The following is a 71,745-nucleotide window of genomic DNA, read 5'->3' as shown; positions in this document are numbered from 1 at the left end:
GTTTTTTTGTTAGGAAAAGGTATTAAAATGCCTATTGGTTTGTTTAGCTTTGCAAAACAAAAGCTTCAAGGACATACAATTGCTGTTTATAGGAACTTCAGCAAATACACCCCGGAAAAAAAAAGAAAGCTGTTTAGGCTGAAGAAGAACTCTGACACGAGAATAAATGAACCTCAAATGCTCATGTCAGCCCTGAAAGGAGATCTCTACCCATGAGAGCAGGGAGTGTTGGTGGGATAAAAAACAAACCTCCACTGAAGTTGCAGATGGAAAGGAATTGTATGACGTGGGGTTGGAATATCCTTTCCAACCTTCTGTCCTCATTTTCAGCAAAGTTTACAATATCTGGTGGTGAGAGCAAAATCTTTTTAGTTGGTGGGCAGTTTTACACAGGAAGCATTTAAGATCTTCCCTCACGCTTCTAGTGCCTTGTGCTTGCACAGGTCTGTGCAAAGAGCTGCAGCACCATTGCTCTGAGTTACCTTTGCTTTGGGTTTATTTGGACAAGGGTAAAAGTCTTCATTGGGACTGAGCTGTTGGTTCATATGGAGACCAGCTGTGAAGAAATGAGAACTTCTGTGAAGAGCTGAGCTATGAGCAGGGCACTTGCAGCAGTTTGTGGGTTGCGTGTCTCGTTAGCCTTTGCTGTTCATTGCCCCGTTGTTTAAAATTAATGGGAATGGCATGTATCTTGTAAATGAACACACAGGATCATTTCCAAAGTCTCTGTCCTTTTGCATCCCTCCTAAGAAGAAACTAATGAGATCTGCAGAAACTTTTCATTGTAAATAAACTCCTTGTCAAATATTTGAATGTTTTTATTTTATAAGTTAGTTGTAAATATTTTTGTCATAGTTCAATTGTTACCAGAAATAACTCAGTCCTGGAATTCACTCCTTGATAATATGTTACATCTTCCTGGAAGAACTACATTCCAGAGGTCACATTCTGCAAATAGCTTTCCTAACTTAAATTACTAGCCAAATAGTCTGAAGGATCCTATATGATTGCTATTGTGAAACCCAGCTTTCCTGGTAGCCATCTGCATCTAATCACTCTCAGGGATAAAAGTTACGTGCAGTGCTTTTGGACCCATGTTTTTCTTCTTAGAGCACATACCTGCAAGTATCATCATTATTCACATTTTATGTTCATGTGAGGGATGTTCATACCTCCCATTCCCAAAGAACACAGTGGGGTACTGCACATAATGGCTATTTATTGTAAAGTTAGACTTTGGCAATAGCTTCAGTGTTATCACTGTGCTTTTTTAAAGAAATGAGGAAAATGCTTTGGGGCTTTGTTTAGAACAGAGCACTGCAGTTTTCATGTATTTTTTTTTCTGTAATTTAAGAACTTCCAGGCTTGGTAAAAGTTAGAAATCAACTTTTGAGAGTCTGGAAATGGCACAGATAACAAAAGGAACAGTTATTCCTGAACTCATAGTAAAGGTATTACTGTCCTTAGGGCAGGACTCAATTGGCAGGGAGAGGGATGAGGGCTAAAAAGAGATGGATGGGGAGCGTTGAGGGAGTGATGTTCTTCAACCTCTGAATTTCAGAGGAACATTTCACATTATCTCTTTAGCATGAAGGCTGTTCAACTTGTAAAAAGAAAACTTTACAGGACTAAGGCCTATTACCTTCCTTCTCAATCATGCCACCTATTTCCTACAGTTCTGTGGAGTAAGTGAGGAAGCTGGAAGGCAGAAGGACAGGACCTTGGCATATGGGCAAATGTGGTCCCTGAAAATGGAGCACCACAGAAGGGCATCAAGCAGAATGGGGCATAGCTAATAGGAAAATACAGGAAATTTTTCCTGCAGTCTCCAGGGAAAAGGACGTGTCAACATCAGAAGAAATCAATTATCTCTATTTTATTTCAGTTTAAAAAATAAATTCTACAATCATATATCTTCCCATTCCTTTAAAGTGTAGTTTATCATGAATGCACAAGCAGGAAAAAAGTTATTTCTGAACTTCCCATATAACTTCTTTATTTTACTATAAACAGAAAAACAGAGGTATGATCCTGACTATTTAATGAGAAAACATACCTTATACAGCCTCAGCCCTAGCAACAGGGCTTATGGGGGAACATGTTTTCCCTACAAACTTTTAAACCTAGGGACTGTTTTCAGCAGCAAGCAACTATCTACAAGGACTCAACAGCTCTCTGGTGACTGTCATGTTCCTGAGGCTCTACCTGACTGCAGAATGACTTTATGTAGCAATTTATTCCTTGACAGCTACAGGGATTTGGCCACATTGAACAGCATCCTCAGAGGCAGCACTGTGCTGGCTCTGTAAGGCCCCTAATTTCTACTGTTACATCCCAAGGTGGTTCTTTTTGGAAAGCCCAGGACTGTCCCACCAAGCTTGGTGGATTCAGTTACAGGGCAGCTGCTGCCAGGCAGCTTTGTGGGAATGCTCAGGAAGCAGTCCTTGAACCAGCTGGCTTGGCTTGGCTTGGCTTGGCTTGGCTTGGCTTGGCTTGGCTTGGCTTGGCTTGGCTTGGCTTGGCTTGGCTTGGCTTTCCTAGCTGGGGAGGGTGAGGGAGCAGTTCTGGACTGTGTTCCTCAGGGAAAGCAAGATGGACCAAGAATGGAGAAGTTTCTTGGTTGTAAACTGGTGTTTCTGTTGAAAGCTGTTGTTGCAGGGACACATCAGGCTTGAAGCACACCCTCGGGGCAGCCAGGAGTTGGTGTGGGCTGGTGTCCTCAGGATCCCATGTAAAGGGGATGTCTCTGCCTGATGAGGCACAGTTGGCTGAAAGACCAAGCCACAGCCTGGGGTGAGGAAGGGCTTTCTGCCTGGCAGGCCAGAAAACATCTGACAAGCTGGAATCATGCCTTCCCCTCTCGAAGTCCCTGTGCACAGGAGCAGTGGTGGATGGCACTGCCAGACCTGCTGGGACCCTGGAGCACCCAGTATCATGTTTGTTGTTGCAAGGCTCTGTAGAGCAGCCACTCATCAGTATGCACTTGATCATCACCAGGGAGTGACATTTGGACATGATGAGTGGGCCAGTCAGCCAAAACCTGCAGCACAGGGTTCATGCTGATTCCACTCTCCTACGGGGGCTTTGTGCTGCTGGCAAAGCTCTGCTCTGGTATCAATTCTGCCAATGCCAGGGTAACCATCAACACTTTTTTTACCACCATGAGCCAGCAGAATTAATTTTTATCAGACTAACTTTTGCATAACATGGCCAGACAGTTTCCCATAAGGAGCTAGCAGTATCTAGACAATGTTGTGTTTCTCCTAAATGATGCCCTGCCTGAGAAAAAGAAGCAGTTCTGTGGGTTGTCTGCCCTTGTGGGAAGGATGGGGAGGAGTAGAAAGAGAAAGAGAAGAAAGTTTGCCTGCTGGGAAGTGAGGACAGAGTGTGATACACACAGAGCAGTCCTAGGAGAGAGTTAATCCTGGAACTCAGCCCTGGCTGTCCTTTGATTGCAGAGGAGCAGGGAAACCCTGGATGGAACTGCATCTACAAAGGATGAGGGAGGACAGAAGGTGCTTTTATTTAAGAAACCTTTCCGGAAAAAACCTGCCCATGAGGTTATTCTTTTGCTGTTCAATAGCATGCATTGCAAGAGAAAGAGCACAATGTTCTCCAGATTAGGGAGGAGGACTTTGTGTTTTGGACTGATTCAGAGAGGCCCCTCACAAAGACTTCAGAACAAAACTAAAAATAGCTTACTCCACTAATACCAAGGAAACACTTCTTTTTTTGGCCAAGAAATTGCAATCCTATTTTCTATGCCCACTGGTTCTAGAGGGCAGAGTTATCCCTTTGTGTTGAGTCTCTGAGTAAAACCCATTAGGAAGGTCAGGGTTGCTTTGTGCTTTGTTTGAAGAGCTATCAAATAGCAGCAGCATCAGATAATGTGGATTATCTTCTTATAGCTCTGTACAATTTTATGTCTTTTAATTACTGGTACAGAAAGAGTTCTGTGGGACAGCTGAGGCATAGAAACAGACACTAATTAAATAAGCAAAGTATGCTGAGATCTGTTTTCCTCAACTGTATCAATAACAAGATTCTCTTACAGGTCAGCACAAACTTCCTCCTCCCCCTCTCATCTGAGCTGTGGGTATTAAACAGTGTAGTGTTTTCATAATCATCAGATTTATGTAACAGCAGATATACTCAAAACACAGAATGAAATTGGGCCAGGAAATCCACAGTGACTGTTCCAGTAGCTTTCCAGAATCCCTGACAAACCATCAAATCCCCAGCTGCAGCTTGACACAAAGAAAGCCTCTTTTTTCCTGTGAATCAGTGCCATTATGGAAAAAGCAAAATCCAACATTATTAAATCATAGGTAGAAAGGGCAATCTATTCAGGATAGTGTAGAAACATATCCAGGCTCAGCCTGGTCCCACTTCATCTTCCCTCCAGTATGCAGGGACTAGAAGGAGCATTGCTGCAAGCTGAACATACCTTAGAGACTTGAAGACCATTCACTACCTGCCTAAAATAAGCTGGAAGCCTAACAGTTGACCCTAGAAGCATGGAAAAAGGGCCCTAAATAATGATCAAGGATATACTTGGGTTATAAAAGATGCCCACATGTAGAGTATGGGTGAAGGGTTTGAAATTTCTTTCAACAGCACTGCTCTTTTGCAAAATGATTGTATTTTACCTCCTGGGCATGTGAACAGAGTTTTTTTTAGTGGCCATTTTAAGTTGACTTATTAGCTGCACACTGATGATGGAAAACCAAGAGCTAAATACATTTCCTGAACCTTCATCATCCTGTGCCTTATTCACTCCCTTCCTTAACAAAGCCAGGTCCCTGGGGTCTCCTAAATGCTGTGGTAATGGGTATTAAAAATTCTGGACGTGACACGGAATACTGCAATATTCCCAGGAAAAGAGGCATGTGGTTTCCAGTGTGCATGCATGTGTTTGTGTTTGTGTGCATTCTTACTATACTGCTCCCCAAAGCAGGGAGATAAGGATGGAATTATCCCATATCTGCCCAGCTGCAGGCTTCTCAGACCTTTCTCTCAAGCATCTGGTGCTGGCTAGCATCAGGGACAGGATACTGACCCTTGTTTCTAAGAAAGTCTGGCAATTCCCATATTTCCAGGCACCGGACACAAACAGACTGTTTCCTAGTAGAGAATGGCTCATATTTCTTGGCAACACTGACAGTCAAATGCCACTTTTGCATTCTCTCTTACTCCTAATACACAACCTCAGTCTGAAGGTCAAAGGGTAGATCCTGGATGTTCCCATGCAAGGAAAATCAATTTAGATTCACAAAAGACAGAACAGTCAGTTCAGGAGGTCACCGGATGGTCTCAGTTGCTCTTCAGGTTTAGAAATTTGAACGGGGAGGAAGGAGGGGGATGAATAAGGATGAATTGATGGAGCAGGATTGTTTAAGGACTAGCAGAACCACAGCTTGAGAAGGGAAACCAGAAGAAGGGCCATCTTCAATAGAGACTGACTCATCCCACTGTGCCAGGACTTGATCTGATCTGCAAAATTGCAGAAATATTTATAATTTGACCTCAGTTCATCCCATTGATAAGCAAGATATCTACCAAGTTTTGTGAACATTTCAGATCCAGTGTGAGATCTTGAACTTTAAAGGACAAATTTGATACTAGATGAGTTGCCTTGATTGAAGCAAGGGATTTGGACAAACCAATTCCTTGCACAAGGCTGAGTGGCGATGATTTTGAGCTTAAAGCACTGGAGCAAAACTGTAATTCTGATCTCCTGGTGTAGAAGGAAAATCTGCTTGGCTTGTAACAGACAATTTGACTGCAATTAGAGCTGAGAAACCCTCTCTGAGGATTTCTGGGGCATTTATTTTGCCTTATAAAGAAGCTCAAAGCAAGAGTCAAATGGTTTTTGGAGGCGCCAGGGCGAAAGACTTTGCGTGAGAAGCAATGGGAAAAGCAACTCCAAGGGCAGCAGCACATTTCTCCCCTGTCACACAGTTTGTTGAGGAAGTCTTGGTCCCCTCCACTGCTGCTTTCCTCCTGCCTCTGCTTTCAGGCTGCTGAGTGCATTGGTTAGAGTGTCACCAGGACAAGCTTATAACTTGCTTTAGGGGTGCTGACAACCCATCGTTGCACTGTGTTCCAGCTAAGTGTCACAAGGGGAGACAGTCTGTTGCTCCTCTGATGTCATCATTTGGTAAAAAAGCACCAAATGAGTGAATTCCCCCTTCCCCCCTTGTTACATTTTTTAGCCCTGCTCAGTAGTAACACCATGCACAGCTTCAAATTTAAGCAGCAAGATCCCTCTAGATACAGACAATTCTGCAGTTTTAGTGTACACAGCAGAGCGTGACAGCTCCCCAAGGGCCAGATCCTTCCTGCAGAGTCTGGTGGCTCGTCAAATCAAGCAGGGTTACATCAGAAGAAGAATATGAATCAGGATCTTCATTTGTCATTTAGCTCATATTTGGTGTGGCTATAAATAGGTCATTTGGCTGCAATTCTTATTTCCAGATTTTATTTTTATTTTTTTAACCTCAGCTTTGCTTTTTTAGACCGCAAGCGTGTGATGAGTCTAAAAATGTCAGACTTGGAATTGGAAAGAGCAGATAACTGAGGCATGGCTCATTCCTGTCCCAGGCTGCTCACTGCCTGCCCATTGTGGGCAGGAAAGGGCCAAATGATCAGTCTTGGCACAGTCACCGAGGGTTGTTTTGAGTTCCTAGGAATTTAACCCTATGACTTTGGCCTTTGACAAGAACACTTAATTATTTCCAGCTCTCCAACCAGGTCATAAACTGGCCTTTTCTAAAAGTTTCCTGCCCTCCATAAAAGAGAGCTCTCAGCTCCTGTCATAGCAGAGTTTACATTCTTTGAATGGAAGGGCTTCTTGAATCAGCAGGATACCGTGCTTGGGTTAAAGAGTTCAGCATTTGGTTTTGTTTTTAACAGGAGAAGAATCCATGCTCCAAAATGCCATCCTGCGTCCAGACTTTGTATCTCCCAAACTTTCCCTTCTGCTTATTGTTTCCCCAGGTATTGGAATTTGAGATTGTTCCATCATAAAACCAGAATTTGTGTACAAAAACAGAATGAAAATTGTTCTCACCCTTTTCTTATTTCCAGGACATATATATATGTGTATATATATATGGATATGGATGATAATCTTTTCTTTTCCCACACAAATACCCAGCAGTGGCTGCCTTGTGGCTTTAAGTTTCGGTTACAGCTTGTGGGTTCCCTGAGCTGACAGATCAAGCCACATGTGGCACGCTTCTGTGAAAGGTAAGAGAAACTTTTTCACCTCTTTCCATAACACCCTCCATGCATTCATTTTGTCAGTGGGACATTCCTCCTTCAGCCCAAAAATAATAAGTGCAGAATGTTCATTTTTCTGGGCTTTTCAAAAATCAGGAGGCACGACCCCAGCTGCAGCCCTAATGAAGAAGTATTTCATCCCACGCTTTCTCTGATTTGTGTAAACACACAGACCTCAGCCCCTGGATGCAGCAGGGAGCAGAGGCTCTGCCTGGCAGCCTGGTGAGGCTCCTGCTTTCAGGAGCCCTCAGCTGAGCCCAGGGGCTTCGTGCTGACCTCTGTGTGCACATCACGCCCCGTAAGGAGCTGCTGAAACCATGGAAGCCTCACTGAAATGACAGCAAGGTTTAGCAGAGAATGTAATCCTGCCTTCCCACTTAACAGCTTTACCAGTAAGTTGCTGCTTTTTCCTTACATGGGGATGTGGTTGGTGGGGACATTCTTTTCTAATGAAAAGGCAGTTCTTGGTACCAAAAACCACTTGCCCAACATTTCTAGTGTGTAAGGCAGAAAAACAGAGCAGAAAAACAAACTTTTACTGAAATACGTATTTTTAGACTGATTTCCCAGCTTTTGCAGCCCAAGCTTCTCCCTGCCAGACCTGAGGCAGAGCCCAGGGCACTGGAGCTGTCCCAAAACATGCAGCTCTGGTCCAAATCTATGTCTGCATCAGCCCAGATGTGGAGCCTGGCATCAGACCGGAGTAAGGGACCACTTGGAATGCCTGGGCCTCAGGAAAATCTGGCCAAGCCTGAGCTTCAGCCAGGAAAGCCTGATGCCCCCATGCCTTCATCTCTGGATTTGGGATCATTGAGGTGCCACAGTCAGCTGCAGGACCATCAGGCTGGCAAAGCCTGTGAGATGTCAGTGAGGAGAGAAATGATAGCAGTGATAGCAGTGTTTGTATTTCTTGCTCTGCAGAGGATGAATTAATTGAGACAGTGACATTATTGGACTTGTCTTGGAGAAGAGAAAGCAGCTGTAAGCACCTTTCCTGCTGAGAGGTTCTGCCCCATGCCTGGGAGAAGGCTGGAGTCCTGCATGTGACCTGGGAAATTCCAGTCCTTCCCCTTCCTCTAAGGAACTGCCAGCTTCCACCTTGGTCAAATGTGGAAATGAAGCCATAGCTGGGCAAAGGGGAATAAAAAGGCAGAAAGAAAGCTGTACAGGCCACAAGCCCTCAGGAAAAGGGCTGCATTTCAAAATAAACCCATTTAGCTCTAAACACAAACAGCGTGTTTGTAAAACAGCACAGAATCTCAGCTGCTGGAAACAAAACAGCAATAAATGGCAACACTGAGGTCTGTCTTGAAGGGTTTGTATCTTTTTTTTTTTTTTAAATATATTTTTGTCCCTTTACAGTCTCCTGCCTGTTCACAATGTCCTGAAAATATCTTCTGCTGCCTAACCCTTGCTAACACCATTTTGCCACAGATGAATTGCATATTCCTTCCTATAAGTATTTTCTTCAATTCCAGCCTGCAAATGATTGACTTGTTAAACTGCAATTCCCCCCTGCCCAAACCAGATTCTCACCCAGAGGCTGCTTTGTACTGCTCCAGCAATGTCAAACTGCTGAACTGCCAATGTGTATAAAAGAGTCCTAGACTTTGAAAGGAATGTTCTTTCATGTCTCTAGAATATTTTCTATAATCTATAGAAGTACCAAATGTTTTTGTAAAATAATAACAATTTAAAAAGCAAATTCACCCATTTAATATTCCTACTCACCAGTATACCATGTAGTATTTTACATGTCATCTTTCAAGGCCCTTCTCTTTGAAAAGCTGAGAAGATTTATGGCATAAATATTTTCCCCGTGAGGTTTGGAAACCAATATGTTGGACACTATATTTTTTTAACAGTTATGGTATATTAGATCATGGTCTTTTGTGGTTAGGTATGACATCAGGCCACCAGAAAGCCAGACCAGGAGAATCACATGGAGAAAAACATGTCAACTTAGTGGCTTTCAACCTTCAAGGGAATTCCAAAAGGCCAGACCCGTGGATGTGGAATGATCAGTTGTTATTCTGACAAAGCTAACCTGGGGTGACTTGCAAGCATGCATACTTACAAGAAGTTTTGAGGGCTAGATCAGGAGAAAAGAATTGCTATGTGCATATTCCAATTTCAGAAAAACATCAGCAAGGCTGCCAGCACAGGCACTGCCCCCCTTACTCTCCTGTAAGTACCTGCTGATTCACCTGCGATCTGCAGCTCTCGGTACCAGCTGTCCTAAATGGGAAATGCTTTCCAAGTTACTAACAGACCCACCTTGGAATCTTGGTGTATCTGGTCTGCTGCTTTCATAATGTTTCTATTAATCCCCTTCCTATTAACTTTTCTTGGAAGACAGATCTGTGAGAGCAAGGACCAAAATGCTGATGGGCAGCTGGAGCACAGTGATGCCTCAGGCTGGCTGCAGGTGATTTAGGTGGGGAGGGAGACCCAGACCTGGGTGAATATAATCCACCTTGTGGGCTGGGTGGTGGAGCTGCCCTGACTTGTCGTGGGTGCAGAGGGATTAGCTCCTGCCCTGTGCTGCCTGCATCCTCCTATGGCTTGTGCCATTGCTCTTCTCTCCCCCAGAGCAATTGGGAAGCCTGGTTTTGCCCTACCTCTGCAGCCACACTCAGTGATGGCCAGGGAGGAAGGGCCCCTCCAGGATAGGAAACATAGACTGGGGAAAAACAGGTCTCAATTTTTGTACAGACAAGCACCCATCTACAGGGATTTGTATTGTCTGCTGAGGAGGCCATTGCCTCCATGGAGCTCAGATCCTGGGATTGGCGAGGGGGATTTTTTTTTTTTTTTTGGTTGTTTTGTTGGGTTTTTTTCTATCTTTATTCTATTTTTTTTTTTCAAGCACAAATACCTGCAGCTTTCTTGGGAATTTGCTGATTCTGTTTCTGACCTGTAAAAGCACTTGTCTGCCTAGAAGGTTTTCTCCTTTTCCTAAATATTGTAATTGGGCTAATGAAAAATATTGCTTCTACCTGTAAGCTTTTTTCTTTCTTTTTTCACATGGTTAGGATGCACTCCATCCTGTCCCCAGCAGATAGCAAAGTGTGATTTCCTGCTGCTGGCCTTGTAGTTTGAAGGACAGAGACAACATGTGACAGATTCTGTATCCCTGTTAGGATTGGGAGAGCTATTGCTACAAGCACTCATACTGAGGTGTGTGCATGCCTGCATATGTGAGAGGAGACATCTCAGACTGCAAAAGTAATCCTCCTTTTGCCATTTCTTAACTTTCAAGTCCTCAGTTTTGTAAGCCAAATGATGTTCTATTAGCACAGACTTGCATTTAGGAATGCACTAAAATGCCTCCAAATGTGCAGATTTATAGACACAATGAGTGCATTTTTTCCTTCCTAAAATGGAAAGTGTAAGAGGAACTGCAGATTCAAATGCATTTCATAGACCTGTGTTACTCTGTTCTTTGACTATTTTATTCTTTTCCATCCTTGTAATTTTTGTATAGCTCTTATGACCTTCTATTCTTAATGGGGCTTTCCTTTGCAACATGCACCTGAGAGGTATAAATGGTTTTTTCAGAAACGATTCCATGTGATCCATCAGGCCATTCAGACTTAGCCAGTCTGCCTTGTACTTTGAATACTGACAGCAATGTGATTACAAACTATGTACAGCTTGAGAAATTTTTGGGGAAATCATTCTGTATGAGGAACACTCTCAGATTTATTGTTCTTTTCAGCCTCTTACAGACAATCTACAAATTCAGTGAGAGAATGCGTTTGTGGACTCCATTACATGATACTGTAGCAACTATTCAGTTGAATCTAAACAAAATAGGAGGAAGAAGTCAAAATCCAATTTGTCATTGTCCTTACAAAAGGATATGTACAAAAGCAGTGATAGCAAGTCACCACAGTGCTTCTTATCAGCCCTTGCAGAGGGAGATGAAGAGAAGATATTTCTGATAACATTAAGTTATTCCTTTTTTAGATCAACATGTTCATAACATAATAGAATATGATATCAGTTCTGACTGCACATGGGACAAACCCCTAAGAGCTAATGCTTTGCTCACAGGGAAATGCTGCTCTCCCCTTTGGATTTCATAACAGCTTGACACTAACTTAGATATTGCCCTTTTAAATTGGCATTAGTGTGCTCAGGGATTATTTTGTTGCTGTTACTGCTAGCTGGTTAGGCTTTGGCCAGGGATTTGGAGGATTTCTGTGATATCAAAAGCTCTGACATAGGTCTAAGCATCTGCACTGCTCCCCATCCCCACAGCCTGGGGGAGAGTGGCTGAACGTGCTGGGTGAGTAGTCATGGAGGGCAGCTGAGGCTGTAGGAGGTGTGAGGCTTGGGAAAACAGAGGGTTCCCATTTTCTTTGCAGTATGACAAGGAAATACAGCAGGCCAAGCTTCTGGGTATGTCCTGTGTGCTGCACCAAACACTGACCTCCTGTAGCTTGAATCTCGATTTTCAAAGCACCTTCCTGAGTGACTCAGGGTGGGAAGGGGCAGGAGGTGGATTGCAGGAACACCTCAAAGCTCTGTTGTGTGTTTATCTCCTCCAAAGCAGCCCCAGCTTGTGGAGAGGAGAGGGGAGCCCTGCGAGAAGCACCTATCTTTAAACCCTCCTACAAGAGCCAGATATTCCACGTTTGCTTAGTGTGTCACTGGGCTGGGCATGCCTGTACTTCTAAGCCCTGGAGGACAGGGAAATGCTACTTCCCTGCCCTGGGTTGTTGCAGAACACAGCTTTTAATAGTTGTCAGATATTTATCAGACAGCAATAAGGAACTTTCTGACTTCCAGGGAAACATTTAGTGCACCTTTTCTTAAACAGCCAGATAATGATGATGACCATAATTTTCAAAGGAAACCCTTTGCTGGGCACTGAAAAAGGAGGTGGTTTCCAGAGGTTGGCAGCACTGCAGAGCTGCCCACAAAGTTGCAGGGAACTTGTGCAGGGGGCAGCAAGACCAAGCAGCCCAGCAGGGAGACAGCTTTGTGTCCTGTCTGCAGGTGTTGTTGAGAGCCCCATTGTCCTGGGATGGCCTAAAGAAGAACCACAAGAGAACCTTTGGAAATTAGTGGAGTGGTAAGATTCATTGGCAGTCCAGCAGAAGATTCTCTCCTTTCTGTGTTCTGTGACAAAGAGAATAAATACTCTGGGCTGAATATGATACAAAATAAGCCCTAAAAGTTCTACAGTTCCTGGTTTCAGGCCCTTAGCAAGGGCTTGCTTCAAGCTGTAAAAAAGGAGTTTAAACATTCCCTAGTTAACCTATTTTCTTTGAGCCTTCTCACGTCTCCAGCTGCTGTATTCATGTGTTTCCCCAGCCGGAAGGGAGCCAGGCACAGGGCAAGGGAATCTGTAAGTTTAGGGATTCATTCTTACAACATTTGGAGTGCAGAGTGAAAGCATTAGGGAAAAGCAGCAGTGGCCCTTCCCTGGACTGTTTTTCCCCCTTTTTGCATGGTCTTACCCCAAAAGGTGATGATTACTGGCATATGGATTGCCATGCTGGTGTTTTTCCATTCCTGGTGGAGGGCTGCAGTCGACTGGCCTAGTTCACCACAGCGAGCAATAAAAGCAAAGGATGAATGTGAAGTCCTTGAACTCTGCATTGTCTAAGGTGTGACTCCTATATCTAGTTTTATTGGTGTGCTGCAATATGTGTTATATATTGGATATAATCATAAACGGAGTTTATGATTATAAGCAGAGTTTAGATAAATACAGCTGAGGCAACTGATAATGGCCAGGTGTATAAAGAGTCACAATTGTTCATTGTATTTTGAAGGAAGAAGTATTGTTTTTTTGCTAATGTCAACAATTTTCTCTGGAAAAACAGCCAGCTTTTCTAAGAGCATAACTGTGACTTCCACTGTACAAAACCTGTGTCTCTCCTACTTTGTGGATTAAACTGTGTGTAAAAGACCACTCATTTCTATACTGCACAAATATGCTCAGCCTCATTGAAGCTGGCTGAAGGAAGGACTTCACTAGTTATTTTTCAGGCAGTTTCAGGCTGGTGGGTGCACAAAGCATACAGAGTACACAAGACCCTTCCTCTTCTCTCTTGCTTGTGAGCAAGTTGGGCTTGATGTTGCAGAAAAACATGTTTTCACCCTGTAAGCAAGCTGTGGTGCTGTTCACATGAGCATGGTTTACAGAAGCAAGGATCATCCAGAGACTCCCTCTACATGGACTCCAGTTTGAAATTAAAAGGATTCCTCTTAGGAATATTCCTCTTAGTCTTTGTAAAGGAAGGAATCACATAAAGTAGCTAATGCTGGATTAGATGTAGTTGATACTCCTCCCCAGGAAACTCAGAGTAAAAGTATGCATAAAGCTGAGGGCAAATCAAAAGCTCTCCCGGAGGCAGCACAGTGAGATTTTTCTATTGCATTATCAGAGCTTGATGGGAAAATTGTCTAATGTAAGAATCCAGACTGGAAGAGATAGAAACAATAAACTAAATGAGAAAACTTTGGGCACCACACGAGGTAACACCTGTTGGAGCAGCAGTGAAGCTCCTGAGAAAGACCTATTTCAAAGGAACATGGAGATAATGGAGCACCTTGCTTGTGCATGGCAATCTCCCACCATCACCACCAATGGATTCTGTAATAAGGACTCAGAGAAACAAAGCAGTCACATTTAAACATTTTGCAGGCAGATCACATGGAGGTTAATTATTCTGTGTTCCTGCTTTCAGCATCTGAGGAAGACAAATACAACAGGCACACCATTCACCTTTCAAGCATCTTGCTCAATAGCATTTTTCTGTTTTCCTCAGTGACAGTGGTCTTGGAGAAGTCTGCCCCAGAGAAGAGGCGGCAGAAGAGGGGTTAACTGTAGGGCAGGATATAGGATATTTTCTGAAGCCAAGGCTGTGATTATTTGCCCCATCACAGCTCCTGCCTTCTCCCTCATGGCTCTGCTGTATGTTATTATGCTTCCATTAACCTGTAAGCTCACAAACCAGCCTTTCACTGGGGAATGTGAACAGATGGATTCTTCCAGTGTCTCCTCTGGCTTCTGCAAACCCTTGTGTTCGATGCTGTTGTGTCAGCAACATGAATCATATGAATTTTATTCAGAATTTTGGTAACAGGGAGGATGGGGCCATTTAAATATCAAGTGTTGGCTGCCTCATGGACCTAAGAAATAAATACAGTGGGACTGGTTTTGGTTTAAACAGATTCTCTTACAAAGAGAACCAAAACCAGTCCCACTTTTTGGTTTTTCAGTATATATTAGATAAGGGGATAAAATTTTTGAGCAATTAGGTTAAGTAAATTTAAATCCTAAATAATTCAAAGCACAAATCTGAAGTTGAAACAACGTCCTTCCCTCCTCACCCCAACAAAAGAGAATATCTGGAATATATTGTTAGACTGGAAGGTCACTGGTGAGGGACAAAGGAGACTTTTGTTCTGCCCTTGGCCGCACTCCTTGCTTGCAGGCTTCCCCTCCTCAGGCCAGCCTCTGTCACCCTGTTTAAAAAGGGAGTGTAATGATATCGACCTACTTGGCAAAGTGCTTTGGGATCTGTCTGTGAAGGAGGCAGGGCTGAGTTGCCTTTGCAATCTTTGAGTGTTTCACGTTGGTGCACTCCTTCAGCTTGGAAAACACTGCCTGCTAAATTTGGGCAGGTTTTGGTGTTTGTGATTCCTTCCCAGGGAATTCCAGACTTCTTTAAGCTCTTCCCTCTCTTGTAGGTATTTGCTGGCTGGTTTACTAAACAGGCTGATCTGAGGCTGTTTGCTGTGCTCTACCCCACTTAGCTGTTTGCAGCACTGAGTCACGCAGCACAAAACCTTTCACCATTTAGATGTGGCAAGCAGAGCTAAACGCCCAGCCCGCAGCTCAGAGCGGTGGGGACAGCTCTCCCTCCCCACTCCTGAGCTCTGCTGGTGTGGGAGTCAGGGCAGGCAGCCGTGGGACTTCTGGCTTGATAACAGAGCAGGCCAGAGAGGAGCTGGTATCTGCTGGGCAGGCACAGGTACTCCTGGTGCAGACAGGGCACGCGGCACGTAAACTCATGAGCCAAGCACTGCATGCAAAAGGTAACTGTGATAAAAATATACTGAGAGCCTCTGGTTTATGGTCTCTTCCTTGGTACAATAATCTGCAAACTTGTGGCAGCTCTTTCCTTAGTAATTTGCCTTTCTCCTATAGCTCCTATGTTAATAACATTTCTAACCTATCATGTGAAAAAAACCACAGAATTTCCATAATATCCCTTGTCATTTTGAAGCCTCCTGCAGGGAACAGAAGTGCAGTCACAATCTGCTCATGCCTTCTAATAAACTGATTTCAAACCTTGCACGTGAACACACTGTGATTTCTGCTGGTACCTAGAGTGCCATCTTCCATGAAACCTCACAGCTGTCCCTTAATGGGAGATCAGTGCTTTAACAAGATGTCTTTTATTACTGTTGTTGTTTGCTCACTAATGAAACAGGCTTGTGCTGTTTGCTATCAATTGCATTGCAAATCATGTAATGTAATGACTCAGTACTTTTAATTTTTTTTAAAGAAAACGTAGCTACAAGTTTTATTCAGTCTGGTTATTTCATGGCTTTAGTATTTGTTGTCCAAGTTCCTTATTACTGCAGCTGTAGATAAAAACTTGAAAATCTGAATCTTTTAAGGCTCAGGAATGTGACAGAAAAGAGCCCCCAAAAGGTCACAAGCAGTTTGGTTCTGTGGGAGAGGTGAAGGTGAGGAAGAGGAGGAGAAGATACAAAACCTGGCACAGGATATTTGCAACTAACACTGCTGTCTCAGTGGGGGTGCTGGCAACGTGTGGCTCTTGGGGCTCCTTGGAAAGCTTTTGCTGTTTAGCCTCAGAATCTGGATTCTTCCAGCCTTGTTTAGTCTTTCTGGGCTCTTTTAAAGGTCAGCTGAGGGAAAACATGAATTAGTTCTTCCAGAGGGAGCTGCTGCTTCTCTCTCTGTCTGGTGATGCAGGGAAAGTGTCTAAAGCATGGTGTTGTGAGAGAAATTAGCTGCTTCTGCTTTCTCCCCTTCCCCTGTAGTGAATTTTGTTCCCTGAATGAATGAGACAGATTTAGTACCTATTTTATTCCGAACAGTCCCCAACAGGACACGTAAAAATACCTCCAACCTCACACACATCCCATATAGTCCACAGCTTTTTCTGGAGCTGAGGCAAAACAGAGCTGATGTCATGGGCTATTTTTATACAGTGACATCTAAAATACTTCATTTTTGTAATAGTGAAAGAGTGCACTAGACTTTTTGGTAAATAATTTCAATGTTATTCTTTCCATTTATGTAAATTGATGAATAGCTGAAGTTAGATGGAGCAAGTGGTTTTTTTTTTTTTTTTTCTTGTTTTTGGGGGGCGGGGTTGGTTTTAATTTTTTTCTTTTAAATTCTTTTCAACTTCTTAAGCACCAATTCCACCCCTGTCTTCTTCCCCTGAGTCTCCTCCAACAGCAAACACTGAGGTAACACCTGCCAGGCGTGGGTCAAGACAGTGGCCTTTGGTCTCCAAACAGGAGCAGGTGAGGAACTGCACACCTACTGCCCCAGGCATGGGCAGGGAGTGCTCAGCAGGGCTGGCACCTCACTCACAGCTCCTGTAGAAAGATCCTGTGGTCCTGTCACCTCACAGCCTCGTGCTCTCCTGGCAGCTGTGAAAAGCCACCAAAGCTTCACAGAAGGAGTTCCCAAGGTGGTGGCAAAGAGCAAGAACCCAGATGTCCAACTTTGAAACACGATGAGTAGTTGTCATTAGCCATGTCAGACACAGGCTGGGTGCTTTTCCAGCTTCTGGTTTTCCTCTCCTTCAATGCTGCTGAAGTGTTTGGGCAGACAGTCTGTTCCCTGTCAACTCCCACTGTCATTTTTTTTCCTTAAGCATATATCAAAAGTGCTTGTACTTCTTTTTTTTTTTTTTTTTTTTTTAATATCAAGAGTACCCAAGTCTCTCCTGCTGTGCTTATGCCTCTGCCAGCAAACCATGCTTCTGTCATGTACTTGGCACCCACTTGCTGCTCGCTAGCAAACCAGGTGGGCACAGCACAGCCTTTTTCTCAGAGTCATCCATTGGAGTAAAAAGTTTTTTTTGGCAGTTCAAATGATTGCTAGTCTGCAAAACTGGAAAATACAATTTCGCTAAATGGAGAACGGAATGCTGATGAATGCAGAACTGTTTCAAAAAATTAAAGCAGTGCAGGTTCTTTCCATTTTATGTTTTCTAAAAGTCAAATCAAGGAAATTAACATGTTTTGGGGTTTGTTCAGGTCCTGCTTTAGCAGTATCTGTCTTACGGTGGGAAACAGGTGTGACTGAAGGGGTAGGCAAAGGGTTTTTCTCCAAAAGGATTCAGGTGCCTCATGTCAGTTTGGGATACTTCTGACTAAAAATGTCCCCAAAACCTCTGTGCTGCCCTAGGGGACCTGAAAACCTGACTCCAAGACTCTAGCAATTATCACAGGACTCTGCCTGGGCAGAGCTGCATGAAATGGAGGTGGCAGCTTTTTAGCCACCCTTTTCTGAAAGGGGAGACACCACCATTGGTATTTCTTTACTGCTCAAGGACATTTGAATTTGTGGCTTTCACTTCCCGGGGGAACATCCTAAGCAGCCAACTAGAGCGTATCCTGACCTGGTCCTCTCTTTGTTACAGCTCTTCCTGGCTCAGAGTAATTACAAGTGTAATTATCAGGCTAGAGACAACCATGGAAGACTGACTCTGCCTGGGTGGTGGCTAAACACTTGCTGCAGGCCACAGGTCTTACCCCAAGGATTGTGAGGTTTATTTATCTAACTCTAGCATTCAGTGAATTGTTCTGTTTGGAAAGGAACAAAACTTACTGAATCATCATAAAATCTTGTATTAATTCAGATGCAATGTTTGAGCTCTTTCTATGTACAGAGCACACAGACTCTAAAGGCCCTTGAGATTTAGCTGAGCAATGTTTTGAACCCATGTTCTGCTGCAGACCATCACTGGCAGTAAGCACCAGCCTCAGGACAGAAATGAAATACCCTCGTTGCCTGCCCATACTCAGGTGTGGGGTCAGACTGGGGTGTTTTCATAAATACAGTGTCATACTTTGTTACATCTGCATCATTTAAAGGAAAATAAAAGTCTGATCTTCTCATTGCCATCTTCTCCGCTTCCAGCTTTCTGAATAACTTTCACTGATTTTGTGGCAGGAAATGCTGAGCCTGTGTTGCAAGACGTAGCCCAGCCTGGAATAGTAATTTAATTTTGAATCCTCAAGGTAGAAAACATTCCATTAATGTCTTGCTACCTAAAGGGTCATGCTAGTCAGCTTCTAGCAGTTTCTTCTTCAAGTCCTACTCAAGGAGTTATTAATTAATATATGCTTTTCCACTATTTTTTAATATATTTTTTTCTGACTACTATTATTAAACCATCTGCCTATGGAGTGCGAATAATTTCTCCAAACCTGCACCATTCTTGCATATCTGTGCACAAGCAGTCACTGATAACAGCTGCTGAAGCCCTTGGTAGTCACCGAGACCAACGCGCTGTACTTGCTTCAGACCTCACTGGAGAGTCTGCCTCCATTCCCCAGCTGCTCCGAGACAGGCAGGGGAATCTGGGCTGGGAGAACTGGCAACAGCCTGAAAGGGTTTCAATGCCTCTGTCCAGGGAGGCTGAAGGAAGAAAGAGATGAAGCAGTGACTGGCAAAGAGCAGAGCCATCTGCATCCTGGGGGAACCAGAGGGGTCTGCAGACCCAAGGTCCATGGGATTTACACAGTGGGTCACATGTACGTGGTAAAACACTGTTTAGAAGATCTTGACCACATCTTGGCCATTAGAAAGCTGGCTTTAGCATTTTTAGTTTGACCTGCTAAGGAAATGCAGTCCCTCAAGCAAGGCACTGTAACTAACCTGCAGAGCCAGGGCAAGCACAGGGCAAACTGGGCAATTTCACTCTGGATTTAGTGACACTGTTACTTCCCTCTCGGAAGTTTGTCCTTTCAAATGCCCAAGTGTGGCCTCAAAATCTCCATCCTTCATGGGTGCTTGCAACTGTGACCTGCCTTCTCTGTATCTGCTGGTTTGATGGAAATGAGCATAAACCTGCAAGGTGTGGCTGCCCTTATTTCTCTCTCACTTTGAGATTCAGCAGCAGTTTTTTACAAAGAACCAACCTTTCCTTTTTCCAAGCCTAGCCCTTCTGCATTGGAGAAATGCCCTCTCCTCAGAGCCGTGCCACCTTCCTCAGAGTGTTTGTGTCCTCTCCCCAGGAAAAGATCACAAATTATGTTGGGAATACATTTTTTAAAACACACAGCCTCTTATTACTCAGTGTTTCAAGTGTAACAGTGCGTGAGCTTGTTAACTCCATCTGCCACTCTTCTCATGGAGAACATGTTTTTTAAACAAGTTTTAATATCCTTTATTAAATAGAAGTTGTTTTCAACAGGAAGACTCTGAGCATAAACGTGATATACATATATGGGTTTTTTTTAAAAAGAAAGAAAGAAAGAAGAAGAAAGAAGAAAGAAAGAAAAAGAAAGAAAGAAAGAAAGAAAGAAAGAAAGAAAGAAAGAAAGAAAGAAAGAAGAAAGAAAGAAAGAAAGAAAGAAAGCAAGAAAGAAAGAAGAGCCAGCACGAAAGACAAGACAGAAAAGACAACCCCCAATAATTGCTATCTGCCCCTTCCTTAGTAAACATTGCGATATGTCATGAACTCAATTACACAGATCACTGGGGTGTGGACAACTGGTTGCTGCTTTTTAAAAACAAGTGTTGAAATAAAACTTTGCTTTAGGTGCAGCAAATCCATTACTGAATGTCCATCAAGGAGAAGGGGCTCCTTTCAGCCAGCTGTGTGTGTTCCCTTACGTCAGTGGAAAACTGCCTGGGTACAACCAGCTCATTTCTTATTGACTGCTGTAACTGCAGGCAGGGTGAGCAAATGGCACCAGCTACTGCAAAGGCTGCCCCAAATTCTGCATTCTGTCTTTGGCTGAGTGGAGGAACAATGACGAATTTCACCAGATCTGCTTCTTGCCCAAATGTTCTCTGTGGCAGGAGAGGCCACATTCCCTGCTGAGGAGATGCTGTGGGCTCGGTTTTTGAAATACGTTCATTTATTTAGAAAAGTCCAGACTGAAGGGCTGAGGCACTGCTGGTATGGGGGAGAAAGAGGAGTCAAAAGAAAATATGAGGAGAAAATTCTGTGATCCCCTTGAAATCTGAATTTGGAAGCTGCTGGGAGAGATGAGAAATGAGACTCAGAACTGGTAGAAAGGTGCTTAAATTAAGTGAGCAAAGGCACTGGACAGAGGTAGAGCCATGAAAACAAAAGGCACAAAAGTGGTAAAAATATTCAAAAATCATTTAGTGAATGGGCTGGTGAGGGTCCCTCATCCCTTTTCCTCAGCTCCTAAGAAATCATAGTTAATTTATTAAGGGAACAGTGGAAGCTTAAAAGCTAAGAACTCCAAGATTAAGATTTGCTTGTTTTAATTTGAGTCTTTTTAGACATAAACAGTTAGAGATAATTCTTAATTGCACGATAGATGAGACCATGCAGTGACCCACATCTGCTGCTTGAACAAGGAGAACATCTTTTAGGATGGGAAACCACTTACAAGTCCAGAGGCAGCCCATATTGCAACTATAAGAGGTGAGTCATGGTTGTGAATCCTAATTTATGGTTCACAGGGCATTGAATCATCTCTGGAAAACCTATGGAAATCTGCCATTTTACACCAGATTCTGAAAAAATTGTATCCTTTTTCAAATTACTGCTGGTATCAGTTTCAGCTGACACTTCAGGTGTCTTTAAATATCTATGTAATCGTCTTATTTTGTGTTCCTAGAACATATGGGTCAGTCTCCTGTCATCCTGCTTCAGTATTCATTGTAAATTGATATTAGGTTGGTGAAACAACTTCTGGAACAATTTAACATCCTTTTTCTCTCTTTCATTTTGGCATGTCTTCTTTCACCTTTCTACACAAACCAACCTGCTTTCTCTTAATGATATTTTGATCAAATATATCATTATATATGATATATATAATGACGTGGGGAGAAGGAAGACTGTTTGTGAGAGCTTTGATACACACAACAAAACTCCTACTGAATTTATTGGAAGAAGGATCAGTCCAGAACCTGTCTCTTCTTTTTGTGCTTGTTGTTGTTTTGTTGTTTCTGTTTCGTGTGCGAGGGTTTTTATTGGTTTTTAGTTATTTTATTTGATTTTGTGATTCTTTTTGGCCAAAATGCACCAACACGCTCTGAGTATGTGTATCTTGCGTTCAGTAAGGCACAAAAAGAGAGCTTTATAAGGTTCCCAGGAGTGCCTGTGTTTGATGTGGTGGGCACACTGTGCCCAGTCTGTCACACCTATTTGCTCCTCAGCTGAAACCCGCTGGTGCAAAGCTGCAGCTCATTGTGCTAAGCACACTGGCCCCTTGTGAGTAAATTACATGTACTTCCCTGGCTGAGTGAGACCTTGCTGAACTTGTATCAAAGGGTTTTCTGAACTCATTTTTAGGAGCATGATGTGAATGAAATGGAGCAGGTGTGAGTGCCAGGGGAAGGTGGAGGTCAGTGTCACACTTCACAGCAGAAAGCCACCCACCATCAAGGCTGCTTTTCATGTGCTCAGCCAGTGTGAGCACTGCTGAAAACAGAAGGCCCTCTGAGGCTATGTGCAAGCCTGAAGGAACAGAGCAGGCTTTTGAGGGAGGAAATCAAAGACATTGGAAAAGTTCCTGCTCCAAATCAAGGTAATTTTTAATGACTCGTAAGTCAAGACTGGACTGAAGAAAGGAAAACATCATGATTTAGAAAAATCCTCTCCCTTGACTTCAAAGTAAGGAGGACACTTTCCAGATCAAATCACCTGCCCCAGTCACCTTGGAAGAAGAGAGGATGACTCTGCAGAGGGAGCTGGTTACAATTCCTGCACTGGGCTGCTGCCTTTGTGAGGAGGGGCCGTGTGTGTCCTGAGAGAGCATCCTTGAGTGGTGGCAAACATTTGCCTTGACTGGGAAACAGAGCCATGCTGTGTGCTTTTCTCCCAAAGGGAACAGTAATGCTTGGGTTTGACCTTTTTGTGCTGTTGGTGTTGGGTTAGAGCTACCCAATCCCTGGAGTCTTTCCTTTGGAGGTAAAATGTCTGATGATGCCCTAAGGCCACCGTGCCTTAGGTTAGGTGCCTTACAAGGAAAAGCCTCTGGCTTTACTTCCAACAAAATTCATGAGCTATTACAACTGACAGAAGTTTTTGAAGTGTGGGGGAAAATTGTGTGAGGGTTGATGAAACTTTATTTTAGCAAAACAATTTTGGCTGGCTCCCAGTGGTTTGGAAGGCTTATATTGTACACATTCAGCAATGTCAGCTGGGAAGTCATTTTGTCACTGTGTTCCCCAAGACACTGATATCTTAATTGCTGCTGCTCTGATGATGCTCCTGTACATTCAGTATTTGATGCTGCAGGAGCCACCTCCTTACGGGAGAAATTCCTGTGCATTTCATGGAGACTTCATCTCTGGCCCACTGTGGGATAAACCTGAATTGTGAAGTAACAGAGCTTTGGGTATCCATGCTCTGTGACCTGCTCTGGGAAAGTATTTGGATTTTGTATCTTTTTTTTTTTTTTAATTGAATTGGCTCTTTCTTCCTTTGAGGAAAGGAAGCCCCAGGAAAATCCTGCCATAAAAGGTTTCTTTGCAGCAGTCCCACTAGGTTAAAATGGACACCCATCACCAAGAAAATGTTGTGTCCCAGGGAGAAGTTTCCCTTGTTAAATCTGAGGGTTTCCAGCATGTTTTGGTGTGCGAGGTCTTCACATTCTGCCTTGAAGGGAGTTAGGAAAGGGGAATGCCTACAGTGGTTATAACAAAATTCTTTGATTTCAGCAACTGGAATTGGGGGTGGAGGAAAAAAACAGGAAAATAGAAGTGTTATGAAAAGAGTGGCAAAAGGAGTCTGAAAGACTGCTATACAAGGCAGACTTCTATCTAAAGCTACATAATTCCTTCTCTATGTTGGCATACATCTAGAAAGTTTTGTAAGCTATCTAATATATTCTGATTGATTTAAAAAAAAATGGGGGATCTGGATCACCCAGATTAGTGTTACCCAATATCAGCCTGCATTATGTAACTCTAAGGCAGTAGAGCTATAAAATTCCAAGACAGCTTGATCAAGGTTTTGTTAGAAGATGGTAAATGGTACAATCTGTAATAACAGTTGCTGCCTGTGAAGAGGGAAGAACATTTTCTACCAGTTCTGAAATCAATGGTTGCATAATTTGCAGAAGTGGCTTTGGTTGAGGCTTTGCACTGCAAAGCTGTAATCCTCTGAAGACTCCTAGTAGAGCTGGGTTCTGTTGGTACAAACTGTCACTCCTCATGTGCAACAGGTGATGTTTGAACAAAGCCTTCTGGCTGGATTGAAACCCCTCATAATTAGCAGGTAATTTAAAAAAATCCAGTTTCTCAAAGCCAGCATAAACCCTCACCAGCCTTATTGCTTAAATAATGCAGGAGAAGATCTCAAGTAATGCCCTGACATCTACAAATCAGAGTTAATTATTCTTTGCAATACACTTTCTGGAAATAATCTCCTTTATCACTTGTTGAGAGCCATCAGCTGCCAGTAGGAAAAGCAGGGATAGACCACAATCAAGTATGACACACAGAGCAGCAGAAAGGGGCAAGAAGTAGAGTTGGGTTAGCCAAAATGAAATATTTCACCTCTCTGTAGCCTTCATTTGGCACTTTGCTTTAACCTTCAACAAGAATCAATTGTGCCATGCGTCATCCTCTTACACTTTGAAGTCTGGAAATACCCTGAGGAATATGTTTACTTGTCAGATTAAAATCCTCCCAGCAGGGCTCATTTGAAAGAACAAAATGTCACAATAGAGTCCAGAAAATGAAGTAGCAAAAAAAAAAAGAGGTAATAGAATAGCAAATTTATAACCGTGAAGTAGGGGTTTCTTGACGTCAGTAACAGCCTCAGGATGCTAATAATGATGACTCTAATTCTCCTATGTTTTAATAAGAATAGGGCAGCAGAAAGGACTCTAGGCTGCCATAAGAAAGGTGAGAGCTGATGCTTTCCCAGGTTAGCATTTCCCAGCCAACACAACCTACACAGGATTTTTAAGAACATATGTGAGTGCAAAGGACACTGAAAATAAATGCCTGAGAGAGGGTTAGGCTCTTCATTTTTCCCTCTCCTGGGAAGGAGATGTGTGATGTGTACCATCTTCACCACCAAATGTGCTTTGTATTTGTTTGCATTGTTTTCAATTAGCCCCATCTCTTTCACCAATCCCTTCTATGTGAATGATTTTGGATGCCCATTTGTACTTCAATGGCAAGAGTAAGAGCAGAGTGCAAGGACAGAGAAGCCTTTTCTTGGCCACCCTGCTGACTTCTGGAGTTCTTCAAACTTCATGGTGTCCTGGTTACATCCCTGGTTTCTTTTCCCTGTGAGTGTTGAGTGACACAGTCCATGATGGAAATCACAGATGTAGGCTGGTTTAACTCTCCCTCCCTCTCAGCTCCACTCGTGGTTTATAAGGTTCCTTTGCCTCTTTTAATATAAAAAGTGGCAGGTGCTGGTGGCCTAGACTAAGGAAGTGTGATGTAGCTCTAAACATGATCTATGTCTTCTAGCTATTCCTTAGGCTAGCAAAGAGTATTTCTTCTTGCTTCAACATAAATCATAGTTGAAAACCACAGCTATCCATCAGAAGCAAAGACTAGGAAAGCTAAAACCAGTCATTTGGTGCTCTTTTCCTTTATCCTCCATACAGCATATTTTTTTGAGTGGATGTTTTACAGGTACTTCCTTAGATTACTCCTCTGGACCAGACACCATGAGCTGCATTCAGGCTAAATCCAGTTTCCAAAGTAGCTCCAGTGCAGTTCAGGCATGGACAAGAGGCACAGACCATGGCAGTGCTTGGAACAAATATACATAGGATAGAAACAAGGCCTTCTCTACCTGGTGTAAATGTGTCAACGTGCACCTTGCTCATATTTTACCAGTGACTTAGTCAAAAGAGGGGGGTGGTGGTGGTGAACACAAGCCAGTAAACTTAAAAGCCTTCTTCTCATGAATATGTAATGGAGCCCTCTTCATTCTTTCAGCCTTGTTTGAATTCAGCTGGGTTAAAGCAGTGAACAAACAATTAATAATTTTTTGCCAGAAATATGGTGATCCACAACAATTACAGTGTTGTGGATCACCATAAAAGAAACAAGCTGAAATGCCCAATAACCTCCTCAACACTCAACAATTATGCTAGTATATCATAGAACATAACTGAAGTGCTGGTTAATTAAACAGTTAATGAAGTAATTCTAAAACATTTTTTTCCACTTTTCTGCTGAGCAGCATATGAGGGGTTCCTAACCATCAGTGGCATAGCGGGGCCTTTACAGGAACAGGGATGAAGGAAGGGAAAATCTAGAGAAAGGAGTCTAGATATCTGAGCATAGAGCTTCCCCTTGAACCTAAACAAGGATTTTATTTTTTCATTTTCTTTCCTAGAAATGTGAAAATTTTAGGATGCAGTTGCCTGGAGCATTTTCTGTGTCAGCAAGTCTCATTTAAGGAGACTACTGATCTCTTGCTCCTGTGTCTGTGCTGACATGTCCCAGCCCCTCTCTCCATCAGTGCAACCATCAGTGGGGCTGCATGCTGGATAACATCCCCTGGCAGAGCATGAGGAAGGCCCCTGACCACCTCTGTGTGCAGCGGCAGATGCTGTATTGAAGAACCTGGCTGGTTTTTTCTGGATACAGACACAGAAAACCAGTAGCAGATAGTGCAGTAATAGCCATTCAAAGAAACAGAAAGTATCTCTAGGAACTTGGAGTAGAAGCCCTTAGCGGGGCACAGACCTTTGATTTCTGCTTACAGGTGTGTTATTAATTTTTGAAAGATCACTTTACTTTCAAGAACACTATTCTGATCGTTTTTGCCACATTTCCAGAAGTGAAAAATATCACATTGAGATATCTGAAACCTCTGCTTCCTGCCTTCCCGACAGGGTCTCTGTGAACGATGTTTGTCCCTTCTCTTTCCTTTTTTCAGACGTGAATGGTTAGACATGTAAATATTCAGCAAAATTTCACTGCCCTGCAGGAAGGAAACCTATTTGACTGTCCTCAGTTCCTAGTTTCTGTGCACAGACTAATCTTTTGCAACTTCAGTGCCTTGTCACAGATACTGCATCAATTAACCAACACCTGTTTGCTAATAAATATTCTAATTGTTCTGAGGTATAAATTGGGAGTGGGGGAGGATTGCAGACCATATCTTACATAATTGCCAAAGAATATGCAAAGCCTTTGGTGGCCTCTTGAATAAATGAAAGGTTTATCTGCATTTTCCTCAGAGTAGCCTCCTCCTGAGGGAGGCAGAGAGAGATTTGTGCCCTGAGGAAAGGTACGTGACAGAGGTCTGTGTTCTTGGGAGGCAGCAGCAAGCAGTGCCAGCAATATCCGGCAGATCAAATGTTTCTAGGCTCTCATGCTTCTTGTCTGTGAAATCAGATTCAACTGATGGCTCCCAGGGAACTTACAGAGTAGCATTCCCAGCTAAAATACTGCTTTGAAAACTAAACAGCTCTAAATGCATATTACATCTCCTTCATCACTACTGCTGGGCATCACAGCAGGCAGGGCTTAATTACAGCTGCATTTATAAGTGGGCTCTTGGGCAATGGAACATTAATTCTCCAGTGTCATTTGCTATGCTGGCCACAAAGTCAATGCTGAATTACTCACATGTCTGTCAATGTTTGGTTACTTACCCAAAGAGATTCTCATAAGCTCAATCCCCTTGTTGTCTTCACTAACTCAATCAAAAAGTAAAACAAAATTGTCTTCCAGCCAAAGCCTCTAGTGGCATATGGAGGATCTCTTCCTCCATATGACTAGGAATAAAGGATGCACAAAGACAAGTATGTGCATCTCCAGACTTGCTATACACCTCCAGCTAAAAAAAAAAGTATATATATATGTGTGTGTGTGTGAGATATATATATATATCATGCCTTGATATTTGAATTTTGTGAGATATATATATCATGCCTTGATATTTGAATTTTGCTTCCACTTCAGCCTATGGCTGAGTTAGCAGAGGAGTCAAAATGAGTTGCAGATGAATGTTATGGAGGTTAGAAGTAAAGGGACCAAATGGCTCTGCCCAGTGATATAGTGTAGGAACCAGAAAGCAAGTCAGAGTAGATTCAGGGGATTGGCTCTAAAACTCTGAAAGCAGCAAGTTATAGTCACTTACAGGCTTTTGCTAGGCTTCTGGAATTATTATGTGAGTCACATGAAGACATGTTTTGGACTACAGTTAATGTATTGGTGATAATAATTGTGGTGCTAATTATGCAAAGAGCTCACCCTACACATGTGATGCACATCTGGTGTCATCTCAAAGGCAAATTTTTAATTTGTCACTGAGACCTCCATGATCCTGAGCACATTGAAAGAACCCTGATTGATTGTGAAACCCAGCAGGCACTGTGACAGAAAGCAGTATGATAAATTGAGTTATTTGAGAAATGTGCTTCTTTGGTTGTTGTTTCTCTTTTCATCAAGAGTGACATTTCAGTCCTAAATGGATAGACTGACTAAAGCCCAGGCAATACTTGTGCACCATCTAAGCTTTGACGTTTTTGGAACACTGTCAGATGTGTTTTTGGACTACTCACTCTGGTGTGGAATTTCAATCTTTAGGTTTATATTATTATGCCTCATTGCAAAAACCTGGTAAAAACTGAGCCTGGATATGACTACACTCTCCAAATATGCCTCCCTGAAGCTGACCTCTTTGCATTCCTTACCTGGCTACATTTAAAGCTGCTGACACTTTTATGTAAAATTTAGTATCATCTACCTGAAATAGAAGACCAAATCCAGCTGTGTTCTGCACTAAATAAGAACAGCTACTGCAACTTATTTGTCCAGGTGGTTGTACAGCACCCCCTGACCTTTTGTTAGGTTTTCTTGTTGGGCTTTTCCAAATAGCACCCTAGAATGGAAAAGTTGTATTGAAACAAATGTTTAAGCACTAAGGATCAGTATGTCCTCTTTATGCCTTGGCAGGGGAAGCTCTGTTGGACAATCTCTTTTTTCACAAATGGCATCACTATCAATGCTGAAGCCTGTAACAGCATAAAGTTAATGGGGTGTCAGAACCTGGCCTTGCACCACACATTCTTTTGGAACCTTTCATATTTTCATTGTATTCACTGTTGACTCCGTGAAGATCAGAGTGAGCAGAGGTAATTTGCAAACCACTGGATCCAACGTCAGGATAACTTTCTGCTTAGCAAAAGGCTCCCATGGAGGGTAAAATCAAAAGGATTATCTGCTCTGCTAAATCCTATCCCTACAATCACCTGACCAAACCAAATTCATCTCATGCACCAGAGGCTACAAAACTTCTTCCAACATCTTGTAGCAGCCGTGAGGTCTGTGGTGAAAGACAAAGCAACACACACCAGCCTGTTTACCTTTGCATGCCTCTCTTTTCTGTGTCTTTTAAGATCTACTTAACATTTTGTTTTTACAAAATGAGTTGAATGTGATCAGCTTTAGCCACATTGTGGCATATTACAAAAGGGCATTAGGTGCAATTCACCACTGTGAGACATCTGGTCTTGCCTGTACACCATTTGCCAATGAGATCTCAGCTCAGTCTGGAAATGTGAGTGATGTTCCAGTTTTGCACTTATGTCTTCATTAGCAGTGATTTTTTATTAGAAATCCTTCCAAAACTGCACTATCAAATTTTAATATCATCAGCAAGCCCCTGGCACGAAAACCAGATTGCACTTGCATTGGTCAAAATAAGAGTAATAGAAATGAGTCAGTGATCAAAGCACCTTCCACTATAAAGCTCTAGGAATAGGCTAGGAATTTTTCAACTAAAAGATGCTTTAACTTTGCTTTAAAACAAGGGTTGTTACTCTAGGCTCTAAGATCCTCTGCATGCTTATAGATGCTGCTGGACAGAGTGGGTTGCCTCTCTGAAGGTGTAGAAGCAGAAGAGCTGAAGGCGAGAGAGGAGTTGCAGGGAGGATTCCACCCAAACAGCAAGGAAGGCAAACAGCATCCTTAATGTACACCTTCAGTGAGCACCTTTCCCAGAGCAAGCCTTGCAGGAATCACATTTCCAGTACAGTGTCCTGCAGGCTGGAAAGGAGGCTGGGTGAAGGGAGGGCAGCATTGAGTCTGGGGCAGCCCTCCAGGGGGGCTCTGGCAGAAGGGCACTGCCGCTGGGCAGAGTTGAACCATGGCAGCCTGGCAGCACAGCTCTCCTCAGTCAGCACCACCCGCATCCTGAGCAGCTCTGCTCTCCTCTGGTAGCTCTGGCTGCAAGGAGGTTGCAGCCACTCTCTCCAACTTCCTCCCCAGACAGACAGACAGTCTGTCTGGGAGGCTACGTGCCAGGGTTCATGCTGTCCCAGGGGTTCAGCCCCTCGTTAGCAGGATTTAGTTACTGACACATTTGTAATTCTGATGCTGTTAGTACTTGCAGCGCTGTCTTGGGTTTTACAGAAGCTGCATTTGTTTGCTCCTAAATGAACGACTAGAAACAGAAAGGCTCAATTTTCTTTTGTAGCGAGAAGTGGAAACCAACGCTTAAAACCTTTTCCCTGATGTCCTCACCCAGTGTGGCGCTTCAACAGAGAGGCTGACAGAAACAGAGAACTGGGGCCAACAGGCATTTCTCCTCGTTTTGCAAACTGACCGAGTTCCCCTTTCAGATGTGGGGTGGTACGTGTGTGTGCACGCTGTGAGACCAAACAGTTGGCTAATCCTCTGCTCTGGAGTCTGTCTGACAAAGCGCTAGAGCACTGGGACGTTTTTCTTTTCTAAGTTGTTCAAGTAAACAAAATTAAATCTCTTCTTGGCCGGTTTCAAAAATCAAGTCATAAAAGCCTGGAATAGTTCTGTTGTATACATTTCCCTTGGAAAGTATCTGCCTCAGTTTTTCTCTTTGTTAATCAGGTCTGAGACCTCCATTAGAGAATAGTTTATTCCCAGCTTTAGTTAATATTTTTCAAGTGTGCTGTGTTTGTGTACATTAATCCCTGCCCCCGCAGCTCTCAGATTATCTAAGGACAGGACAGCTAATGGCTATCTGAAACCAGTCAACATTTTTTTCCTCATGCCAGGGTAAGGACAGGTAAAATAGCAGTAGAAAACACCTTCTTAAATTAGCTGTGGCCCTTTTCCCTTTTGTAAGATTCTTTCTGATTTTTTGTGTTGTTTTCCTTGAGCTGTCAATTGTTTAAAAGTGGGTGCATTATTCAGTGCATTTGACAAGAAAACCTGTTTAAATTCTGATGTCTCTGGGGAGTATGTTCACATTTTGCTTTTATCTTGTGTTATAATTTCTGTAGTAACTGCTACCTGAATGCACAAATTCTGCTGTACTGATTCTGATACTTACCAAGCATAAGGTAAGGAAAATGTTTGTGAAATTATTTTTTTCCTCTTACCAGGACTTGAATTATTTTTAGAGCAGGGCCACAGCAGCTGGTGTAGTCAAAAGCTAACATTGTGTAAGCAGGGAATAGTACCATTACATTTGTTGCTGCTTTGGGTCAGATCCCACCTTTCCTAGCAGTAGTAAGTTTGTTTTACTTCTTTCTCTTCCACTACTGCCACAGGAAGCGAGGAATTAGGACATACTCATGTACAGCTCCATCTACAAACATTTTCGGAGTGCTGCCACTTTAACTGCTCGTTTGTTTTCATTCCTGCAGGTGTATTTGTTTTCAGACCACTCTGTTTATTATTCTAGTCTCAGAATAATCTCTGCAGGGCTTTGTCAGTGCTGTTTTGGGGGAGGACCTGAGGGAAGGGTGGGAGGATGGTCATTTTCAGGGTCAGTGCAGCCTTGGGCATCTTACACCCATTGTGATCTACACCTCTAATTAGGGCTTTGGACAGGGAGCCTGGCCTGCATTGAGCACACTTGTTTGCAAAACCCCCTGACCTAAGGCTCTCCCATGCAGGCAGGTGCACATTACTTTCATGTGGTTCAGCCTGAATTAATCCTTGAACTGCGAGTGCAGGAGAATGAAATGCAGAAGGCAGAGCTCCTCCTGTTGGGCACAGCTCCGTGCAAATGTGCTTCCAGACCCAGGGTGGCAAGAGGATGTTGCACTGTGTGGCCCTCTCAGTTCAAGTCTCTATCAGCTATCTGTGCTCTGCAAACTAAAATGGCAACATTTTCCCATCCTGTAAGAAGGAGATTTCTTAGATTAGATCAAAGAGGACATTGTAGCCCTGACATAGTGACCGAGTTAATCCTGTGAGTGAGAGAACACCCTTCCCATCCTCACCTGCCTCTTTCACCCTGTTCTTAAGACTACTGAGCATCCTGACAGCCCATTTTAGAGGGAACTAGAAGATTGCATCTGGACAAATACTGACAATAAAGTACTTCACCTTTCCCCCCCCCCCCCGCCCTCCCCACTTAAGTTTTTTGATCTGCTAGAGTTTACATCTCTGCAAAATCAAATATTTCTCCTCCTGGTGGTATTAGATTGCATGCAGAGCTCTGTGGGCAGGTAGCCAGAACAATAACAAAGCCACCTTGAAAGTATTTATCTCTGGCAATACCTTATACTTCTGATTTCTCTCTGTCTGAATTTTTCAGTGTGTTTTAAACTGCCCATTAATTGAACCCCACAAGTAAGTTTACCTCATTTTTCCAATTGTAGAAACCAAACACCAAAAGGGTTACAAATAGAATTAGGAGACTTCTTTGTGTTTTGAGCACTACCCAAGGCCACTGGTGACAAGAGGGCTGTTCACAGGGTGTGATACTGCCTGAAGTGAATCTGGCCCTGTGACTCACCTGTCAGCATGAGGCTGGTCTAGAAAGAGATGCTGTGTCTCCTGATTCTTGGTTGTGCACCTCAGTGATGCTGCTGACTCTTTCCTTTCTTTAGAAAAAATGTTACTGAAGGGTCAGGCAGTATTTGGGGCAGTACAAACAAGAAGAAAATCTTTGGTGTCCTGTTGGATCATACCTGTAGAATATTATGAAGTATCAAGAGCTGATCCAAAACTGTTATAATTATCCATAGTTTCACATGATTTTGGTTCTCTTTTCCAGCAATGGGATTCCCTTGCTGTGGGAATGAGCTGATTTTTTTTCTCCTAATGTCTGCCTTGAGTTTTGCTCAGCACTGCAGAGGGAGGTACTTTTGAAAGCATAGTTCTGTGACATATTTATATAATCAGCTTGAACTATGAACTAGGAGATGAAACTAAAGGGGATGACAGGAATTCAAAGACTTTTTGAAATAGCTTGAAAATTCCAGGAATTCAAATGGGAATCTCACAATAGTCAGAACTCACAAATGCTTTTGGTGGTGCCAAAAATTTCTAATTAACCCATAAATTAAAACCAAGAGCCAGATTCTGAATTTCATGGGATTGTGGTAGGGCTGAAAGAACCAGTAGCTTAAAAAAGTGTTGACAACAAAGGTGCCCTTGAAGACATTCTCTGAAGTAGACTGTACTGATGAAATGGACAGTCAGGGTAAGTAAACCAGGGCTGCAAACGTACTGGGATAATCAAATAAGTGGGTAAGACTTGTTAGAACTGGCCTATACTAAAGAGGAACAAAAATAGTGCCTTACTGGCAGAACAGAATTGTTCCTGCCCTGAGGCAGCTGAATCTCTAGAAACACCTGTAACAGTTCTGCTAAACATAATTATAGTTGTCAGATGAAAAGAAGACACGATAAGATCAGATAATTCCCCCATTCAGCACTGGAGTCCACTCAGATCAATTAGGCATTTCCAGGTTACTCCAGAGGATGCTGGGTCAGCAGGAGAAGGACCTGCTTAGGAACTGAAATATTTTTGGTTTTGCAGGTTTGTGGTATCGAAAAGCACTGTTACAGAGGGGGAAGCGAGGAGTTTTGAGGAAATGTCCTGCTCTGTGATGCTGCTGTGTCCTCTCCTGCCTGCTCAAGAATGCATGGATTGAAAGGCAAACAAGGGCAGGAGCTCTGTGAGGGTATGAGAAGATGTGGCTTTAACTGTGAAGCTTGAAGTTACAGGTATTTCAACTAAACTCAGATATTTTGAATCTGAGTTTTTTCTGTTCTAAATCAGAGAAAAAATGCAAATGTATTGCAAATCAAATGAGCCAGAGCTTAGGGCTACATGTAGAAGATAAATGCCTATGTACTATCAGGACTGTGGCATGCATATGTCAGAGTTAAACAAGAATTAGTTTAATGAAGGAACAGGTTTCTCTATCAAACTTCCATCAACTCCAAAACAATCTAAAAATAGGATATTTCAAAAAATAATAGCTTGACAATGTTCTTGCTAGCTAATGACCTAAGCATATGAGAAACCCGATGTGGCTACCATGCATCAAATTGTTGACATGGACTGTGAGAGTCTGGTATGTTATTTAAAAAATAATTGGAGGAGGGAGGGTTATTCTGAAAGAAATGTCTTGCTGGAAGCAAGTTTTCTTCATTTTAGCCAAACAACCTATTGAACATGTCAGTGAAGAGAACAATGAGCAAAAGTTATTCCTCACTTTTACCTTATCTTCAAAGGAAGAGTGAAACTGGTTTCATCCATGTCTTGAAAGATGGTTGTCCCTGCTAGTCTGTTCCAAATGTCTCCTACTGGCAGTTCTAACAGATAATTGCCTGCTTTGAGTCAACTTATAAAGGAAAACACAAACAATAATTTAGATTTCACAAGAATCCTGATAACATTCGTAGTCACAAGAAAGGATTCCTGGGAAGGAGTTCATAAAGAGCAATAAAATTCTTTTCTAAGTAACAGCATAGTTAATATTAACAGTAGTCCTCACCCTAAACTGCTACATATGTGTGAACACACATGCGTGTGTGTGTGTGCATATGTCTGTGAGTGTGTGCAGAGAGAGAGTAAGAGAAAGCTTTATATTTCTGAATGATGGTATTGTTTAAAACAAATACATGAGTTGATTTTTTAAGCAGTGCAGATTTAAATACTAAAAATAATTAGATATAAGTCTAGGTAATTTTACTTATGAAAAATCTTTTTAGAGTAGTCAGTGGGACTTTTCTATTTCATGGTGGGTTCAATCCTTCAGGCATTTTAATACATGCGAAAGATTGGCTCGAAAATCAATTTGTTTTACAGAGGGATATTCTCTAAATAGACTAAGCAGACTCTCTTTTTTTTTCCTTCCAAATTTTTAATTAAAAAAACCCAAAAACCTAACTGCAGTTTCTGAGTATCCGCAGGTATTTTCTTGCAGCAGCACTGCCAGAGAAGCCCGGGAGCGCTCCGGCGGGGCGGGCTCGGTACCGCAGCGCTCCATCTGCCGGGGCGTGGGGAAAGTCTCCCGTGCGCCTCTGCCTCCCTCTGCCGCCCTGGGAGCCGGCTCGGGATGATTTCTGGTGGCTTAGATCAACCTGTGACGCTGCTTTCATGCTGGGGAGAGTTGCGATATTTAGCCCATGGTATCACCTTACTTCCTTCCTCTCCTACACGGCTGTCCAGGCATCTTCATCCGTCATCGAGGTTAGCGGCTGAGATAGTGTTTCAGCCTTTTGAGAGCTGAGATTAGGAGGCCAAGGATGTCTAAAAGACCCACTTTTCCAGCCTCAACTAGCTGTGGCTGCCAGTTCTTCTGATTGAGTAGTAACTGCTGTGCATAAACCAGTGGTCTAGAAAGGGGACAAGTAGGAAGAAATCTGTTGCTAACATGAGAGGTATTAACTTATTATCTGCATTTGTAATATCTTGTCAGTGACTTGGGTCAAAGACCAAAAAAACCCTTTGAAATGGGGAAAAGTGTCTGCATCTATGAGCAGTGCTGGGGTTTTCCGTTCAGTTAAAGCAGATCTTTAACTGCAGTGCCAGTCAATCTACATGGCCAGCTCTGGCTAGAAAATCTCAAGTGAGAATTCTGTTCTTCAAGGGGACCAAAAGGGGTTGCTGTTTGGATTTTGATGTTTTACTATGATGGAAAGCTGTATTCACTATGGAAAATTAAATATTTGTTTCAGAGCATGGCAATAAGAACATATTTAGTCTTGTCTGTTTCTCTAAAGAGATGTGACTTAAGAAATCAGTTCATTTTGAACAGCACTACCTTTCCAAGTGGAAAATTATTCTGCCAAGGGCTCTCCAATTAAATTTATCATTATTTCTTCAGCTTCTGAAAACAATACCAGAAGTTAATAGCAACTTATGTATTCTGATCTTTTGCAGGGCAGAGAAACTAAGCTGACCCTACTTTTCCACCTGTGAAACTAATTTCCTTTGGCTGAAGTCAGAGTTTACAGCTGGCTCCTTGCAGTGCTTTGCACGCACGCAGCACAGGGAAGCTCCCAAAACTCCCAGCTGCTGTGAGGGAATAGGGGAATGGGGGAAGGAAAATGACCTCATCTGGGATGAAGATCAGTCCCTGTATAAGCTTTCAGGTGCTCCCCATGGAACCTTTCACTGGTGGGTTTGGATGTGTAAAGGAGGCCTGGAGTCTCTCAGGCGTTTGTGGTGGCTCAGGGCTGGCTGTCAGGCAGGCTTTGTGAGTTGTGTCCCTGCCTCTGGAATACCACACAGGAGCAGAAACCTGGGATTTCTACACAAGACGTAAAGGTTTCTTTGTCAGCTTCTCTCCCCTTCCCCGCTGCTTTCCCTGCAGTTCCAAGCCTTCTCCTGAAGTTTGCTCTGCAGAGGGTTATAGAGCTGGATTATCCCTCTGCCATCCTACCAGCAAACCCTCCTCTCTGGCCCAGTCACCTTCCCTGATCCATCCCCATGCTCTCTGCTGTGCCTGTCCTCCCCATGTTCAGGGTGCCACAGCAGTGGAAGTGGTCTTACCATGCTCCTGCAAAAGGACTGACTACTTCTCTTTTTTAAACCATTATTAATTTATGGAATGGAGCTACCTTTTCTGAGATTGTCCTCCTCCTCCTTTCTTCTTCCTTCTTTCTTCTTTCTTCTTCTTTTTCTTTCCTGTTTTACTTATCAGGAGAGTGCTGCCTATTGTGGTTTCTCCTCCCTGAGATGTTTTCAGCCCTCACCACCCTTGCCTGCCTTGCTCAAGCACATGTGGTTTATTCTTCCCCTGAGTCACAGTTTCAGCAGCAGCCTGGGAACCCCCTGCCATCATCTGCACATTGCTGCTTACAGAGCTGACAAGAAGTCCTGCACTCAGGACTTCTGTGGCAGCACCACCCATGTGGGAGGTCTTGCTGAGGACAAAGTTGGCTGCAATTCCCTGTTCCTATGAAGCTACAGCTTGGAAGAGTGAATTCTGACTGTTTCTGCTGCTTCATTCAAGGGACTCTGTTTCTCCAGAATGACATCCTCCTAGTGTGGTGCTACTGGGAAATGTCACTGCCATGTATGACTCTTTTTAAAATTTGGTTTAAAGCCAGTACTTTAGCAATATTTTCCTATTTCTCTGAATGACCCAGTTAGCCATGTTTACAGATGATGAATGTATATTAAAATTTGTACCCAGCTCACCTGCTGGAGGCTGAGGATTAAGTTGAATAAATTATATGAATTATGGCCATTTATAAGATGAGTCTCCATCCCTTTATCACTTATACACTGTTCAAATGTGTTGGAGGTGTTTGATAGAAAATGCTCAGTTAATTTAGATGGTGCATGCCTGAGGTTTGACAACCATTTTTAGCCTCTTAGATGGAGTTTCAGTGGAAGCTGGACTGTGGTGTTGGTGGATCTCTCTTGGGAAGAAAGCTGGTGTGTTCTCCTAGGACTTAGAGGAGCAGCTCTGTGTTCCTGCTGTCAGGAACACAGGAACTGCGCTGCTGCAGAATGATCAGCCCTCCTCGGGATGAGAGAGCATCTGCAAAACCTTGAAGGATGATCCCGAGCAAATATTGCAAGAATCTGCAAACTACAGAGATACTCACTCAACCTCTACATGAATGTGCTCCCTGTACTTCTACTGTAAAACCTTGAGGAAGGAGTTCTAGCAAGCTCTGGACACTTGCTAGTGTTTCAAAGCCAGTTTTCCCCATGCATTCTTCCTTGTGTGGAAGACAAGAAAATTATCTATGTGCAGGCTGAAAGGTCACCAGGCACCAATGCAGCACTGTTTACAGATACATGCATGTTTCCAGGCATGCCTGTGGCCTATCAGATAGTCTTGCTGACATCTGTCAGTAGGTTATCATAGGAGATTTATGAGATACAATGGTCACCAGAAGTAGTCTTCCTTTCTACTGTAAGTTCTATTACACCACAGTGTCCTGCAGAGTGTACCTGGTTGTTGGGACATTGGTCTACAACAAAAATAAATTTAGGGGTGGAGATTTTATTTAAGAACATTTAAAAATGTTTGTTTTCTCAATATTTGGCATGCAGAAGTTAAAAAGAATAAAGCAGGAAAACTGTTCCTAAATAATTCATTGTGTGTTTCACATTCAAACTCAAATTATATGCTATTTTCTCACTGAGCCCTACTCCAAGTATGGAATAATTCTGCCCTAAAAATAAATTACTACTGTATAATGAAGGGAGCTGTTTTCTGTAGGGCCTGAATGACACAGCTGTGAAGTGATGGGTTGCAAGAAGAGGAAGAGAGAAGACCTTCCATTGATCATGGAACAGGGATCTGGCCCAGCAGCTGAGTTTTTTCTCCATCAGAGATCCCATGCTTAACCAATGAAACCCAGAGGCCCCTAGGGAGCTGTTCCCTGTGAGTTTCTCATTGCCTGGCTTGATACCTACTTGCAGAAATGCCAAGTACAGTCAGCTGCAAAAGGCTTTGGAAGCACTCCCCTGAACCAGACATCCTGCAAAAATATATCTGAAAAAAAATTGGGTCATTGGCATCAATCAGGATATGAGTTGATTTATCTGTCATGGCTCCTATTCTATAAATTGAAAATTTTATTATGAATTGCTTTACCTCTCCAACCCTTTCCATCAAAGGATGCTGACATAAAATTATGTTTATGAGGTACTGTAGCAAGCACTGTTGAAGAAATGCCAGCGAGAAAGTACGGGCACTAAATGTGGCTTAGGGATGCATATTTAAGAATGGATGCAGGATGTTTGCTGGCTTTTACATCGGTAAGTACCGTGCATCCCGTGCTTGGAAAGAAGCTGCACCCAGCTTAAAGGGTCTGTTCCTTTATTACATAAAGAAAGCAAAAGCACTGAATAAAGATTCGCGCACGATTTCTGACGTTTTCTAACTTTCGGTGGCTTTAATCTGCGGCCACAGTGACGGCGGAGCTGCGAGGTTCAAAGGGACAGGTAGGGACGTCACGCAGCGTTGCCTGGATGTTGCCTTGGGATGGCAGCTCGGGATGACAGCTCCTCCGCTGCGACGCGTGCTGTCACCTGCGCTCCGGCAGCTCCGGCGCTCCGAGCAGCGCTCCCCCTGCGCGCAGCGCTTCTCTGGCCCTGCCCCGTCCTGCTCGGCCGGGGCTGTGTCCCCGGGCCCCGCCGAGGCAGCCGCGTCCGCCCGCGCCCTCTGGAGCTCCGCGTGATAAGGCTGTGAGCAGCGAGGTGAAAACACTGCTCTCATCAGAATTCAGATTCTGCCTTTTGCTCTTCTCCGATGTTTAAACGCACTCAGCAGCATCAACTTAAATACCAGCTTTAACACCGTGGAATGTTATCACTTCATTTTCCCCTTTAAATCTACCCATAGGTGTATGTAGATTTTATTTGAGACACTTCTTGCCAACGCAAGTTTCTTTGAGGGTCCACGACATCCCCAGTCTTTCCCGCCCTCTTTGAGTCAAATCGTGATTCCGAATCCTGGTCCTCCGTTTGGGGGGAGGAGCCTGCGCCCCCCGGCTCCTCCCTCCGCGCCTGCGCGGGGCCGCCCCCCCGCTCCCGCTGCCCCGCTCCCGCTCCCCCTCCCGCTCCCGCTCCCGCTCCCGCTCCCACCGCTCCCACCTCCTCCCCTCCCCTCTCCTCTCCTCCCATCCGGCAGCCGCTGGCGTTTGGCGCCAGGAGCCGCCCCGCTGCCGCCGCTGCTCCCGCATGGAGCCGCCCGCCTGAGGGACGGCCCGCGGCCGCCCCGCCCTCGCTCCAGGTGATGCCAGTGACCGGGGTGACGATGCCTCCGGCGAGGCGGCGGCGGCCGCTGCTGATGGAGGAGGCGGAGATAATGATGATGATGATGATGATGGTGATGGTGATGATGGGCTCTGCCGCCCGGCCCTGCCCCTGAGCGGCAGGGAAGCGCCAGCGGCCGGCTCCCCTCCTCCCCCACCGAGATCGCCCGGCTCCCCCCGGCCGCCGCCTCCCCCACTCCGTCCTCGATGTCTCCTCCGCGGCGCGGAGCTCCCTTGGCCGCCTCCCCGCCCTGTCGCTCCTCGCCGCCGCCGTCTCCCTCCCGCCCCGCGGTCCGGCGGCTGCCGGACCCCGCCCGGCGGCGGCACCATGAAGGTGGAAGCGGGGGACAACTCCATGATCAACCTGTCGGTGCAGCAAGTGCTGAGCCTGTGGGCGCACGGCACCGTCCTCCGCAGCCTCACGGGTAACGGGGCAGTGCGGGCAGGGCGGCTGCGAGGGTGCGCTCCGGGGCCGCAGCACAATGGAGGGCGTGGGGGTGGCGGTGGCGGTGGTCTCCCTGCGCGCTGCGCGTAGGGAGGGCTGGTGTTGGTGTTCCCGAGTCTCTCCGTGTGCCTTCATGCGTGTTCTGTGAGCAGGTATATCGGGTGTGTCTGTGTGTTTGTGTGTGTGTGTGTGTTTGCGCCTGCTGTGGGGTCTAGGGAAGCGGGCGGGGTCCGTGTGAGGTGTTGGTTGGGCTGGGGTGTGTGCCTGGTGTCTGGGATGCCTACCCGTGCAAAGGACATGAGCGTGTGGGTTGTGCCCCCTCACTTCTTTATGCCCATTTATAATAAAAGAAGGCTAGTGGCACGGGGCGTGTGTATGCGAGTGAAGTGATGAGTACCTGTGAGTGAGTGAGTGAGGGATCTTAGAAAGTGTGTGAGTGTATAAATACGTATGGAAGGCTGGGGTATATTTGTGGGAGTGGTTGGTTTTGGATTTTATTTTTTCCCCTTGTGGACATATGCTCACTAGCATTTGACAGAGGGCTATAAAAAACCAACTAGAAAACCACAAAGTTGAACGTGGAGAATCAGAGACTTCCCCCACTACCCCTGAGTATACCTGTGGATAATGAGACCTGTGGGAGTGTATGAGGTGACAGTTGTTTTCTGACAAGTAGTTGTAGTCTTAAGCATCTGGGATTCTTAAAGACTGAGCCCGTAGGAAAAAGTTCTGTGAACCAAAGTAGAGTCAGGTCCTTCACCCTCTGTTAGGAGAGGGGAGTTTTGGCTTTTGGCAAGAACTGACTTTTTTCTGCTCAGTCTCAAGCTGAAAAATAGGTGTGGACTACTGTGAGACCCAAGGCATACAGTGGAGAAGAGTGTCTTCTCTTATTCTGTCCTTGTGGAAAGAAATGCATAAGCTTCCAGCTCTGAACAAACAGGTTTGGGTGTCAATAGCAGAGCTATACTGAGTAAATTCTTCCTGCTAGGTTGTAGGGGTGTATTAGGTGGTGACAGATTAGTGGGAAATGTTGAGTAGGGGTAGGTTTTAAACAGTTATGGAAATATTCTAATATTTATGAAAGAGTATAAGGTCACCTTTTTGCACTCTATCGTAATGGCTAATAGATATAGTCTGTTTTCTTTTTTAATATTTAAAGGTGGAAGAAGTGTGATGGAAATAGAAGTGGGATGAAAATAGAAGTGTAGCTCAAGTTGAAACTGTAGCAAACAGAAAGTGGTTATCTTTATTGTTCTTTTAACTTTCAGGATTCATCTTAGTGTAATAAAAAAGATTGACCTTTTCATATTTATCTGATCTATGAACTTTGTAGTGCGTGTCTGTAATTAGAGTTTCCAGGTATTAGTGTGGTGACACACTAAATACAGCTCACTTCCTCAGTAGTTACTTTAACATAGCTACTTTAAAAACTTATACTGTTAAAGGAAAAAGTTCACAATGGATTTCACTTTGCTTTGTGTCAGACATCCTCTATAAAGTTTTTCTTATTAGATCATTATGCAGCATAGGCGTTTCTATGAAATTCAGTGCTGAGAGTTAAAATCAGCTAGTTTTTCAGTGCTTTTGCAATAAGATAAGGGCTTGAATAAGGTATTTTTAATGTGGAATTTTTTTCTTTTTTAACTTACAAATATGAAAAATAATTTTTTATTCATTGTAGTGTTGTTGGAGAATGTGTCACTGCCAGTTGTAATTGCGGTTTCCAATTTAGTGCTTAAATGATGGCTGCTCTTATAGCCATAACCTCTTGACCTGAATGTTCTCATGGACTGTCAGCAGTCCAAAACTTATACTGGATTTAAAAACCTTTTCCACAGGTTAGAATATATATTGATATAATGATTAATATTAATAAAGAGTTGAACTAGTTACATGAGCCCTTCCTTATTCCTTATCAAAGTAAACTTTGCTCAAGACCAGAAATTCTGTTCTTTTCCCTGCCAAGAAAATAGGTTTGTGAATGAGTTTATCTTCTTTGATTACTTAATCCATTCCCTTTTGCACATCTGTTAGGTTTAAGGAGAAACTTCTCCAGAATATTGGGAAAAGAAAATCATTAATATGCCATGCGCCATGAATATTCAAGACTGCCTCGTGTCTACTTTTGGACTTAACGTTGTGGCCTGGACTGGACTTTCAAGTTGCACAACTGAAGATTTATCTCCTTTAGATAAACCATTTTGATTATGTTTTCACAAACATGTTGTAAAATGTCATCAGCTTCCTTCTTAAAAATATGTTAATTTTCTGAATTCTTCAGCAGGGTCCTGATGTGATCTCCAGCCTAAGCCAGGAATGCTTCATACCCTGATAGTTTTGGTGGGCTCTTTTTCTTGTCAATGAGAAACTGAGAGATTATTTTTCTACTGTATATGTCAATGGGGTTCAACATAAAAAAAGGAAATCTTGTCTTTTGTTCATGACCTCAAATACCCAGGGGACCATGGACAAGTTCATTGCTGCCACATGCACATCACACCCTCTAACAGCTAAAGCTGCTGGTGTTGTTCCTTTTAGCTGAACACAGGCCCATCTCCATGGGGTGCTTACTCCCCATCTTCCTGACCTCTCCTGGGAGGTGGAAGTAAGGCTTTAGGAATCATGGGAGAAGTGGGGTGGCTTTTACCTCACTCTTTTTTTGCATCTTCAGTATATCCCCAGAACACCTCCTTTATATGAGCTAGTTGTGTTTTAGAGTTAGTGCTAGATCAGGGTTTACTGGAACAAATCAGATAGAGGCTGAATTTGAACTGAAAAACGAGAAAAAAAATCCATTATTAGTAGCCAGTAAAATAAAAATTGTTTAAAGGCTGCTTCCGCAATAACGGACTTGGCAATATTTCTACTAATAAGAAGCTCCTAAGCTCCATCCTGTGCTAATTTGTCCCAGATTGTCTGGATTTTCTTTGCCCCCTATGCTGTTACTTGAGAGGACTACTCTGTAATTTGAGATTTAAATGATCCTCAGCAAAGTGCTTTTTTCCCCACTTAATGCAGCTAAAATGTTAACATTACCAAACAAAAATTTGACTGTATTGTTGATAACTTTGAAAGTACCAGTTAATACAGTAATTATGGACAGGACCTGGTGCTGAAGAAAAAAATATAGCACGTAAAGAGCTGAGTTACATTTGTAATTATCATATGCTGTCACTTCATCTGAGTGCTTTGAGTTTATAAGCTACAGGAATCTAACATTACTGGTTTTTCTAATTCTAAATTTGACATGTGCTACCTTGTTGACTTAAATCTGTATTTTTGTATTCTTAGTACGGCTGCTTATTGCTTGACTAATAGAGTAGGCTAGGTACTGGGCTTAGAATAGAGAGAGAAAGAGAGAGACACTTTGTTTTGGAGTAATCAATTTTGATTTATGACATGTAGGCAATCATTACTCATCTGGCAAAACAAGATTAGAAGCAGAGGTAAAGTGCTGACGATGAAGGACTAAGGAGATACTCCAGGAGATACTGAAGCTGAGTGGCAGTAGGACAGCATATTGATACATTATATAGATAATATTTGAAAATCATTTATCTACTTGGTGAGATGAAACTGTTGATGGAGTGCAACTTCAAGTCTCAATAAGATGGAAGTGATATGAATGTTATTCTAACACAATGCCATAAGTCTTTTCCTAATCTCTAATGTTGTGTATGTCTACACTAATACATATATATATATATATATATATATATAAAAATGTGTTTCTGTAGTACATAAGCATAATATATGCATGATATCTATCTGATATGTATAAATACCAGAATTAACAAAGTGCTCTAAAACTGGTGTGATTGGGCATTAATTGCAAGGTATTTGAGTTTTGCAGCTTTTCTGGTGGGAAAAAAAATCCCCAACTGAGGCAAACCAGAGGAAAGGAGCATAAACATTGTCTTAAATCTTCTTTTCAGTTTAAGCACTAAGAATTTTAAACACCAAAAATGTATCTCAGTTGTTCCTATTAGAACAGCTGTGACATTTTTGCAGTGTACTGAATGTCATTATGCTTGTAAACTACTGGGCCTTCCCTAGTTCCTAGTATTTCTCTAGGAACTGTGGAGTTTTGATAGACCTATGTTGTGTTTTGGTGAGTTCAAGTAATTTGGGTACTCTGAAAGTAAGCTCTGAAGTTTTTGTAGGGTCAAGCAAAAGAAGTTGCAAGTGTTTTATTGGTTTGTTTTTTGGCTTTTTTAGTTTCATACTATTCGTATATCATATATATTCATATCTATAGGGATGCTCTTTGAGGGCATGACTAAATAAACTGAGGCTAGGTGGGTATTTGAATCTGTCTAAAAGATACAGGTAAATCATTACCTCCATAACAGCAGGTCATGTTGTCAAAAGAGCCAGCTAATTAAAATAGCTGCACAAAGACTGAAATTGGACTGTGCTTTTTTTGTCAGGGTAGCAATACATAAATTTATGCTGCTTAAAGGATCAGTCAGTGTACAGGACATAAATAGCCTGAGACACTTCAGTCTCACTTCCTCTTCCTCAGAGATGGTGCAGGTCAATTCAGCAATCAAACTACTCAGTCATTTTTGGACAAGTGAAGTCTTGGCCATTTGTGTTCAGAGGTCCTTTCTCTATTCTTTAGTGGCACCTCTCAGTGTTATTCCCAACCCACTCTTTGTGTCTTTCAATGTTACTCTAAGACACTGTTGGAGAGTCATCTCTCTTCATGGTTTGGGGGTTAGATGATACTGAATTTTACAGAAGATGAATAATTCTCTGCGCTCACCATATCAGGGGAAGAGTGTCTGCATTGTCCTCTAGGTGAATGGAGCTTAAGGTCTCCTCTGATTTGCTTGAAAGCTTATCCCTCCCTCCCCTTACCTGGGTCATCCCTGTTAAACTTACTTGGTTGGCTTCATCACTCACCCTACAAGCAGAAGTAAATAAATGACTGGGTAGAACTAGCAGGCATAGAAAGAGTAAATAAAGGAAGATGAGAAAGGATAGCTTCTGGCCTTTCCTAGGGAAGGTGCTTGGAAGTGATTTGTCCTGTTTCAGCTCCTTCATGATGTTTTAAGACATACATGACATATTAATGAAGGGAGGTCATAGTTTAACAAAGCTCCAGCTGCTTTTGTGTCAAACAAGGAATATTTCTGGATGTTCTCTAATTTCCTTTTCAATATGCCTGCTGCTTTTAAGGAGTAGGAGGAGAAAGTGTGTAGCAAGGAACTGAAGTTTCTATTTCTTTAGCCAACAGGACTTTTTGGTGCTGGTTCTATTCTCAAGCCTCCTGCCCTAAATATAAAGTGAGGGGTGATGTTAATTTTCCTTGAGCCTTATTTGGAACATAAATAAGACCGAAGATAGTTGCTCACTGTGGAGCTATTTTGTTGTGTAAGAGTTTGTAAATATTTTTGGTTTCTTAGTTACAGGAGAGTAGTTAGCCTTCCCATAAGCTTTCATTTTCTTCTAAAAATACAGTCATCCTAGTGAGTTTTCCTAAGACTGGAAGTCATTTGTCTTTTCTACCTGATAAAGGTTGACAATGCCTACAAAACTTCCTAAAAGGTGATGCAGTGCCTAACAAATCCTGTAGAAATTATGGGGTATGACAGTGTCAGATTCCCACAGACTTTCTTGGACCACGTTGGTTAATAAATCCTCCTGTTGTCCAGCTGTAGGTCTGGCAGAGCTGCCATGTTCTATATTGGTAGATCTTTGGTTAATCCTTTTGTTTATGTGCTGCCACTGGAATAAAACAATGGAAACACCCAGGCTGTGCTAGTAATGGACCAGGCCTGTTAGGACAGCAGGAGAGGTTCCCTTCCCACAGATTAGGTCAGCCAGTCTTTCTTAACTTTAATAAGGGTTTTTGTGGAGTGACTGCTTGACACTCCTGCTGCTGTTCTGTCACAGTAGCTTCTGAGAATGATGAGACAATTATTTAGCGGAACAGTACCATGGTCATTATCCTTTTGCCAAGATTTTTGACACCCATCTTGGGGCCAGGGGTGAAGGGATGGAGGATCTGATGAGAGCTGCTCTGAGCCACCCTCAGGATGTGGACACATGTACCCAGGCACTCAGAAGGAAAAGCTGCACCTTGAACTACAGTTGAAGAATCCATTGGATGTGGATTTGCCAGCCACTTTCCTTGCTGCTCTTGGCAATCATGATTTAGTGGAGCTGTGTGTCCTTGGGCAGACATAGTGTTGCCATGTATGCCTGTGGGAAAGGGGAAGGGTTGAGCTACTCCCAAAGTACTGCTAAATAAAAAAGCTTGAACTCTCTATCTGTGCTATCTATATGCATATCCTACTGACAGTGGACTCCCAGGGCGGTGGTTATTGTGTAGCAACATTTTTTTCCTCAGCATCTTTTCACAGTATGTTTTGTGCTGCTCAGTATTTTTAAAGTTAGCTAATTGGGTTGTATTTTTTCCTCAAATAGTTGATATGAGTCAAGCTACATTAATACAGGCTTGGCTTATAAGCAATAAGTATCTTGCTTTTCTAAGGAAGCTGGGTTTTTTGGTTTGTTCTATTTTTGAGGGGAACTGCAGCAAAAACTGAATTAATGACAGTGTCATGGGATTATGGAATATGTACCCTAATTTACTAAGTTCTGTAATGATACAAACCCACTGTAGCTCACATAAAAGGGATATTTTTTCTTTTACTTACTCATCCTTTTGATTTGTAGAATGTTTTTAGAAAGTTGACACCAAGTGAGAAAGGTTCTTGAGTTACTGTGTGGCTCCATTCATTGATGGTTCCAGGGTTCCAGCTTTTTCTTTGTAGGTGCTCATCATGTCTGCCATTCTTCAAAGAAATGTTTGTGCTCCAAACATTGTCATGATCTGACGCCCTTTTTAGTAATTCAAATAATAGTCACTACCTCTCTCTGAAGTTCTGTACTGAGCAATTAGAAGCAAGGAGTTAGATGTGTTAAAATTTCTTGTTAAAATGATAATGTTTTTATTTGCACCTTTGAAGCTAATTTGATGGAGCACTCTATTACGGCTCCTGTTTGTAGATAAGCTAAAGTCTTTAATCTCAGTTTTCCCATCTGATGTTACCTGATGCTCTTATTTGTGAGGGTGGGGGGTTGGGATACCATGAAAGATCCACACCTGCCCCAAAATAAAAACTCACAACCCAAACAAACCCCAAACCAGTTTTTGACTGTTTCCTCCTTCAGTCTTTGTGTCAGAGAATATTTCATTCAACAGAAGCAGTTACAATGCTCACTATGAAATTGCAGTCAACACTATTTAAAGAAGCCATTGAAGGAATTATGGCTTCTTGTAAAAAAATATCAGAATTAAGATTTTTGCTGGAATCCTTTTTATAATTTTTAATATAATTCAGCTAATCCTTTATGACAGACTGCTGAAATGAGGAAAGAGTCTTGAGCATGTGCTGATGGTGTCACATGTATCATTTTTAAGATGGAAATCAGTATTGATTTTCTCTCACTATTGATTGTTTGCAATGTTTTAAAGTTTCTTACTTATAAAGTTCTTGTCTTAAAACCATTAACCCTTTATTTGACTGTTTTCTTCCAGAGATGTGGTACTGGGTTTTCCTCTGGGCACTCTTCTCCTCTCTCTTTGTCCATGGTGCTGTGGGAGTATTAATGTTTGTGATGCTGCAGAGGCATAGGCAGGGGAGGCTGATATCTGTCATTGTGGTCAGCATTGGATTTCTGGGTTCTATAACTGGAGCAATGATAACCAGTAAGTCTGCCTTTTGTTCTTGTTCGGGGGTTTTTTGTTGTTTTGGGGCTTTTTTCCTTTCTTATTTTACATCTAATTATAAAAAAAAAATTAAAAATTGCTTTTCTTAGTTAATTGTTTATTAAGGATTTTGCAATAGTTATAGAGTGGCTTCCCCCCAAAATCCCCAAAAAGAAAAATTAGGCTTTGCTGATGTTCTAGGCAAAATACTGTTTGGCAAGGGCATCTGTTACAGAGTTTCTTATGGAACTACATGAATGGCTACCACTCAAGATACATTTTTTATTTCTTGACATTGTATCCTCAGATGGATGCAACAATTTTTTCTGTTAAAGCCCAAAAGTTCTCAGAGCTGTTGTTAAAAAACCACGCTCATGTTTAAAACATTGCAGGAAGTAGGAGTGTGTTATACAGTGAAGTGTGGAAGGCTTACACCTGACCAAACACGACACAAGTTTATTGCCAACAATGCTGCTCATCTGTCTTCATCTAGAGTTGTTGGTATTGATGCTGCTTTTCCATCTTCCCCAAGAAATTCTGTTATTTTTGTCAGCACTGAAACATGGGCCATAAAACCTGTAGGACACTTTAATCCTTCTTTGGTTTTATCATATCCAGCTCTATTTATCAAATTTATAAATAGACTACAGTAGCTTTCCCAAGCAAGTAGGAGCTGAGTTTTCTCTTGTGGGGGGAAAAATAGTGAATGCTATTTTTTTCAGGAAAGAAGCACATGCTTGTCTGCAACAGTGCTGGCAGGGAGTTCTCAGCATTATAAAACATGTGTTGAATGGTGCCTATGTTAACTGAGCAGTAGTTTCTGCCCCAAAAATCTTCAGTGCTGCAGAAAATATTGCCTGAGCTGAAAGGTCTCTGAGGGTAAGGAGCCATAAATCTAGCAACCACCATATAGTCTGAAGGCAAAACTTCCCACCTTTCACTTTGGTTTTCCTGTGTTCTGCCCAGGTTGTCAGAATAGTGGGATCACTACCCATTCATAGGGGATTTGTGTCAGATTATTTCTTACTGCTGCTGAAAGACCTTCCTGACTATTGTTTTCAAGGCTAAATAAAAATACAAATGTCATGAGAAGTTTCACTAAGACTTCCCTCAAAATGTTGTTTTAATTGCTACAGATTTCTCAGCTTAGAATTTCCACCAGTTAACACAGTATGGTTAAGTACAGCTATTTTATGTTGGGTTTTTTGTGCAAGGTTGGATTTTTTTTTGGTTTTGCTAAGGTAAGGTGGAACTATTTGAGTGCCTTATGTTATATGTTATGCTGATTTTTGTCTTAGGATTAAAATGGCAGTGGCCTGTTACAAGGTCAGCCATGCAGGAGCATTTCTGAAGAACTGAGATAGGAAATGTGGTGTTGAAAGATCCAAGCAGAGACTTTCACAGCTTTCTGTGCTGGGGCTGTTTCAAGGATCAGTGTCTCTCAAATGAAAGTACTTTGTGTCTTTTATCTTTGCTTAAGAAGAGGAGCAACACAGTTGTATTTTTGGCATCCAGTTTTGCAGGTCAAAACGTTTAGCACGTAAGCAGTCCTGTTTGTGTGCATATTCATCTGAGAACTTCTCCAAGCTTCCACTGTAGACTTGTTATGCTGTTCCCAAAGGTTTTGCACAGAGCATTGCAACTTGCTTAGGCAAGTACTTTTACCTTGAAGTATTTTTTTATTCTGGCCAGAACTCAGTTGTTTCATACTGATAGAAATTCTGGGGGGAGCTTTTGAAGGCAAATTATGGTGATCAAATATTAAAAAGGATTTTTAATAGCTATTATGCTGCAAACTGAGAGACTCAAGTTGAAATATCAGCTATTTGAATATGTCTGGTCCAGTGCTTAAGAAATTGAAATAGCCAGCTGACTTCAGTTTCCACTTTGCATTTCCAGTCTTCTGCAATGTTTGTGTAGGAGAATGATGACAGCATAGACTATTGCACAATGTAAGTTTAATTTTGCTCAGGGAGACCTTTTAAACTTTCTGATGTTCTGGAACCTTTTTAGCAGCATATAGAAAAGCAGGAGAGCCCTCTGTTTCTTAGCCTTGAAAACTCATGGAAATTAAGGGTAATAAAAAAGGTATTGAAAAATTACTATCAGAAGGGAATAGAGTAAAAAAGAAAAACAACAACAACAAAACCCTATAACCATAATAAAAACAAACAAATCCACAAAACAAGAACCAAAAAAACCCACCAGGCCAAACAAGAATATATAAATACCAGGCAGCTTAAGGCAAGGATTTTAGCTGTATTTGATCCAGAAGGGCCTGTTCTTCCTCCTCTTCCCCAGCACACTCCTTTTTGGTGACAAATTCTCATTTCCCTCCTTGGCAGGCTATTGTACATACTTTTGGCTCTAACCCATCTGGGCTGGGTTATGCATTACAGGTTGTACTGCACACTGCTATTTATGTAATAACACATAATTAGCAAACCAACAAATTTTGATTGTTTTATTCTGGATGCTTCCCAGAGTATCTCAGTGTTTTCTTAAAGCCCAAAATTTCTGTTATTGATCTAGTAGTGACAATTCTGGTATACTTTTTTGGCCAATTTGAATTTGCTTTGAGAGTTCAATCTGAAAAATAATTGAATGTCAGTAGTGGGCTCAGTCTAGAGGATCTCTTTCAGGTTTTGACAGCAGCTAGCCAAGGAACAAATGGAAAAGCTTATGAAAGGGAGCTGAGTGAAATACCATCAGGCTAGCCTTCTGGTGAGATATTTCAGACAAAATACACTTTACAGAATATGTTTTTAAAAAAACCAAATCAATAAAAATAAATTACCAAAAAATTGCCTAACAGTATGATTAATGTGTGTTTGTAAGTACTGTTATGGCCACACTCATGAGTGAATTCTGGTCTTCCTAAAGCTGTTGTGAAACTGAGGTGTTACTTTTTGAAGATGTCAGATGATTCAGATGCTGGTTTTACTTTCAGAAAATCTGGTGTGACTCGATGTATTTCTGTGTCTCTAATGGATTTTTGATCACTCCAGCAGACTATTCCTGTTAGTGACTGTGCAAAACCAAAAAAAATCCCATTTTTTATTTAACTCTTGCTTATTATTTAAAAAAAAAATATGGTGACTTTTCAGTTCTCTTTGAGCCTGAAAGAGCCTCTGTGATCCCTGAAGGCATTTAATTATGACTAGATAGCATCTGAGACAATGCATACCAAGGTCTACAATTAAGTTTTGGGTTTGGTTTAGGTCGATCCTGGCCTCTTGATATTACATTTCAAATGTGAATTTGCACACAAATGTACAAGGAAAACTATCTGTTGAGTTTGGAATTTTTTTATGTGCTACAGCTCAAAATCTAATTGTATTGTTAGAAATTTCCTCTCTTGCACATTTATGGTAAACCCTGCAACCTTTTCCCTGGTTTGCTGGATTTGCTGAACAATTGTTAACAATTCAGTAGTTTAAGTCGAAATGAACTCATTTAGTATGACCACTTTATTCAGTGAAATATTGAATGAAGCTGCTAAAAGTGTGTTTACAATTGTTTTGTTGACACTAGCAGCTTTATTATTCTTGTCTTCTCCCTGCTAATACAAGCAGTATTAAACCACTCTTCAGACCTGGTCAATTTTTAGAGGACTGTCTTGCTACCTTTTCAAACTGGCACAAGGCAAAAAATGTTTAAAAAAATTTGAAGATGTGTACAGGGAAACAACAAGACTTGATTTTCTTAAACTGATGATGGAAAAGTTGATCTGGTTCAGCTGGGAAAATCATTCCTGAAGGATATATATAACTATAAAAATACAGGCAAGGCTGGTAATTGTGTCATGCCATGAAGTAATGCAGTGTTTGGTAATGTTCTATAAATAGCTGACACATAGAGTAGATAATTTGTCACGTATGTCAACCTTGGCTTTTTCGGTGATTTGATCATTGTTTTCCTTGTGATTCTCAGGTGCTGCAGTAGCTGGAATTTACAGAGTAGCAGGAAAGAATATGGCTCCCCTAGAAGCTCTTGTCTTTGGCGTTGGACAGACAGTACTGACATTAATTATCTCATTTTCAAGAATTCTTGCAACGCTTTGAGACTTGTGTAGAAAGGGGAGAGAAAAACGTCTTTAATCTGAAGAGAAGCTTCCTGACAGTGAATTCATCAGCTTATGAACTCGAATTCTAGTGCAAGAGGAAGGAAGCTATGTGGAAAGTGCACTACAAATCCCGAGGCTCAGTCAAATGAGCAGGCTGTCCTCTAGTGTTGGAACTGCTGCACTCCTGCACTGCGCCTTAACGTGCCTCTGTCACGGGCCAGGGGGGATCCCTGTGGGATCCAAGCAGAGATGGAGCACCTCGAGCAGCTGCCAGGCAGGCCTGTGCTTGGTGGTGGCATCACACTGTCCTTGACACCTTGGAATGAAACAGAGGAGCCGTCCTGAAAGTTGCTCCGTGTGCCAAACTTGGGGTTCAGTTCTGAGCGGGTGGCTGGGTAAGCTCTGGAATGTAGAAGAATTCTGTGAATGTGCACGATTCTCCTTGAATTCAGGTGAAATAGCAAGATAACTGACTTTTGTGTATTAGAAGAATCTCTCTGAATGCTGAATATTCTTGTTCCGCATTCAAACAACTGTTAGATCTGTTTCAATATGTAGATTAATTTTTATGGGGTTTAAGAACCACAACTTTAACAACCCTGATATAATTAGCACTATGTGAAGAATGGCTTGTGGCAGTTGTGTTCCTTGGCACATTTCTTCGTGATTTTAGCCTGTCAGAAGTCAGGAGTTTAAGGTGACTATATGAAGGTTATTAAGTACAAGCTGTTGTGTGTGCACAAACAAATCTTAAACTGATGTTTTCCTTGAAATTACTTTGTCTTAAACATAGAGATGGCTACCAGCCCTTCTGCAAACCTCAAAAAAAGGGTACTCATTGCAAATAAACTCTCTATATTTAATTAAGCACCCCTACATGTATTCTGTAAGGAAAACACAAGTACAACAAACTTTCAGAGAATACACCTATGAGGAAAATGGAAAGGGTTAACAATATGATATCTTGGTTTTCTACTAAACAAAAATATTAAGTGTAATAAAATAGTTACCATACTCCAAGAATTTGTAAGTGGGGCAGCACCAATGTATTTACTACCTTGTTTCTGAACACTTTGTATCTTTGGAAAGGTTAAGATACCTGGAACTTTCAAGTACTTAGCTTTCAGTGGTTTGTGCTTTTCTAGTTTAAAAGGGACGGAGTGATGTTGTGCATGTGAAATGTCATAAATGTGAGTGTTTGGAGTAAAGAGAAATTTTAAGTCTAATGAGTAATTATTTATGAAATACAAAATTTATAGGGCATAAAGTTCTGTGAAGAATAAGGAATCTTTTACATCTTTTCTCAGCTTAATGCTTTTCAGCAGTTGTCTCAATGATGACAGGGAATAAATCACTCAAAGGTTTTGCTGCTATGATGTCAAAAAAACTTTTAAGACTGTCACAAACACTGGCACCTACTGCACACCTAAAAGAATATGTTTAAAATATAACTTGCAATCCAGTCATTTCTTAGTACTTTAAAATATAATGAATTAACCGGTCTGCCTTTATCTTATTCCACATACATTTCTTTAAAGTGCTAAGAATGCTAATAGCATTTGTTTTCTTCAAAAGCATTGAAGTCTTGTTTGGAAAACATACAAGGTTATGGGCTTTGCAGGGAACAAGTTAAAGTATATGTTTATAGATATTTTCAGTGTTATTTTTACTTTCAATTTCTTCAAAAATGGGGCTGAATACATATACTGTCACTGGTTTTTAATGTCTTCAAAAACCTTCCTGTGGTTTGTTTTTTTGTCTTTTGTCTTTTACTTTCTGCTTATAATTTTTGGCACATGATCATTGCACTTTAATAGACAATGAAATTATGACATCTGGAACAAGCAATTGAAATTTTCCCCAATGTCTTTAATTGTGAGAAAACTGGTTTCAGGTATTTAAGTTAAATTGAATAATAAAGTGATTGAAGATATTTTTCCTAATGTGCCTTGTTACATATATGGTTAGGTGAGAGGATTTTAAAAAAATTGTCACATCTTCATTCTTGTTCTATTTTGATTATTTCTAATTAATTTGGTTACTTGATACAGCGTCTTGTTCAACAGAGTTTAAAACATTTTATTTGACAACCTGGAAATGCTTGTCTGGATCAAAAGCAAACACATCACAGAGCACTGTGTTCGGTAATTTAGATTGTCTCATGCCTTTATCTCACACTGAAACGTATTCACATGTTCCAAATTTCCTTGAACAAGTTCCAAATTTCCTTGAACATCTCAATTCTTAATTTTTGTAGGAGGCTATTTTGCTGCCACTGGTCAATGGCTGGCTGTCTTTCATTGAGTTAAATTACAGTAGACTGCTGCCAACTGATGAGATACATGTGCTTGTACTGATGAACTTTATTCTGCATTTTAATTACTGTGCCAATGAAGTTGTTGCCATTGTAACTCTCCCCCTTGGACAAGGAGGCATCGTTGCAGGTTTTAAGCTACCTTTCTCCAAATATTTTTATTGAATAGGTTCTTGTGTTCACTTTTAAAATGTTGTTGTGTGCTTAGTTCTCTCTGCATTGTATGGCATTATTGCCTGGCAACAAGGGAAGGGAGATAATGTAATGCTTAAGTGGCCTAACAGAGACAAGGCTTTATTTGACAGAAGTTTGTTTTCAGCTGTTTCTTCTGAGGAGTTTAGAATGATGAAAAGTTTGTCTGTGAAGACTTCTTTGATCACAGCATGAACATACTGCTTAATAATTCCAGCAATGAAAGAAAGTGTAAGTGGCCTTATGTCTGCAAAACTTGGAACTTTCATTCCATATCCCTAGAAACAGTGTTGTTAAGCATAAGATGCTTTAGTCAGTGTTTGTGTGTGTGTCTGTATCCACCTATATATATATGTGAATGGTGGCTTTGTGGAGTGTGTTTTATACCTGTCACACGCTAACAACTGAAATAGCTTTTCCAGTAGAAAACAGAATTACTTTAGCTAGCCTCTCCTCCCCCTTCCCCTCTAAATAAAGCTACAAAGGCATCTTGTGTGTGAATGGCACTGATGGTACCCTGGTTCACCCTTGGACAATGCAGTGTTGTCCACACAGGATGTTTTAGCACTATCTTCAATCAGCTCTGCCTATCTCTGCATTGTTTCAAAGATACAATGCAGAGACAGGCAGATTCTGCACATTCTGCACTGTGCAGAACAGATAATGCATTGACACAGTTAAATATCTGGAAGAAAGTGGAGTACTGAATATATTATTTAATGTGGAAAAGCTACTGTTTTTTTAGAAGCTGCTGTTATCAAAGATTTAGGCATTCCACACACTTTCAATTTATCAGTATGATCATAGAATTATAAAATACCAGGTTGGAGGGGACCTCAACGATGGTCTGGTCCAACCTTTCCTATCAATAGCATGGTCTAGATAAGGTAGCCCAGCACCCTGACCAGCCAAGTCTTTAAAGTGTCCCATGCTGGGGAGTCCAACTCTTCCCTGTGGATTTTGTTCCAATGGTGTTATTCCAGTGTCCAACTGGAATATCACAAAGTAATTTGTACACATGAGCCCTCATCTTTTCCATGTGACTGCTTATAAAAAGGGAGTCTCTTCTTCTTTGTGGCCACCCTTTGAAAATTGGAATATGGTGATAAAGGCTCCCTTAAGCCTTCTTTCTTCAAGGCAGAATCAACCCAGTTCTTTGCCTCTCCTCATATGTCAGGCTTCCCAGACCTTTGATTATCCCTGTGGCCTTTCTCTGGAGCCGTTCCAGCCTGTCCATGGTTTTGTGTGTTTTTTGCACGTCAGGGACCAAAGCTGAACACAGAGAAGCCAGTATTGCAGGTGTGGCCTGTCAGGTGGCTGAGTGAAATTACTGGGATTTTATCTCTGGTGGTGATGCCCTTGTTGATCCAGTCCATCATGTCAATGATCCTGTTGGCTTCCTTTGCCATAACAGCGCACTGCTCACTCACATGGAGCTGCTTGTTCACCAGAACCCCCAGATCCCTTTCCACAGAGCTGCTCCTCAGACAGGTCCGTCCCAGCCTGTGCTGCACTCCTGGATTGTGTTTTGCCAAGTGCAAGATCTTACCCTCATCCTTGCTGAACTTCCTAAAGTTCTCTGTACATCCTATCAATGTCCTTTTAGTTCTCAGTGTGTATTTTTCTGCTTTTCTGTCTTTGGTACACTTCTCTTCGGGATTTCAGCAAATTCAGGTTCACATTTAAACCAAGGAGGTCTCTTGCTCTGCCTCTTTCCTGACCTTAAAGGGGATGAACTGTTTTAGTGTTTCCAGGAGACTGTTGGTGAAAAGCTCCCAGCACTTTATCCTCCATAGCATCCCTTCCCATGGGCAATGAGCAGAGTGAAGTTTGCTCTTCTAAATCTAAAATGTTTGTTTTAACACTGACCTTCAGCATGCTCAGCAGGATCCCAGTACTATGACCATGGCAGCCGAGGTTGTCCCTGATTAGAATTTCACAAAGCAGGCTTCCTTGGCTTGTGAGTAGCAAGTCCAGCAGTGCCTCACCCTTGACTGGCACATCTAACCATCTGTATTCCAAGTATGTCCTCTACATGCTCCAGAAATGTGATGGATAACATCTGGGATGCTGTATTGTTTTTCCAACAAGTGTCTAGACAGCCAAAAATCACCCATAGAACCAGGTTCTATTGACCCAAAGCTTTCTTAAGTGACCCAAGTATTGTTTAATTGGTGTTATTTCCTTGGTTTGGAGGTCAGTAGCAGATGCCTGCTTGGAGATGACCTCTCTGACCTTGACTCAGGCATTCAACTGAGCTTCCACAATCTCCGTAGGCATTTATTAGAGGTAGTTGCTCTTTGGGTTCTCATCTTGGGAAGCAGCTGAGGAACATTTGACACTGCTCTGAATGGCTTGACTTATTCCCCAGATAAAAAAAATTTGGTTTGATTCAAAACCTGTAGCAATGTTTCAGGAAAAAAATCTTCAAAAAATTATTGTGTTTAGATTTCTGGGTAATTTTGAGTTTATGGAACTGAGCTGTGTCCTGTGGCTAGCCATGACTTGCTGTTGACTTCTTTTTTTAAGAAACCAATAAATTTAACCAGTTTTGAACATTCAACATGGATGTGAAGCTTGTCTAAACTTGTTTAAAGCAGTTTGCTATTTTTGAAGTACACTTCTGTGATTGTGATAAAGAAGATGGTGTTTCCCTCTCAACATTTTGTACATTGCTATTTATTTTGCTTACAATTTGTATTGGAGTTCTGTTGTGGGAGCCACATATATAATGCCATTTGAGCAGAAAGTGTAGTGGAGTCTGAGCTCTAATAAGAACAGGGTCTTTTTTGTTTTAAGTTATGTATTTCATGCACTAGGCATATTTTAATAATGCATTGCCAGCATTCAATCTAAGTATTTATATCATGAGCATATTAAAGTGGATGTTTTTGTACACAGCCATCCAACATCACGTGTATAATTCCAGAGACACAATAGTGCTGCTTGGTGTAGTGAGTTGTGGATTAATCAGTTAGCCTCCCTCCCCAGAAAGTCTCTGACTCCAATAAGGCCTAGAAATGCAATTGTGAACCTGAGAATGCTTCTCCGTTGCTCTTCTGTTTCTAGAAATAGGTTTGTTTTATTGTATGTTTATTTCAGTTAATGGGAAAAACATGGAGACTGGTTACTAGGATGACAACTGTAACTTATCTAATTCCAAGCAATTTGAGACAAAATGAAATTCTGAATATTGTTAATAAGTTATGATGGAGCATTGTTGTTATTATATTGCAAAGGTTCCATACTGCTAGATTTTGGTACCTCCTTGATGTTTCTCATAGGCAGCTCCTCTAAGCACTGACTCTTCCTCTTCTCACAGTATCCAGCTGACTCCAGTTCTCCCTCAACCACCCAACCCACTCTTTTATAGCTCTCTTCTTCTTATTGGTACAGCTATGGCCTGTTAGAGTCAGGCCTGATCCTCATCTCTAATAATTGGCTCAGCTGCAACTCCTTAGGGGTAAGATTACTTTCCATACTGCTTTTATTTTCTTATATTGTATCCCCCTACAGAGTATTACATACTCAAAAATGCTAAAGCATAACTCTTTTTCAGAGTTACCAAAATTTAACATACAATTGCACCAGCATATGGGTGGGATAGCTTTTGAATTATAACTTCTTTTTTAGTCTTTAGATTGGGAGTAGCCCAAGGTGGAAAGACTGTTCAAATCCTCAGCTGAAGTAATAAATGTTCTCTGACTACACATGAATTTAACAGAGCTGAACATTGTTTTGGGCTAATGGTCAAATATTTGGTGGTGATGTTGATCACCACCATCATCCTCTGTTAGAGCAGTGAGATCTTCATCTGGGTTCATTAATTTGTGTATGTAACTGCACATCATTTTGGGAAAATGAAGTTATCTAGAAACTAGAATCCAACCTGAGTACATACATTTGATATCATAAAATTGTGACAGATTATGTCCTGAAGCATGCTGTTTCTGCTGTTCCCCACAATTGTGCCTGAAGTTACACATGAAATTCAGGCTGTGCATTAATTCTAAATGTAATCACAAGGACACCTCAAAGCCTGTGAAGATTGGGGTATTCTCCCAGTGTAGCAGGTATAAAAACTATTGTGCTTTAAAAAAATGACCTAAAGATATGTTTTCTTTCAGGAACACACATTTTGTCACTTCTGATTGCTCATCTTGTAGTTACTGAAGGCTTTAGGAAGCTACTGCATAAATCCTAGCAGGGTTTGATAGCTGTTGAAGGGAATGGATAGTATGTCCTTTTGTGCTTCTTCTGAGGATCAAAACACTAACTCTAAGGCAAAGTATATACTGAGGAGACATTTCCAGTGAAATAAACAATACTTGGTTGATAGAAATGGCATTCCTTTTGATTTGACTTAACTCTCTAGGCTTACTTGAGAAATTTAGTATCAACACTGAAAAATCCAATTTGGATTATCCACCAATATAAGGTATATAGGACCTAAAAATCTAAAACCTTTTGAAATTACTTGGCTAGAGGTTTTTCTTGTTTGAAATGTGCCTAAATTTTATACAGATAATGAAGTTCTGAAGGTCCTTGATATTTTGGGTGTTTTAGAGGATAATCAGGTATCTATAGAACTAAACCTTTGACTGTGACAATACATAGAATAGCACACAATTCTTCAGAAGTGCTTACAGAAGCCACTAAGAATAAATACCTATTTTACAGTTAGAAATAGTATTTAGCACCTGCATTGATAACTTTAACAGTTGTACTATAAGCTTTACAAATACAAGTATTATAACCACTTGGGTTTGGCTGACCAAATAGGAGGAAAGGAAAACGGGAATCTGAAAATCTTTAAAAATGACAAAGGTAAAAAATTTCCATTAGTCCACTGGCAGCCTTGTGCTCCTTCAGCACAGCTTTTCATCAAGCATGACTTAAACAATACAACATTGTTGGTGTCTCACCATGAACTGTCTTGTTGATAAGAATGCATTCTTCAAACTTGTATTAGGAATAGATGTTCAAATCTTCACTTTATGAAGTTACCTAAGCTAAAGTGTAGGCAAAGTTATGAAGCTCAAAGATAGCAACAACTGTGATGGAGAAGAGTGACTTCACATGTAGTTGATTTATGCTTTGTACAGGACTCTGTTACTGTGTGCAAGAGGTACTTGTTTCAAGTGTGGATGTACTGCATGCTCATGTAATAGTTTAGCCCCAGTAAAAAAAGGGATGGCATTTAAGTTGTAAATACTGTATACAACTATATTTCATTTTTTTAAGCAACTTTTTTATTTCCCTGTTTGTGTACAGTTCTCTATGTACATATTAAAAAAACTAAAACAAACAAACCACAACATTTTAAGAAAATTTTGTAGTTATCTTTTGCATTTTAATTGTGTTAACAACCTAAATATGTACATTCAGCTGTCTATTTAGTTTGAAGTTTTCATTGCTCGCTTTCAGGTTCTTTGAAAAACAGCAATAACAGTTGGACAACTATTGAAAGTAAAACATTCTTCTGCACAATTTCCACTTCCATTCTTTAGAATGCAGACACAGTGGAACAGTTGTCCAATTGTAAGATTTAAAGAATCTTTAGGTAATTATTTATATTTCTTTTATTTCTGGTAGTTGGAAAAGTCTCATAGCAGCTTATAAACAGAATTTGCAAGTTAAACATGATTTCTCATGCTCATTTATTTAACTAAAATTTTCTATTGAAATATTTTCATAAACTTTCTGTAGCTTATTGCATGTTCTTCTAGGTAATCGTGAAGCTGTGTGTCAACCTCTGTATGAAATACTCTGACAACAGAAGTTTTACATTTTGTGAATCTGGTTGAAATGTACAGGTCTACACATATAATAAAGCTAAAAATAGTAAATAAATGATGCACCTTCCTGTAGACCACAGTGGTGTGTCCCTGCAATTGTCTGAATTGTGATTTAAAGTTAGAAAAAACCCCTCACTGGTACCTGTGTGAGCACCAGACTGAAGTGTGTTGTGAGCAATACCTTCATTTCTCCATTGTTTCCACACACAGCTTTATAACCTATGGCCTCTGTTTCTTACAGGCAAACTTTGGCATGTGGGCAAAAAATGCCTGAGCAAATGAATCATCTGTAAATGGCTGGTTACAGCAGAAACTGAGGCAGCTGCTTCTGTGGTTATAATAAGGATTTGTTTATGCAACTGGCTGGATGGAGTTTAGAAAACAAATTGGTTGCAGAAATGAGAACCAGATTGATATAGTTCATCAGGTTAAGCCAGCTCACAAGAGAAAGTTGTTTGGGAAAAATATGCTTAGTCAACATGATGTAATTTTTTTTTTTTTTTGTAGTCCTGCTGAGGTATATAGCTGCTAGTTATTCCTGCTTTTGCCCCATGTACTTAATTTTTAAGGAAGTCTAAATCATGATGATTAGTCATTGGAGATGCTATTTTGACAGACTGTAGTGTAAGCTTTGCATTGCTTATTTTAAAGGAAAAAAGTTTGATTTGCTTTATATTTTCTTAAATAATCTGTCTGAGATCATTCATTGGTAAATCTGTGGGTCTTCCCATGGAGACTGAAAGTACTGCTTTTAGAGATGGCATTGCAAGAGCTGACTCATGAAGTGCTTAAGGGGCTGCAGAGTGTATAAAACTAGTTTGCTATGTCTCAAAGTAGTGGTGGGTAGTGAGGTTTTTTTTTGGTTTGTTTTGGTCTTTTGTTTTGTGCATTTGAAATTTTGGTTTGGGGTTTTTTTAATTTGTAATTTAAAGTTGCTTTCAAGATGAGCTTTTACTGTGAGTGATGGAGGTACAAAAAGGGAAATCAGTCTAGAGGGAAGGATTCAAAACACCTGAATCTTCTGATTATAAACTCTGGAGGAAGTTGTCAAGGGCACAAAGTAATGCTGTGCAGAAGTACCAGCTTTAAGAATGACTGCCAGAAGCGAGCAGGTACTTTGATCTTGCACCCTGGGTGGGGTGGGGTGGGGTGCCTGCCTCTGCAGAACAGCTGGGTACCCTCTGGATCTGCCTCTGGACACAACAGGGATGTTCCACTGCCACCCTGCTCCCAGGGTACCTGCCTGGGACCTCTGCAGGAACATCTGTGACATCTGGGCTGTGTCCCCAGCTGGGGGCAGGGGACAGCAGGAGCTGAGAGCGCGAGAGCTGCTCCAAGGTAAGTCACCTCTGTGCCCAAACCAGGGCCCTCACCCCAGGAAGAGCAATGTCCAAATGCTATTTCCAGTACCCCACAGTGGCTCATTTACAACTGATTTTTTTTTCCCCCTTAAAAAGTAAGATGTGCTTATTTAAAAGACACATACTCTCCCAAAGAACAGATCTTGTTTTCTGAGAAGCCTAATTTCAGGGAATGCTGTTAAGCATTACATCTTACATTGCCTCACAGAAAGGTTTTCAAATCAGTTTCACTCTTCCTGACACACAAGAGAAATAATATGTCAACTTTAGAATACCAAAAGTAGTTAGCCTGGTGGGTTGGGTGCAACCAGAATAAAACTGTGTTAAACTGTTCTACATATTTTAACATATATAATATGCCTACAAACATATATGTAAATATAGACACATAAATATACATCTATATATCCATATTTATTTGAGCTTCTCTTCCTGACTATACTTTGTAAATGGTGGTGGGGTCTCCCATTTTTTTTAGAAGTTTTTGTTATTTTTCAAGTATTCCTAGTAAGCTTGGGCACAGAAGTACAGTGTAGGTGAAGCTTGTTCAACTGTATAAAGATATGAGTTTAAATTTTTCAGGGAGCATGAAGACACAATTTTTATTTCAAGTATGTTCCTTTTGTCCAAATAAATTATGGCATGTGTCAGCTCAACTCTGCTGATGGATACTAGAACAACACTGATTACTGACATTCCAGGCATGATAGATACTGGCACTATCAGGGGTTTTTAAAATTGTTAAAAGCTGACTGAAAATATTATTGTAGAATAGCAACTTGAAATGTTATCAGTGGAAGGGGAGCCAGAGTAATCAGCAGTCTGAGCCTATAGCTTCCTATTTAACATGGAATTTATCCCAACACAACTGTTTCAGAACCAGACTCAGCTGCCCCTTTGCACAGTGCCTGACTATCAGCTGAGCAGCACCTTTGTACTGTGGTTGCATTTTGCTTTACAGCTGCCCAAACTGTCCAGGGTACTATCTAAAAAAAAAAAAAAAATTAAATAATGGTGCCTTAAAAAGGATGTTTCTAATGCCTGCACTATTTGTTCTCTCTTCAGTGTTGGAGCAGTTACAGCTAAAGGATGCCTTTCCATTTCCAAACCTTGCCGGGCACAGCTTCTGCTTTTAGTACAATTCCAAGTGCCCTCCCTCATTAAAGGTTATTTGTGGTTCCCTAACTACCCTGGCAGAGGTGTGCAGCTCTGCTCCTAGCACTGGGCAGCCTAGAGCCTTAGTCCCTGACTGCAGCCCTCTTGTGCTGGCAGGCATGCACAGGACCTGCCCTACAGAGCTGTAACTAAGTGTGAGGCTGCAGAAAACTGTCATCTAGAGGCAGGATGGGAAGTATGGGGCCATAGCACTGTTCAGTGTGCTCAAACGATAGGGTTTAGAAAATTGCTTTTTAAAAAGTCAAAATTGGGGCTGTTATCACATAGCTAAGTGCCTTGAGTGATTAGGGATGAAGCATAGCAGTGCTTGACAAGTCAGTGAGTGCCTGACAGTGACAAGGCAGGCTCACTGGATGTGGGTGAAAATGCCCTGACAGTCCATTAGGTGGCTTCAGTAGCACATACTTCAGAATACCTTGAAATAAAAGCATGGAACTTAGCTAGGGTGGGGAAGCAGGGTAAGAGAGAGGGTGGACAAGACTAGGATGCACTGAATTATGGTGAGGATCTTTGTAGAGTGTGAAAGGGAGCGAGGAGAAGTGTATTTCTCAGAATGGGGGAAAGGGATGCTACAATAACAAGAAGGGAGGCAGCATGAGCTTCATCTGGAAGGCTAAGAGAGTTTTATTATCCTGAATATAAAAAGATAGACATCCACATCAAAGATCACATCTCAAGTTCAGCATTTTTAATTATGGCAGTTCTGTACAGGAAGGGAAAGAAAACAGTGAGATATGAAAGAAAATAATAATGTGCTGGAAGAATTAAAGACAGATTCCAGACCCACCTTCATACTTCACCCAGTTCTCCTTCAGAGTCAGGTGCTGCACAAAGGTACTCACCCAGGGCTGTTTTCCTCATGCAGAAGGAGCACTTCCTCTTTCATGTAGTACTTATTCTCTGGTTCTTGGGATGCCACCAGTTCAGAAAACTCATGCCTCTATTAACCAATGACCAAATAACTAGTTAAAAATCTGTTCAGGTTCAAATAATATTTAAGTTGTTTTTATCTAAATTGTTAATTTGGGGAATAGTAGAACAAGTGCTTTGCCACATTGGTTTTCCACCAACACAAGAAAATATTTTTCTTGATAGTTTTTAAAACAAGCAAAGAAAAGAAACCAACGAAGTGCTATGTACTTCACTGTACCAGATCATATGCTATGAATTTTTTGTAATCCTGAAGCAGTATATAATTCTTCCTTTAGATGACTGTTGTTATATAAGGGTTGGATGGTTTGTTTCCCCAGCACCAGGAGTTTGTCTGATATTTAAGCAAAACCCCTGCAAAGCAGAAGTTCTGTCACTAGGTGGTAATCTTGGCCTATCCATGATTTCTCTCCTTCCTTCCTCTTTCCTCCCACACTGCACTTCTAGATAATGACCAAAGCAACAATCCTGTTTTAATGCTGCTTCTGAATATTATGTCTACAAAGGTAAGTAGTCTTAACATTTACAAGCTTAGGACAGACTGAAACTATTCATTCTCACAGTTTTCTTCATAACTTTATCATTGTTTGTGATGTCTGATACTCAATGCATTATTTATTATTTATTCCTGGTGGCGTGTTTAACATTGTGCTATATGACACAAATACTTCTAAAATTCAAACTAGAAACTATGGGAGCAGATGAGAAAATCCAGATCTTGAATATTTCAATGTTAAATTACTCTTTACCCGAGTCAAAGCAGAAATGTGGTTTTGGTGGTTGTGGTGGGTGTTTTTCCAAATACAGGAACAGAGCAGTAGTCTGTTGGCTTGGGAATTCAGGGCACAAGATTTTGCCTGGTGAGACATAGTAAGAAAACAGTAGAAGTGGGAGTGTGCAACAACCTGGGACAGAAGGGAATTTCTTCTTGAGGCTATACTTCTATCTGGGTTGCCACAGCAGGTGCTTTCTTTGGAACACCTCCTTTCTTTCCATGCAGTGCAGCTCTGCAGGCTGACAAAGTGGGTCTGTAAAACCGGGAATTTTTCAGGAGCTGAATGTGACAGTTTTGCCATCTGTGTTCTCTGGTGCAAGCTGGGACTCAGAGTCCCATAAGCCAGCTTCAGGCTTGCCTCTCTCAGTGCACAGCCATTGCATTAAGTGCTCTCATTTCACTGTGTGTTTTGGAAAGTGAAGTCCTGCTTGGCTTTCTAGCTGGTCAGATTCAGAGATGAGATACTTCAGGAAGAAGCACTTCAGTGCCAAGACAGGGTCTGGCATTTAAATCTTTGCAAAGCACTTCCCAAGGGTTTGGCACTCAGAGTAATTACTTTGCAGGCAGAGAGGGTCTTGGTCAACTAATGCCTTGACTGGCATGTCTATGGAAGATCAGCCTGAAAACAGCCAGATTGTCAAAGTCACATTAAAATCTCAGTCAACTGCAAGAGAAACTTACCAGCTCCCACTGGAAGCAGAGGTATTTCACAGGATTTCATGTCCCGTGGGAAAGATTCCAAGCAGTTCTGCAGTGAACTTCAGCTCCAACAGCTTTATAGTAGAGAGGGAAAGTGCCTGAAATTCCTCATATAAACATTAAACCCCCCATACCTCCACTTATCTTCCTAAACAATTCCATAATCACAGGGACTGTACATGCCCAGAGCTGAGACACCCATTTTCATATTGAAGATTTATGAGTTTTTTATGTATTTTATAATAGTGTATTATCCTGGAGCCAATCAAGGGGAAAATAAGAACTTCAGCCCATGTCAATCCTCTTGATTTCAAATTGACTCCATTTTGGATCAGTAAGAGTCAGCTCTTTATATTTAACTTTGTCAGGTTCTGAGTACAGATTTCCAGTAGGTTAACAAGATAAAGAAGACTTCAAATCTCTAAATTTAAAAGCTGTAGGGGATTGTTTGTTGGGGTTCCCCCCCTCCCCTTTTTTTCTTTTTCAAGTAGGTTAAACAGTCTTTGGAGTGCTTCTTCTAACTGAAGTCATCCAGCTAATTCTTTCAACATGGTGAAATCTGTTAAATCTAAGCTATAAACATCTTTTAGATATCCCGTGGAAACTTCCAGTTGAAAAAATAAATGGGGAGTCTCTGTTGTAAACTTTCAACAATGCCAATAACAGCAATATTCTGCCTTTTGCCATAAGTCTGAAGAGTGAGCTTTCTAGTAATTTTACAATTCAATAGTTGAATGATCTTGCGAAAGCTGAGGGGCCTCTAAGCACAAACAATGTACTGTGTGGATCATGAGTTTGGAAGGTACTTTAAATAAACTGTAAAGGAGAGATTTATTACTTCAGTAATTAAACAGAAAGAGTAAAGTAAGCAGGTATTTAATGCCAGAGGTTGCATGAGGGATCACTGTTCCATGTCAAAACATGAACTTACAAGAGGTAGAAAAGCCATCGAGTAAGTTCACATAGTTTCAGTTTTGAACCTGAAACTTGTAGAGCTATGAGTTTTGAAGACACCACGCCTTAATTTAAAAACAAAACAAGAAAACAAAAGGCTAAATAGTCTGGCCTATTGCAAAACAAGTCCATACTCAAAGGTCAGACTGAGTTTGGGAAGTGCAGGAGGAACAAGCATGGATATCCATCTTCTGAGAGGGGAGAGTCCAGCCTAACCCTCTGAGCACCCAGTGCTCCTCAGCAGAGCAGTCAGGGTGAGCATGTGCTGCTGGGGCTGGTCAAGAGCTTCTTTCCCTGACTTCTCTCTCCAGGTGAGAGAAGGGGACAACCTCCTTTAGTGGAGTCTCAGTGTTAGCTAAACAGTGAACCCTATTCACCTGTAAAAATGTGCATCTGAGGCTTTTAAAAGTATGTCTGCTCTTTGATAAATGGCTATTACAAATCTTATGCCACAGGTCTGCAAGGTACAGCCTAGTCCTCAGGCTTCTTAAGTGTTCTCTGCTCTGATCTTCCTGCAAGTGTTTGACCCTGTCTCCCTTGGTTTGTAAAGGTTCAACCTACCAATTTCATCCTACACCTAAATCAGGGAGTTAGGACTGACCATCTAATAGCCCCATGCCAAAAAGAGCAGAAGCAGATAGTGCTGCACCTGTGTGAAAGTATTGGTGATTGTAACACTGCCTGCCCAATTGCTTCCTATGAATAACAGATGGGTCACAAGCAGGTTACAACAATTGATCTTTCCAGCTTCTCTTCTGTATTTGCCAAGAAATTTCCCTTTCCAGGCTCAGTTTCACAAGCATGTAATTTAATGGGGGCATGGTTGAATTGCTTGGCTCCTATGGTTGTATAAAAATAAATGCAGAGAGCTCAACACCAGAGCATGCACAGTTTGGGGGGACAGCATGGAGGGTCATAACATTTATTGTTAGTCTGTAGTGAAAAAGAGCCCTACAAAAATCAGCATGGTGTCAATTTTGGGTGCTCCTTTCTGTGGCAGTGAATATTCTGTGAAATCTCCCTACTGCCTGCAGTTTCTGCTGTTGTGTAAACAGCACAGGGAGGGGTGTGCAGGCAGTGGTCAGTGGTAGCCATAAATTCCAGGTGTGACTATCTTTAAGGCTAGCTTCTTTCTCAATAGTTCCTACTCACTAACAGCTGCTACTCTCTTGCCTTCTCTTTCACAGGTTCTTGGTGTGGTTTTTGCAGTGGGACTCTTCTAAAAGGCTGCTACCTACCTGCACTGGTTCCTGCTCCCTGCTGGTCCTCCTGGCCTCCAGTAACTCACCCCTTACAGAGAGCACGAGATTAAGTAAAATTATGGGATCCATTGTTTTCATTGCCATAGTCAGCTGAGATATTTTATACAAAGCAATAATCCTCTAGGTATGCCCTAGGTATGGCTCATACATACATATATTTATTAGAGTAGCACAAGCTGGGGTGAAGGAGCAATTCCCAGTGTGTTTCAGTCCTGCAACATGCACAATAATATTTAGTTGCTCTTAACAAAGCACTCAAAGGGTTTTTCAGTAGTCTGCCAGGTCTTATTCATGCTGACCATAGGCCTCTTTTTCAGTGAGTATAATTTTCTTTCAAATAGCTTTTAATTCTTCCTGGAATTATCTCTCTGACTTCCCACTTTTTGTTTAAGGTGACGCTTTTTTTTTAATGTTTTCATTTACGTTCCAATGTGAAATTACATCTGCTTTTGCATGCTCCTGAATTACTTTCTCCTCTGTCCCCAGTTCCAATAAAGCTTGCTACAAGATATCAAAAAATATTTGTCTTGAACTGCCTGGGATAGATGATATTACAAATATGATGCTATGCAAAAGTACTGTCAGATATTCCTTTTCACCTAGGTTTACTTTTGGCTGGATTCCTTAAATGAGCTCTGGAAAAGAGAACTTTATGTTCATGCAGCTTGGGACAGAAATTTTGCAGCCTATAACTATCTCTTTAAAATCTATTTTAAAAAATCAATTAAAAGAAAAAAACCCCACCACTATATTGTGGGCAAGCAAAATTACTGTTTTCTCCCTACCCCTGGGTATCTTTTTCCAGGTGCTTTAAGGACATGCAGTACCTCTCTGACTCTATGCATTTATGACTCAGTTATATAAGAGAAAAGAAATAATTGATTTATGCCAGACAAAAGGACACCAGTACAGAGAATGTGACTCTTGGATTTTAGGAGGGAGGGGAAACATATGGGTGTACAACAGTAAAATCTCCTCTCCTTCTTGTTCTCTAGAAAAGGCAATCTGCCAGGGAACAGTAAGGAATTTCAAGCTGAAGATGAGCAATATTACTGCAAATGTGTCTATCTTACAGAATATTGTTGTTCATTTGTTTTCCTACCATGAGGACTTAGTGTTGCAACTAGAGTGGAGAAAGGGGGAAGATGTAGGGTGTAGTCCCATCTTTTATTCTGAGACCTGGGATTATTTTAGAAAATGGCAATTCTAGCACAATAGCTTAAGTTAGCAATATTCCTTAGCTAGATGTGCATTACCACAGCATTAGTTAGCTCATGCACAGGGTTTTAAATTTGCTTTTGTCAATATGCATAACCTAAAATCTCTGGTATCTTTTTTCCTATGCCAAAAGGCACTTAGAATAAAAAGAAACCAAACAAAACAAAAGGGAAAAAAAACCTGAAAAAGCAAACAAACCCCCAAACCCAGATATGGGCATTTCAAAACTTTTCAATTATGCAGGATATATTTAGAAGCATATTGAGGATTTCAGGCTTTGCAGATGGCTGTTCATATTGCAAATGCCACCAGAACAAGCTATTAGTACAATCTGAAGGATGACATGCAATGAACAGGCTTGGCAGTAGAATGATTTTCTTCCTGTAAATGTTCATCATTTTCCTGGTGCAATGATGTCATCAGAGAAGGGGTGAAGGTGTAGGAAAGGAGAATATGAAGAGGTCCTGTTGCTTTTTTCTGTGGCATCTTGATTTATGGATAGAGAGAGTGTTCCCTGTATCAGTACCAAATAATATTTGTCAGCCCTTCAGGAGAATTACTGTCATTTTAAGCATGCTCTGATTTATTTTCATAGAAAAACTTTTGATAGATATTTCATGCCACTGACCTTTGTAAGTAAGCGCTCCATGTTTCATTGAAGCAGCAGTAAAAGCAAACCCTGCATTAGGAAACGCTTTTCACTCATGATTCCTCATTGCAGCACACTTCATGGGGGCAGAGACCCAATGTCAAAAGAAGGGTCAATTTAGTTTTAGATCCTTAGCCTTGTGGCAGCAGTGTGGGATCTGAAGAAGGATAAGTGTACCAGGTGTAATGGCTACAGAAACAAATTGCCAATGGATAGGCACAATCTCAGACACTTCAAAAACCACAGAGGCCTGGCTCCCTATGGATGGCTTCCACAATATGAAGTTAAGGGGGAAGAGTAATTGATTCTGAGGTTAGTGGGTCTACAGAAGGTTACATGAGAGCGGTTAGCCTAGATCAGGTGTAGACAAGTGTTGTTAAAACAGGCCTCTAAAACTCGTGTGTCATGTGAAAGAGTTAACTGATGGGTCCTATATGGTGCTGACAGAGATATCTAAAGACCCATATGACTTACAAAAAGTGATCATACTAATTACTGGCTAAAGCAGCAATGACAAAGCCCTAAAACTTTTCCCTTTTTTCTTTTTCTCCCACAATCACAATATTTAAAGAACATGAAGAAGTAGTTGTTCAGCATCCTACCTACCCATGCCTGCAGTGCAGTGGCCTATTGCACACGTGAAGCAGCAGCCTCTATTCCTGCAGAAGTGACTTCTGCTGTCAACAGCAGTGTGCTATGTCATATCTGGAGAGAAAAAAGCTCAATGTGTCCATTAGGATATGTTTTGTTATGGGCAAATGAACAACTGGTGAGAGGAAATGTCCTGTGGAAAAAGTTGCTGAGTGAAGGAGGATGGTGAAAGGAAGCAAATGAGCAGTTGGTGATTTAGAGAGAGAGCAACAAAGATGTTACAGGTCGGTTCTGGGAGTAGCAAACAAAGTATTTCATGATAATTAGCTGGAAAAATATTGGCAGTTTTAATTTCCTGAACAATTAGGACAAATAGAAAGGTCTTTTCCTTGCTCTGAAAAACATCAAAGAACATCAGGTTACAAAAAGTACTAAGGATCTACAATAACAGAAATGGGAAGTGTAATAATCAGCTAATTACACCTGCACAATCGACCCAGACTTCATAAATAAGATCACTGTCTGTCTTCTGGTTGGCACTGAATGAAATCCAACTTTTTGCAAAACATGTTTTGAATGAAGGCTAATTCACTTCCATATAGTTTCTGCTTATTTTCTCAGGAAAAACAAAAAGAGCATAATAAAAAAAAGTACCAGTGAGTTGATCTTGTAAACTGGAAAGAGAAGTGTGAAATTTCAACAGTGAAATTTTATGGAATGCTAGTAATCCTTGGGGGAGCAGGTCTCCAGTGGGTACAAATATTCAGAACTTCATTATTCAGCTTCATTTTGTAGGTGGCTTTGCATCTGGTGGACTTGGCATCTGGGCTGCCCCTGGGCAGCTCAGATGCCAAGTCAAATTGTTCCTCAAATGGTATAAGTGGATAAAATCGTTGGCTGTGTGTTCAGGCTATGTGGGAGGGAAGCACTGCTTCTCTTCACAGCTTAGTGGCTTTCCTCCCATTTCATTCTCAAACCCCAGGGCATCCTCGTGGCAACCTCATTATTACTTTGCCAGGAAGTTAATCCTAAATGTAACTTGTGGCCTCCTTGAGTATGATCAGCTTTCTGTCCTTGCAGGACTGTCCCCCCGTCACTGTGAAGGGAGTGGACAGCAGAGCCATGCCCGTGGCTCTCTGTGTTGTATCAGTGCTACCAGCCCTGCTCAGAGGCCCTTGCACTGGGCTGTTTCCCTCTTCTTGAATTAATCATTTTGGGTTAAGCTTTGCCAGAGTGAGTTCCTGGGATAGGTCTTGTTTTTCACCTTTGAACAATAACAGAACTGGAGCACTACCAGGAAGGGCAGTGGCTGGGCTGGTAGGAAGGAAAGAATCATATAGGAAATAATTGTGTAGGAGGTTTTTAAGTATGAGGAAACAGAAAATAAGAGCCAGGACATACAGATTTGTGATGAATACATATGTTCAGCTATAAGTGATATCTGCATAGAGAACTGATCTATTTTTAGTTGGCAGGTTTTGAATCACTGTTCTAATTTGCTATTCCTGATTTTCCCAAATGTATTAATCCCTGCAGGTGAGTCTAAACTAGAAGATTAAATGTGAACAATTTATAGCCATGGGGAAAATTCAGGCTGCAAATCCCAACCTGAGATTCATAGTCACCTCTGGTATGTGTGAGACTTTCAGAGATAACATCACCTGGAGATTGGAGCTTGGTTGGAAAACTGGATGACTGCCCAGGATAGGGATAGGAGGAGGAAAGGAGAGCTGTGATTGTTGCACAGGTTGCACTCTGTTGCACTCACAAAGACTGCATTTTCTCTAGCTGCAGAAACAACAAAATGTCCTGGGTTCCCAAACCCCTGTAATGCCCTGGCCAGCTGATGGATAACTTTGTCAATCTATCTAGAGTGGGCAGACTGCTGCCAGCAGACATTATTCAGGAGGAAGAGGAGGTCTGTGAAAGTGAATGACTGACATTGCAACTTTCCTTTATTTCTAAGGCTCTGTGTTTCCTCAGAAGCACAGATGGGGGCAGAGGAGAAAGGGAAAGCTTTTTTACTGTGTGGATTACCAGTGAAGCAAAGGGTTGATTGTCTTTTATGCACTTCTGAGAAGAGAAAGTAAAATTAATGGCAACCTTTGGATTTTTCTTCAGGAGACAGTTACGAAGTCAAATTGCACTTGTTGAAGAGCTTATTAGCACTGTCTGTGATCCAACTGACACTTTCTCTATTC

The 71,745-nt window shown here is 41.7% G+C and overlaps 1 protein-coding gene and 1 long non-coding RNA gene across 3 annotated transcripts; both read left to right on the top strand.

Moving 5' to 3' along the window:
- The first annotated feature begins 15,187 nt into the window (after positions 1-15,187).
- On the top strand, positions 15,188-36,913 carry LOC127059266 (uncharacterized). Of its 2 annotated transcripts, none has more exons than XR_007776895.1 (4): positions 15,188-15,345; positions 33,198-33,385; positions 34,580-34,859; positions 35,553-36,913. It is a non-coding gene; the product is annotated as an uncharacterized LOC127059266 (long non-coding RNA). The 2 variants fall into 2 exon arrangements; XR_007776894.1 differs by lacking the exon at positions 15,188-15,345 and adding an exon at positions 30,427-30,475.
- Positions 36,914-39,697: 2,784 nt separating this feature from the next.
- TMEM170B (transmembrane protein 170B) lies at positions 39,698-57,847 on the top strand. The gene is made up of 3 exons (XM_009088285.4): positions 39,698-39,816; positions 47,389-47,559; positions 51,493-57,847. Exons 1-3 carry the CDS (start codon positions 39,720-39,722, stop codon positions 51,621-51,623), a joined length of 399 nt encoding a protein of 132 aa, XP_009086533.1. The 5' UTR covers positions 39,698-39,719; the 3' UTR covers positions 51,624-57,847.
- Positions 57,848-71,745: the final 13,898 nt, after the last annotated feature.

Source organism: Serinus canaria, chromosome 2 (assembly GCF_022539315.1).
Source record: "Serinus canaria isolate serCan28SL12 chromosome 2, serCan2020, whole genome shotgun sequence".
Taxonomy (NCBI): Eukaryota; Metazoa; Chordata; class Aves; order Passeriformes; family Fringillidae; genus Serinus; species Serinus canaria.
Note: the sequence above shows the minus strand (reverse complement) of the source record. Positions and strands in the feature narration are given on the sequence as shown.

Coding starts and splice junctions, on each gene's coding strand:
- TMEM170B (XM_009088285.4), top strand. CDS start 39,720: ATGAAGGTGGAAGCGGGGGACAACTCCATGATCAACCTGTCGGTGCAG. Junction 39,817..47,388: donor CGTCCTCCGCAGCCTCACGG/GTAACGGGGCAG, acceptor GTTTTCTTCCAG/AGATGTGGTACTGGGTTTTC. Junction 47,560..51,492: donor AACTGGAGCAATGATAACCA/GTAAGTCTGCCT, acceptor TGTGATTCTCAG/GTGCTGCAGTAGCTGGAATT.